This window comes from Indicator indicator, chromosome 25 (genome assembly GCF_027791375.1).
Source record: "Indicator indicator isolate 239-I01 chromosome 25, UM_Iind_1.1, whole genome shotgun sequence".
Classification (NCBI taxonomy): Eukaryota; Metazoa; Chordata; class Aves; order Piciformes; family Indicatoridae; genus Indicator; species Indicator indicator.
This window is the reverse complement of record NC_072034.1, coordinates 1,302,542-1,373,069: the sequence shown is the minus strand read 5'-3', so window position 1 is coordinate 1,373,069 and position 70,528 is coordinate 1,302,542. Positions and strand designations below refer to the sequence as shown.

The 70,528-nt window shown below is 46.0% G+C and overlaps 2 protein-coding genes across 2 annotated transcripts; both read left to right on the top strand.

Annotated features, from left to right (window-relative positions):
• Nucleotides 1–34,262: 34,262 nt before the first annotated feature.
• Nucleotides 34,263–46,354, top strand: BMP3 (bone morphogenetic protein 3). Its single transcript, XM_054392377.1, has 3 exons — nt 34,263–34,632; nt 41,824–42,734; nt 46,163–46,354. The coding sequence occupies exons 1-3, from the start codon at nt 34,263–34,265 to the stop codon at nt 46,352–46,354; spliced, it is 1,473 nt and encodes a 490-aa protein (XP_054248352.1).
• A 12,376-nt stretch (nt 46,355–58,730) lies between these two features.
• Nucleotides 58,731–70,213, top strand: PPM1K (protein phosphatase, Mg2+/Mn2+ dependent 1K). Its single transcript, XM_054392386.1, has 6 exons — nt 58,731–59,170; nt 60,082–60,182; nt 66,691–66,856; nt 67,807–67,951; nt 68,944–69,078; nt 70,082–70,213. Exons 1-6 carry the CDS (start codon nt 58,731–58,733, stop codon nt 70,211–70,213), a joined length of 1,119 nt encoding a protein of 372 aa, XP_054248361.1.
• Nucleotides 70,214–70,528: the final 315 nt, after the last annotated feature.

The following is a 70,528-nucleotide window of genomic DNA, read 5'->3' as shown; positions in this document are numbered from 1 at the left end:
AGCTGGTCTGCCACAAGAGAGAATGTCTGCTGGTGGCCTTTGGATGGAATGGCTGGACTTTGATCTCCTGAGCCCCACACATGTTCTGAGTGATCTGTGGCTGCTAGAAGAGCCAGGGCTGCATCTCACAGGCTGCAGCAAGCAGCTGCAGATTGTGCCTGTCAGGCTTACTTACTTGAGCATGTGAGAAAATCACAGCAGTGCTCTTCTCCCACAGGTTGCCAGGGAGCTGCAGGCATGCATGTGAGGGCTGCAAGGGCTGTGGTCAGAGGGCTAACTGGCATCACTTGGTCAGCTGGCAGATAGACTGGACAGTACTTGCAACACTAGGAAAAATGGTAAGTGGATCATCTCTAAGTCTTCAGGTCTAACAAGCACAGGGTGCTGGCATGCAGTAGGAGCAGTGGGCCAAATTGTTTGCTTGAAATTTTCCTTAGTACAGTGTTGGCCCTCCCTTGGGACATGGCACCATCACAAGTCTTGCCAAAGATGTTTAAGCCTCACCCTTATTTCCAGTGCTACATCTTTAGCCTAAAGCTGTGACTTTTATGATCAAAGTCTTCTCTCTCACTGTGGGTCCATTCACAGTGCCAGTATTGAGTTTTCTGGTTTTCTTTCATCATGTCAGTAACTATGGAGGGGAGAAAAGTCTCCAGACTGTCAGCTCTGTGAGATGCACATGGAAGTCATTAAAGATGTGACTGTTGAGCACCTCTGTTGTATGCCAGATCTGAGACCAAATGCATGTGAGTCCATGGAATAGACTTGATTCAGTCAACTAAAATTATAGGTTAGCTGCAGCTTCCCCCTCTTTACTGATGACAAAATGTCCATGTGGTCACAGTGAGTAGTCACATGATGTACAATCAAACTGGTTAACCACTGACTTGTGCTTCACAGAAGTCTTACAAATCCATGCACGCTCCAGACGCTAGGCAGAGAGCAATGAGACCTCTTTAAGATGTATCAGTGAGGCTCTTTGCTGATATCAAACATCCATGTGGGACTAACCCCCACTTGCATGATATTTGAGGAGAAATCAGAGCAAAGATGTGCTTCTCAGGGCCCAGCAGCTATTTATAGGCAGCTCTGTCAAATTTGGGGTAAACTTGTCTTTATTTCTTTTCCTTCCAACCACATTTGCTGCAGGATCCTTCTGGTTAATTGTGGGCTGCCAAAACTTTGCAAGAAGACATCTGTACAGTGGCACCACCCTGTAATTAGGTGGGAAGGGATCTCTGTGCTGGTGGATGTACTTGCTGGGGTGGGAGGAAGGTGGCATTTGCACCAGTCCAGGCAGGAGTGGGAGTTTGGTGAAACCAGGGGAATGCTGGCTGCAGAGCTACAGGCTAGGGCTGCTCCAAAGACAGCATTCCCTGGCCCCTAAAGCCTCTGTAAATTAGGTGACCCTAGCCAGGCAACTTGGATTTTTTTTTTTTTTTGCCATGAAGATGTTTGTTTTGTTTTGTTTTGTTTTGTTTTTTTTAAATTAACTATTTCTGCTGCAAACAGCATCCACTTCACTTCTGCCCTGAGTTAACACAGGTCTTGGCAGCACATTTTCAGTGTGTAGGCTTTGATCCAGTCTCTGCTGCTCTTTGGTGCCTTACACTTCCCAACGATTTACTGGTAGCCTTTGTGGAGGCTGCCTGCCTGGCATGACCGTGCCATGTGTCAGCTTGTGTTGGAGCTGGGATCACGGATTTGCTGTGCTGGCATAATGCGCTGGCTTGAGTCAAGTGTTTATTTAGGCAGCTTTTTTAAACCTCCTTTCTGTCTTCTCTTTCTGCTGGAATTCATAATGTGATTGCACCATCTGCAAGGGATTCTCCCATTTGACCATTTCCCAGTGCTTGTTTGGACTGATGGGTTGGTTTCTCTCCTCTTATGACAGAAGCAGGTGTTTGAAAGTAATTGAGGGATATTTTGCAACTATAGACTTTACATAACTAAAAATCTTTTTGGCTGGAATGCCAAAAGAGAAACCAACTTCCCTGCAAGGAAGCTTTGCTTGAAGACCCCTTCCTCAGAATATGGCAGCAATTGCCGAGAGCAGAGGTGAATCAGGGTGCTGTACCCAAGGGAAGCAGCAGCAAAAGGATGCTGGATGCTCAGTGTACAATTTCTCTGGGTATTAGATCTGGTATTTATAAAAAAATCTGGAAACAACTTCAGCATCTTACCAATAGGGGTTAGTGAAACCTCCCTATCCCGAAGAGTCTGCAGACTCCCAAGTTCTTTCAGGGCTTGCCTCCGACCAGCATCTGTGCAGAACCATGTGCTCATGGACCCTGGGCAGTCACTCTCCCTCAAGGTTGGGCAGTGAATCTGTAACCTATCCCTGCTCTCTACCAGCAGTGCCAGTGTTGAGCACGCACAGGGTATTACAGATGAGACTCAGGCCCTGAGTCTGCCAAGTGGATTTTATGAACGTTTCAGTAAACAGCATTTTTAAAAAGGTAAAAAAGGAAGCCTGGGAAGGACCAGTTCAGTTCAGCTGTCAGAGGCATGACATTCATTACAGTCAAATCTGTTTAACTATCCTCGACAAGCACCAGGAAAGAGTGTTCTTTAGACAGGTGGGTTGTTCTTAAAGGTCACTCCTGACCACAAAGGAAAAAAAAAAAAAGCTGTTAGGATTGCAAATTCTCTTCTCTTGGAAGAGCAGCTGTGATGGTTTGAAACTGCCTTTTTAATTTTTCCTTGCAAAGTTCAGAACAGAGAAAGTGAAAGAATGTAAATAAGTCACTATTGGGTGTAAGAAAGCAAAATAACGATTGTTCTAAACACTTCCATTGGATAGATAGAAATGTTTAAGAACTATTACCCAAAACAAAGTGGGCACTCTGCACATTCTGCGTTCGGCAGTGGGGGCAGTTGCTGGGCTGTCTGGCTGCTGTTTCTTCTTCTCTTCTGGCTGAAGATAACACACTGACCTTGGCAGCTAAGTTAACAACTTTCTGCTTAACTAACTCTGCTTCTCTGTCCAGCGGGGGTCTGGGGTGAAGCTCCTGGGAGAGAGAGAGGCCCCTTTGGGAGGGTCCCCTTGGGGGGAAGCAAAGGGAGATCGGTTGTGCTTTTCTGTTGATTGTATATATTTGTGAATGTTGTGAATTTTGTATATTTGTACATATTCATTGCATTTCATCGTAGATTTTAGACTCTGCTTGTAAATACAGCTTTTCATTTTGCTTCCAGACTGGGCTAGCCTGGTTATTGTTGGGGGGGGGGGAATTTCAGCTCACACCGACACAGCAGCATGGTTGGAAGGGAGGCACTGCAGTAGGTGTGCAGGACAGGCACTGGAGCTGGCAGCAAAGGTCAGGTTTGACCTGCCTTTGGGTTGGGGAAAACTCAGTGGAATCCAAGATGCCTGTGAGAGGTCTTACACCCTGAACAGATCATGTAGGCAGATGTATATCAAGCCCTATTTTTAATGAGGAGTTCAGAATCAACAGGCCTACTCACTCCTGTGACAGGAAAAAAATCAGCATGCTTTTATATGATCAAAAGCACCTAAACTTTCATACATGACAAGCAAGACATTTTCACTTTGCTTCAATTTTACTTCTGTTCCTGTCTTTCTCAGTTAATTTTGAGGGAGATTTTTCCCCTTTGTGTAGGCTTCAGGACATTGGTGGATGCCTGAGCTACGTTTTAAGTTTTGTGCCACTCTCTAGGGCCAGATATCTTAGTTTTGTTTTGACTGACCCCAATAAAAATGTTTTTTAACAATGCTTTCTAAAGCTGCGAGCCATGAGTGAATGCTTATTGTATCTGGCAGGAATTTTTGTAGTGGTCCTTGTGGTCTCATAACTTGCAGAAAGTTGAAGTGTGTATGTAATTGCATAGCAAATGTTCACCAACCCCACAGCAGCTACTAGAAGTTGCTGTCATCGCACCTGGAGTTCAACCCTCCTGGGTTTTGTACTAGAGTATGTTCCTCCTGTGTTTCGTTTCTGCTTGTCTCTCCTACGTTTCATCAGAGCTGGCATCAAGGGACAGGGCTTTTTGTCAGATTTAGTAAACTGTGTCTGTTTGTACCTTGATGTGAATAAATTCAGGAAAAAGCTCCTGCTCCTTTTGGAGAGGAAAGTGGCTGTAGCTGTTCGCACCAGCTGGCCCTTCTGCACCTGCCAAACACAGCTAGCTTTCCAGCTGCCCCAAAGGCCAAGGAGCAGTATGGGGAGGCTTCAGAAAGCACACACTTGCTGGTGTAAGCAGGATGACTGCCTCGAAATTGTTATTATGGGAGTAAAGGTGACCCCAGAGCACAACGGGTGAGATATTAATTTTGGTCCTTGCCTTTCCAAGGGGAAGGCTGTTTATATTCTGTGCAACTGGTGGCTTTCCTAAGATGTTCATTGATTCCCATGTAGCTAAGTAGGCTGGTACAAAATCAGGGCATTTTGGTGTCACAGGGAGCTGTGTATCTGTATCTCCTTAGGGGAAGACTTACCTAGGTAATGGTCTCTTAATGTAACTCGCCCTGGGGGGTGGTTGCCAAAGAGCAGAAAAACTCTGCAGAGCCCTGGCCCTGTGGTTTGCCTCAGTGACTGGAGCTGTAGGTTGTGAAAACATTGCCTTTGCCAAGGCAGTGGGATGTCCTGAGGTGAGCACAGGTTATGCCTGCTGAGAACAAAATAACACTGATTTTGTAGATGTTCTGGGAAAGACAGACTCCACACTTTGAGACAAATCCCTGGCCCAGGGGAGGCTGTGTCCAGTCATACATGCCCAGCCAGGACCCTCTGCAGGATAGGGCTCCTCTGCTCATCCACCACACAAGCAGGGAGATCTGTTTTCCTCATTTCATTTCCCAGGCTGTTTCTAACAAGCTGTCTCTGTGACCTTCTCTCAGCTGCAGTCCCTAGGCCTGCGACCAGGGTGCCTGCACTTTCTTCGCACTGCCAGCATGCTCCCTTGGCCATTCCTTAAAGATCAGCTTTGGAGACATCTGGTGTGCTGAAGTTGAGCTATTTTCTGATCACAAAGCTACCTTGAGTCCTGTTTTATAATACCCCTGAGAAAAAAATGTAACTGCAAGAGGTTCTGCAACTGTTATCAGCACCAAAGGAGTGGCAGGGATCATGTTTTGCTGTTATATCAGTAGAAAATACAAAAAGATTTGCTAAGTTATTTGCTTGTATTTTTCCAAGTAATTGTAAGAGGTCTTTTATCTCTTCTTTTTTTTTTCCCCCCTCTTCTGTCGAAATGCAACAACAAAAAACCCCAAAACATAACAACCCCTCAAAGTTCAAAGACATGCAAATGTATCCTTTATTATTTTTACCCTTTTTTTTTTCTCCCCTGAAAAACAAATTAAACCAACCGGCTTGTAAAAAGCAAACCCCTCAGAACTGGGCAGAGGAAGTGTTCCTCTGGTAGGACTGGAAATGAAAAAGCAGCACACCTGCCTCCAGCTGCTTTCCTACGATGCAGGGCTTGCGCAGCCCCGCTATGTGAAGTCGCTTCCAAGTCAAACAAGTAGCAATTTTTAAGTAGCACCTAAAGAGAAATGAGACCAGGCCTTGCCAGCAAAAGCCCAGCCCCTAAAGGGTCCCAGTGCACAGGCTTTATTTTCCTTTCCCTGACCCATTTGCACAGAGCTGTTAGTGATGGCCTGGGCTGCCTCCCCGGGTGCAGCAGAGCAGCCATGAACGGCAGCAGCTGACACCCCCAGACACCTGCAGCTGGCTGAACACTGTGGGATTGTTCATCCCTGCCCCCGGCACTGCGGGGAGGCTGCTCCAGCCTGGGTGTCTGCCCAACACACGTGGGCAGAGAGAAAGTCAAGTGGGACGTGGCTGGGGCCCCAAAAGGTTTCTTGGATAATTAAGGGGGGGGGGGGAAGGAATATATATATACATATACATATACATATATATATATATATATATGTTTTTTAGGGTTTTTTTTTCAGTTTGTTAGGATTTTTTTCCATCAGAGGCAGAACAAGGATGGCTGAGATGTAAGTGCAGGAGGCCTCTGTGCAACACTGCCACTGTCTTTGGGGCCTGCTCGTCCTTGAAAACCCAGCTGGAACAGTATTTGGGCAGGCTTCAAGCAGCCCCTTTCTGTTCTGTGGCTTTTTTATAGAGACAGGGTACAGAGCTAAGAGTGAATGTCTTGTGTGGTGTGGCCACAGCAGCCTCAGTCCAGGACAGATGCCTTTGCTGCCTTCTTCAGCCAGACTTGGCTATTGCTATTCTCTTATAAGCAGAAATTTACATTGGATTAAAGAAACAAGTAGCCCAGGGGCCATTACCAAAGCTGTTGCTTGCATGTAGTGGGGCTACGTCATTCTCTCTAGCTCTTGCTAGCTTTTACCAGGTTCCTGCACAGCCCTGTGTCCTAGTGACACTATTTCTTCCTGCCCCTTGAACCCAGTGGCATGGTGGGGGCAGGAACTGTCCAGGCTGCTGGGTTTTCCTGGCTGCTGTCACTGTGTGTAATGTATGTGTATATATACATTTTTATTGACGTGCAAAAACCTCTGACTTGCTACTGGCAATAAACTATGTGGCTATCAAGCACACTCTGAGCTGGTGCACTTGAACTGAAAGGAGAGGAGAAGCTAGCTGTGCTTTTTCCTTCTGGTTTGTTTCAGCACTAAACTAATGTTGGCAATGAAATCAAAACAAAACAAAACAAGGCATTTTGCTGAGGGAAAAACAGAAGTGGTGAAAGTTTAATACAAGCAGAGCTCAAACAGAGCTCAGCAATGGGTAAATACTGAGAAAATGGTGACATGATACAGGAATTTCAGTAGATTCAACTAGGACTTACCTGTGAGGCAGTTTGTTTTACCAAAATAAGTTTCAAGGATGTTATTTTAAAAGAATGAAATATCATGGAAGGTTTTGAATGACAAAAGATCATTTTGGTGAAGTTTCCACTGTCCTTTGAAGTCTTTTTCCATACTTTTTCCATGCAAGGCCATGTGTGGCTGTAGTGTTGGAGCAGGTACTCAGTCTGTACTTTTTGCCTGGTCTCTCCCCAACAGGGAGCTGCAGCTCACATCCCCTAAATCCTTCCTTCTGCTTCTCGGCTGGATGCCATGGAAAAATTGTACACTGAGGCTTGGCAGAGGAATTTGGAAGAAGCACATAGGAGCTCAGTTTCTGTAGCAGGCATAAGTGTCATCCTGAGCAGCTAGAAAACCCCTGTTTTCTGTTTCACCTCCTCAGGGATATCTTGGTAGCCTGATAAGGTGATACACAGTGTCCCACTGTGGAGAACAAGGCACAGTGAAATTTTGCTCTCAGCGAGCACTGTGGTGGAGATGGTTCAAAAAGATTTTGTTGGTTGAGAGAGCATAAATAGGCTGAGATGGCATCTGTGGGCATTCTGGGGTGTTCTTGCCTCAGCTTTCTCTCTTCATGTACTGAGTTGGTTTTGGTTTTGGCTTTGTGTTTCTGAACTTAGTAAAAGGCTTTGTAGTGCTTCAGTAGCTTTAAGTAAAAGCTTGCTTCCCAAACAAGTTTGATGGGGACTCTGCAGTTCTCTTTTTGTGGCAGGTCTTAATTAAAAAGTCTCCTCTTTCCCTCTGCCTACACTTAAATCTGGGGGGAGAAGGGGATGTGGGGGGAGGGTGGGTATCCTGCACTGGCTTTTCTTTTTGTTGTTTCTTCTTTTCATTCTTGTTGCTTTACTTTCCCTCTCTACCTCTCCTTAAATACAGAAAACAGCTTTTGTCCTTCTGCTTCTTTCCTCATTGCATCTCCTCATTCTGCTCAGAGCATTGCCCACAGCTACTGTCCTTCATCTACCCAAGGAGTGAACATGAGCCTTGTTCCGTGTTATCTGAACCCAAAGGTACCTTGCTGCTAATGCTGATAACTTGCATCTGTCTGCACTAATGCTAGGTTCTGTGTGCATTTCTGGTTTTAATAAGCTCCTTTATTTTAATGCTAGCAGAATTAATCCAAACTCACACTCTCAGCAGGCTGTTCTCAGCCAGAATATTGTTTTCAAACTGAGGCAACACCCTGTTTACATATATAAGCAAATCCACAGTCCACAGAGCTTCTTGCAGTCAGAGCAGCTGCCAAGCACTTCACAGTAAGGAACTGGGAAGCACATGTTGCACATACATAGCAAACATTTCTTCTTCTGAAGGATAACCAGACTTTGGGACTTTTTTTTCTTCTTTTCTTTTTTTTTTTTCTTTTGTTGTTGTGTTTGGGTTTTTTTGTTTGGTTGGTTTGGGGTTTTTTTGCTTTTGTGGGTTGGCTTGATTTTTTGTTGTGGGTTGGGTTTTTTCCCCTTTTTTTCTGTTCTGAAGAGTTGAAACCTAGAACATCTGCATCAATTTCCACAAATGCTGTTTCCCAGGTTCAAAAATGCTTGGTTAGATTATTGTGTATGCTTATATGTCACTGCCTGTGCTTCTGAGCTGTTCTTCCCAGAACCACAGCAGGGGAGTGCAGGGAACTGCCGAAGAAGGCAAATGCTGCTGTGGACCTGTGGCTTGTATCCAGCAGCTGATGCAGAGCAGTACCACCAGGCTGACCCTGAGGACTGTCACCCTGTATATTGCTTTACAGTTTCGGGGTCTGTATTTCTGCTAACTAAATAAAATGCCCAAGAGTACTTCTGTGTGCTCTGGTGTCCCATGTTGGGACCAGTAGTTCTTTCTGGGGCTGGAATCCATCATTTAGGCGTTAAACAGAGAAAGATGCTATCTAACTCCTGTGATCAGAGCTTGAAGAAGATACTTTAAATAAGGAAAATAAAAACCAGCAAGGCAAACAAATTTTATATTTGTGTGAGTGTGTGCAAGGATTTAAATTTTTACTTTAAAATTTGCATTTATCTTTACACCACATCCTACTTATTTTGGATGGTTGATAAGAAAGTGGCCTAAAGGCTGATGTGGTTCTGGCACTCTCAAAATCCTTGGATTTTCCTCTTTTGTACAGTAACAGGCAGGTAAAAGATGTGTGTTTTCCGAAAGCGTGCTTGGTATTTTTTTTATCACAGGAGAAGGAAACTGAAGTAATTTCAGACATATTAAAAGTTTTAGAAACGTTACAAAGTTAGCATAAGTAAGAAAATGTTATTTCCAGATGAAAACAGGGGAATGCATGCAGAGCACATTCCAGGCTTACTTTAGTGGTGATTCAGTCTCTCTGCTAAAAGGACAACACGTTTCTGCTGTGCCCCACCCCCGTCATCCAAAATCAAAATATGCAGGAGGTCAGTCCCAATCTGTAAGCCTATGTTCCATGTGATTTTCACTCCCAAAAGAGCAGGTCAGCAATTTATTCCTACTTGTAAAGCAGAAAAGGTAATAGCATCTGGTGTAAAGATAGAGAGGTGAGGTCCCTTTTCTGACTACTGTTGCCCACTGGTATTTCTATTACATGTAATGTGATCTGCAGGTGGCAAATAAGGCCAAGCACTATGCAAGAAAAGTAAATTGCTACTCGTTAAAAATATATTTTAACTGGTAATGTATTTCACACCTGTACCTTTCAGCCTCATTGTGCGTGCTCCCCTGGGCCCCCACCTGCAATATTGTCCACATGAAAAGAGCTTCCTCAGTGAATTAGTAACTGAGTCCTAAATATTGTCTTTACTTTCCTGTTGTCTCCCTTCAGTCTGGCATGCTGTTAAAGCACTCATGTTACAAGGCTGCTTCACCAGGGAGCATGGCTGGTCTCTACACTCCCAGATATTCTCTCTCCTCAGCTGCACTGCTCTTGCACACAGCTGCATTGCAATCATTTCAAGGAAAGCTGAATTGTGGCACACTCCACTGCCCTTGTAGGTCCCAGTCCAGAGCCACTGGATGCAGTTAAAAAAAGACTGTAATTAGAGTGTAGGACCACAAACTGTGACGAGGAGGTGCTGAAAGAAAAGCCCATATTAAAATGTTTTATTTGAGACTAAAAATGTTCTCCTATAAGAGTAGAAGAAAGGCAAGGGTTTGGGAAGAGCTGAAAGTTTTTGTAAGGTAACCAACACCTGTACCTTTTACCCCTAAAATGTACCTGTTCTTTTTCCTCCCTCCTCCCAAGGATATTAATTGGTCTTAGAAATAATGTTAGTCCTTGCTGTATGCTTTACCATTACAGAAAAAAAGTCTGAGCCCTGGAGAGCTCACCTGTAGCACTCCCTTATGAAAAAAATGCTGACAGCCTTCTGGTACATGCAAATTGTCACAAATTTAAGGTCTTTCTTGGAAAGCTTATCTGTCTCCATAGCTTTTTCTTTCATAGGCAGCAGAGTAGGACCACAGCATGGCAGAGCAGGGCAGATACACCAGTTCCTCCAAAAGAAGTGTGGAGCATGGAAAGAATGATGTGTTTGGCAAGTCCCTTAGTTCCCCTGTAGTATTCTGACCAGAGGGAAACAATCTCTCAAGTGTGGAATATTTCAGACAGACAGATTTAGCTTAATGTGAGGAAGGAAATTCTTTCTGGTAATATCAGTGGAAGGAGATCTTTTGTCTTTGAACATTGACCCTGTCTTGTGATGCACCAAAATATACACCACCCTTGCTTAAAACCAGGTGTTCAGGGGCTCCAGACTGCTTTGGGATTGTGCGCAGGGAGCGGGCAGATATGGCACAGCACCTTTGGGAAAACCCTTCCAAAGTGTCAGCAGGAGACACAGGAAATACACCGAGGCAGGATGTGATACGGCAGGTGGGTGCTGCTGGCCATGGGGGAAGTGATGGTAAACACCGCAGTGGGCTGAATCCTGATGAGAGTCTGCTCTGCCCATGTGTTAGAAGGTAAGAACTGTCAAGAGCTAGCTGCAGTGTCATGTGCAGCAGCAGGTGGTGAAAAAGTGTCCAGCACAGAGGAGTTAAGGCGTTTTGTCCTTTTTCCCAGAGGGATTTTCTGTAATGCAAATCGTGGCAAATGATGCTCAAACTCTGGTACGCATTGCAGGAGTGATTCGGAGGGGACGAGAGAGCTGGGGAAGGTTGTGTGCTCTTCAGTCAGGGGACAGCAGATGTCAGTAACGAGGCAGAGACACGGAAGTCTCCCAGCCACCTGGTATGGGAAGTAAAATCATGATTTGATGCATTTAAATCACAGGAGCGAACAGGCAGTTGTTGTTTATGACCGAATTAACAACAGGAGCAAACATAATGTCGTGTCTGCTTTGTATATTATGTCCTTTCTGCATTTTAGGGCTTTATTAGTGGCTCATAAATAGACATTCTAAAATCATTGTCCTATCCAACAGGAAATGTTAACATTGTATTCAGCAGGTGTGCTTAGTCCTGGCTATTCTGAGTTGAAAAAGTCTCATTTAAGCTATGCTTCAACCTCCTTTTCCTTCCCTTGTGTCAAACCTAAGATACACTGCAAACTACATGGACAGCTTGGCGTGTTCATTCCTTCCAGTGCAGGAATGGAGCTTCAGGTGGTGCTTCACATAACTTCTGCTGGGAGAAAAAAAAGGAGATGTGGGGGGAATAGAGCATGACTTAATACACTGAGTTTGGTCACCAGAAAATAACTCATGCAAACCTGCACTGGATGTTTCCAGCAGAAGGCAAAGGGAAGTTAAGAGAAGGCATGCAGGGTGCCAGGAAGGCTGATCCCTCTGCCTTGTAGAGATAGGTGTGGATGTGTGCACACCGTTTCATGAGGGCCCCACACAGATCTGTAAGGAGATCAGGGACGATACCTATAAATAGAGGCTTGTAGATCCTTAGCACGTTGTACACTGCAGGAAAAAGCCTCCACTCCATGGCTCAGTGATATAGTTCTGTGGTGTCCCAGGTAAAAGCCCCATCACGCCACAGAAAAAACCTAACGCATTTCCACATCCCAGGGTGTGCTGGCTTTGGCTGGGGTAGAGTGAATGTTCTCCATTGTAGCTGTTATGGGGCTGTCTTTTGGATTTGTAATGGAAACAGTGTTGATAACTTAGGGGTGTTTTAGTTACTGCTGAGCAGTGATTGCACAGAGTCAAGGCCTTTTCTGCTCCTCACCCTGCCCCACCAGCAATTGGAGGCTTCATTCTGCTCCCCATCCCTATCTTCCATCTCAGGGGACTGGGTAACCAGTGAACAACTGGTCTTACTGAGGCAAAGAAAGTATTGAGTCCCTCAGCCTTTTCCTCATCCTTGACCAATATGTTCCTCTCTGCACCCAATAAGGGACAGAGGTTCCCTGTAGTCCTCCTTTTGTTGCTAATGTGTTTGTAGAAGCATGTCTTGTGTTTAACAACTCAAGACAGGTTGATTTCCAGTTGGGCTTTGGCCCTTCTAATTTTCTCCCTGCATTGTCTCATGACAACTTTGTAGTTATGTGTGATGGAGCCCTGCTTTCCTGGAAATTCCTGCCAATGGGAAGCAGTGATCAGTTTCTTGGTTCTTGTCCCTTGTTTGTGCAGCTTTTGATTTTCCTGTTGAACTGTCTTCAGCTCAGCTTACAAGTTTTCTTACTTTTACTCTTCTGATTCCCTCCCTCGCAGTGGGAGGGAGTGAGCAAGACGCTGTGTTGGGCTTAGTTGCCAGCAGCAGTTAAACCATGATATGTAGTCCCCAGGAGCTGTCAAAAGTCCATTCTGCATCAATTAGATGTCTTCAGAGCAGCGTGTTCCATTCCCACCAGGTCTCTCATGGGTAACATTGAGAATGTTATTGCATAGATAGAGGACAGGTATGGAGAAGCACAGGCAGACTTGGAAGAATGCTGTTCATGAACGGGGATAATCTGACTGATGTATCGTTCTGTGCCTTTGGCTTTGAATCCCTTGTCAAGCTTCAAAGCTAAGTCTTTTGTTCATATTTTTACTTCCCTGGACACTAAGGTGTTAGGCATGTATAAAGATGGCCAACTTTAGATGGCATATCTCCTTCTCATGCTGAAAGACTCTGTCAGCACTTCCAGCAAATGTGATTATTCCTAGAAGTTGTCTTTTCAGTTCCCTCTTCCAAAATGCTGCCTTCCCACACAACAAATCAGTTAGGGAAACTGTCTTGCTCAGAGCTTTGCAAAGCCCTTATGAGCCCTCTTGCTCATACGTGCTATTAGTTACCTAGAGGAGATGCTCAATGGGATTTTGCAGGAGAGGTTAGTATCTTGTTCCAAGATATCAAATTTTAAACATGGAAATCCATACTTTGCTGCAATGCATTTTTTCCTTAGCTGTCTGAGGCTGTCAGAAGATATTAAACTTGGTCCTCAGTTCCCTCTGAATCAGATTCTTGTTCACAATACAAAGTAAAAAGACTGAGCAATTAAATTTACGTGATAGCCATTCATGAAATCCTGTGGGTAATAACAGAGGCTCTTGTGTTTGATCTCGGTGGTTCCTCTGAGTATTTTTTACTTTTTATTGTGTTGCCCTTTCGAGGGAGTATTATTTATATGATATAATCCTCATTTGGTTCCAGTTTATTAAATGAATGGAATGTGTTAGGCAGTTGGTTCTTAAGAGGTCTGGAATGTGGACTGTGATTGAAGCCATTCCCTCTCAGCTAATTTCTGTAATCCGACAAAAAACAAGAGTCATGCAATTTGTTCAGAGAAAATGGGTCCATACCAAGAGAGCTCTCTGACTGACGAAGTACAACAAAAGACAGGGTCTGAGCTGCCTTCTGTCTGATCAACTGTACTTTGAGCATCTCTCCTGGAGAAGGAGTATGAAATGAGTGTCTTGCAGTAGAATTGCACTACTGCAGTTGTGTGTGACCTCCTGCCCTGGTCTTTCATGAGGTTTCTGGGGAAGTGATACTGTACACTGTAGCATTTTATCCTCACAATTGCCTTGTGGTTGCAGTGTTTTCATTTCTTCTTATCAGTGTGAGCATTATTGTCTAAAACAGAACAAGGGAAGGAGCAATTTAGTGTAGAACACAGGTCCTAGATTTTCCCCTGAACTAATTGGTCTAAAATCACTTGCTTATCTCATCAGCAGTGAAATTCGTTTGGTTTTGGCTCCAGCATGTATCAGTCTGAACGTGTGAGGTCCAGCATTCAGGGCTTTGTGGTGATCCTCCTCTTTTGCCATAAGAGTGTAGCATGACATAGGGGTCTTTCAGACATGGCATGTTGCTCTTTGTTATTGGCAAGAGCCATCCCATCAGGATCTGCCCTTCTCTTGTAGTTCAGCTATGGTCTCTTTTAGCTGCAAGTGGGTGCAGCATTTGGCAATCATTCATTAACTGGTGTTGGAATTCCCTCCTATTTTATTGTCAGGTTGTGTCGGTGTGAGCTGAAATCCCCACCACCACCAACAAGTAACCAGGCTAGCCCAGTCTGGAAGCAAATGAAGGCTGTATTTACAAGCAGAGTCTAAAATCTACGATGAAATGCAATGAATATGTACAAATATACAAAATTCACAACATTTACAAATATATACAATCAACAGAAAAGCACAACCGATCTCCCTTTGCTTCCCCCCAAGGGGACCCTCCCAAAGGGGCCTCTCTCTCTCCCAGGAGCTTCACCCCAGACTCCCCTGGACAGAGAAGCAGAGTTAGTTAAGCAGAAAGTTGTTAACTTAGCTGCCAAGGTCAGTGTGTTATCTTCAGCCAGAAGAGAAGAAGAAACAGCAGCCAGACAGCCCAGCAACTGCCCCCACTGCCGAACGCAGAATGTGCAGAGTGCCTACTTTGTTTTGGGTAATAGTTCTTAAACATTTCTATCTATCCAATGGAAGTGTTTAGAACAATCGTTATTTTGCTTTCTTACACCCAATAGTGACTTATTTATACTCTTTCACTTTCTCTGTTCTGAACTTTGCAAGGAAAAATTAAAAAGACAGTTTCAAACCATCACACAGGTAAATTCTAAGATACCATCTGTAAATCTGTAGAGACCTGTAGGCCAGCAATACGTTCTCAAGCAATACGTTCTCAAGCATGGGGCATGAGGAAACTCTCCCTTCCCTGCTGTACCCCACACCTCACAGATCTGAGCGCTGCTCCTACTTGCTTGCCCAGGCAGGAGCTGGGAGTGAAAGTGTCATGTTTTCAGAGCAGAAGTAGATATGGAGGTGTTTTCAGCTGTCTGTCATCATGCTTGATATTTGCAAACTCCGGGTCTCTGGTCACGTTGCATTCAGTGTTTGACCAATATCCCACTGCTGCCAAGGCAGCTGCTGTTAAGATTCTGGGGAAGTGGGAAGCAGGGATTGTGAAATGAATGACCCTGGATGTGAACGAAACTTGTGAAGGCTGCTGTCACTCAGGCATATCAGCTGGAGCCCTTCTCTAGCCCTGTTGGGGGCTAAAATTGTTCTTCTCACTGCTTATATGTGATTCCAGAGTCCTTTCCTTGTATAAAAGTATTTGTATATATGTGAGAGTCAGTGCCCTAACCCACAGGGTCTGAGGCCTGGTTTTTGAAGATTTTTAACTACCTAGGCTCTGTTCTTGCTTTCAGCAATCTCCATGGCTTGGTTGGTCACTTGTTAGCTTCCTGCTTATGTGTACCACCATCTGATGTTCGGCAACCAGGATTTCTTGTCGTAGTCTTCAGATCTTTTGGAGATATAAAGCACTGCTGTTGTGCTGGCAGGAGTAGCAGCTGTGCAGAAGTCCAGGGGATAATTCTTAACTAGTGCTTAGGTATGCAAGGCAGGGGAGAGAGAGAGTGGCAGATAGACATGTAGGTAGGAAGGAGAGGACATTCAACCTTGATGTTTGCATGTGTGAGAAGCAAATTCCATTGCTGCCAACTCAGTAAATGTTTAATTTGGAGGTGTGTGCTTCCACATCTGGCTTGTATTTAAATACAGCAAACACTGTTTTTCATGGTTACTTTCTCTCTTCTTTTCAATTCAAACCTCAGTCTCCTAAGAAAGATAAAGCCTCTTAAGAACTAAGATTGGCATTTTACAGCTTCCACCAAACGGACTGCATATGTTTGCTACTGGGAAAGGGAAAATGCAAATTATTAAAAAGAGAAGGACCTGTAATGAAGGGGAAAGGCCATCTTGCTCTCCTTGTCAGTGCAGTCATTCTGTCACTAGGAGGAACCTAACAGTAGGAAAAAATCTCTCAGAAAGTAGAAATTGGCCAAGCGCTTGTCTGGAAGATGATTTGGGTTGAAGCTTCTGTGTGCAATTTGAGAATCAGAAATGATTCACAGCTGCTTACACATGAAGACAGTGTTGTGATGCAGAGGGCACCTAACCACGATGGCTCTTGCTGATTCCTGGAGAAAACAAACACATGAAAGGAACAATTCTGCAGTATTTTCCTGTGTGGTCGCTCATTCCAAAGGAGCTGTGCAGGCCACAAGATCAAATCCTGAGTATCTTGCTTCTCCAGATAGCTGCATATCTTTACACCAGCCTTAGCTCTCTCTTAATGCTGACCAGAAATTATACTGAAATGATCTTTCCAGTGCAGACAAGAGATGTGTGTGGGTGCTGTCAGGCTGGTTTTTATCAAGCTCTTCTAAACTGTCCCATTGTTTGCACAAGGTTTGCCAGTCAGCGTGGAGTCATGCATGGAGAACATGCCTAACCCTCTCAAGATGTGTTTTCGAAGGCAACTTCAAGGTGCCCACCAGAATAGGCTTCCTGGCATGACTGCAGTGCAATTAATATTAGAAACAGCTAATGGGTGAGACCACCAAATGAGGAACCAAAATCTGGCATTCACTTCTCTGCTTCTGTGTTTAGAGAAACACAACACATATAATGAGAATCTTTCCCAAGCAAGAAAATTGAGTAAGAATTGAATTTCCTGGTCACAATGGTTGTATCAAAGATACTTGATCAACACCAGGTTAATGTAATTCCAGGCATTTTCAGTTGGCTTCTCCATGTATTCTTAAAAAGGATCACAAGCTTTACAAGCAGCATGTGCTGACTGGATCATTTCTTCCTGCCGCTGTATCACAGTACTTACAAGCTATAAATTGCATCTCTTGAGGGGTATTGGGAAGGTAAAGAAACCAAGCTCCCAGCCTCTAGCAGAGATGTGTGTGCATAAATGCTATATCATAAATCATGGAATGGTCCAGGCCAGAAGGGACCTCCAAAGCTCATCCAGTCTGACCTTCCCGCAGTCAGCAGGGACATCCTCAACTAGCCCAGGTTGCCCAGGGCCTCATCGAGCCTCTCTGTGCTTCTCTGGATTACTTAAGAAAGTGCAGGGGAAAGAGAAAATTTTTTGTTTGTTTGTTTGCACTAGAGAGATCACATTTACATTTGTGAAAATCTTCATACAATACAGGAGTGATTTCATATTTCCAAACTATCTCCTGAAGGCACCCATGCTTATGGAGAGCAGATGGAAGTCTGGTTTGTGAGTTAGTAAAGCTTCAGGAAGAAGCCTGAGGGTTGTTTCAGCCTCATCTGCTTCAAGACAAGGCAGTTTGTTCAATACCAGCAGGGGGGATGCCAAGGAGGAGCAACACCTCTCAGATGTAAAGTGCTGTGAATATTTAAAAGTGTGTCATGTGCTTTTTGACTTTTTTCCCCCCAGTCATCCTGCATACACCTCCTTTCTTTTCCTCAGTGAAATACATCTATGACTTTGCTTTCATCATCTTTAGTTTTAAATCTTTTCCCCCTTAGTCTCTGAATTTCCTTAAATCCCTTTGCCACCTTTCCCCCTCTCGTTCACAGGTGCTCACGGAGAGCTCACAAAACTGGGCTTTCCTCTGGGAAGCTCCGTAACAAGTCTTTGTGTCTCTGTTTTCATGGAAACACGAATCTCACAGTCCAAGCCCCATCGCATGCTCTCTGATGCTGGGTTGTGGTGTGACAGTGGCAGTGGCACAGCTCTCACCCAGGGCTGCTGCCATGTTGTTCCTGCAGGGTAGGAGCAGCCCTCCGTGGTTCTAGTTCCTGCAGCTCGGGTCACGACGGCCACTCAGTGCTGCTCACAGAGCTTTTAATTCTCCCTTTTATGCCCGGCTTAACAGCTGAGTGGCAGGGAGTTCCCATGCATTTCCAAGTGAGCCCAGCGGGGCTTGTTCAGTGCAACCCGAGTCTCACAGCCCCTGTAAATTCTTCTGGTGCTTTTCCAGGGACTGAAGTACAAAACCAGTTTAAGGAAATAATGTAGTGCACTGCAATAGTAAAGATACCATCCACATGCATGTGATGACAACTTAACTGCAGGTACTGTGTGGGTCCCAGAGCTTATTTTTATTGTGTCTCTGAAAATGACCACAAGCTAGGAAAGTGACTTAATTCTTTTCACCGATAGCACATTTTTGGAGGATGTGTTTTTCCTCTGCTGTGAGTTTTAAACAGGCTATCCCCCCTCCTGCCGGCCTCCTTTCTTGATTAATTCCTGGAGACTATGGATTTGGAATGACATTCCAGGCTGATCTAGTAACAAGGTTTGGATGCAAAAGCTGTGTGTGCTGAGCCAAGCCGAGTCCTGGCTGTGCCAGAAGTGCATTATTTCAGCACTCTGTCTGGGCAGTGCACCTGCACCTACACACTGGAGCTGCCACCGAGGAAACCTGCCTGCAGCACTGCTTCTTATTACAGCCATGGATCAAAATGTTCTTTAGGAGGACATGATCTCTGGCTAGCTCTCTCCTCCACTGGTATACCCTGAGGTTTGTGGGATACTGATACCATGCTCTCCAAGAGGTTCAAAAGCTGGGATAAACATTTGTTAACATGGATTTATGGCCTTCTGTGCACAGGCAGATCACACGGCTTGTAACCACACGGAAAATATTTCCTGAAGAACAGCAGGAGAAGTGGTGGGAGAAGCATGGGCTGACATTTAAGGTGGGACAGGAAAGGTATTTCTTCTGGTTTTAATGCTCTTTGCAGCCAATAGGACCATACAAAGCACTTACTTGAATTAGTGAGGTAAGAAGAGATGCTTTTTGTCTGTTTGGTTGGTTGTTTTTAATGGAACATTCAACTTTATTCTCACAACAGTATGCTACAACCTGTAATACCTAACCTTTTCAGCCCCAAATTGATACAGAGGCAGAGTTTTCAAAGCATTTGTCAATTCTAATGAAAAACTCACAATTGATTAATCAGACTTCTCACATCAGTGAAAATAAATGAGGAAACAGAAAATGTTTTAATAATGGAAGCCCTGTTATTTGTTTAAATAATGCTACACTGAACAGCAAAGATGTTGGGTAGTGATAGGACTGGGGTGAATGGAGCGAAACTAGAAGTAGGTAGATTCAGATTGGATGTCAGGAAGAAGCTATTCACCATGAGGGTGGTGAGACACTGGAAGAGGTTGCCCAGGGAGGTGGTAGAAGCCTCATCCCTGGAGTTTTTTAAGGCCAGGGATGGGGCTCTGAACAACGTGATCTAGTGTGAGGTGTCCCTGCCCATGGCAGGGGCATTGGAACTGGATAATCCTTGAGGTCCCTTCCAATCCTAACAATTCTATGATTCTGTGTTAAAAGAAAGCAGGCCTAAAGCCCACCCCCATGCTCCCCCAGACACTTCTCTGCACTCACAGTGTGGAGCACATCCTCATGTGCAGAGGGCTTGGCTGTCTGTGCATCCTCACAGCACTGGTTTTGTGGTGTTGGGCCAGGATCACCCCTTCCATGGAATGCTCTGGAGTCACTAGCACACAGGAATAAGCACGGACATGCTCCTTTCCCAGTTCTTGCTGAACGTCACCTATGCTTAATAAAAATTAATGAAATGAAGGAAGAGAAAAGGAGAAAAAAAACACCCCACTTGATTTTAAAGCCGTATGAAAAGGGGAAAGACAACAGCTCAGGGAGGTATTGTCAAATTCTTGCTCTTCATCAGTGTTATTGCCATGGAGCACTTGCAGTCCTGATGACTAGCTTGTCTTGTGCTTGTTGAATGTACTGGGTGAGTGACATCCCATCTGCAACCAGCTTTGCCACTGTTCTCTGAGATGGATTCCAGGGCTTCCATTATTGTTTGGGAGAGGTGCAAAGGAAAGGCTGGCTCCAAGAACTGCAGAGAGAACGTGCTAGTGCCTGCTACAGAGCTGCTGCAGGAGCTGTCCAGATTTGAGCAAGAGGGAAAAGCTGCATCTCTTCTAGGTTCAGATGTGTCTGGTACTAGCTGGTGCAGTGTGCATCTGTGAGACTGTCTGCAGTGATGTCATTGCTGACCCCGCTGCTGCTGAGGCTGTTTCCCAAGTTCACTAATGAGATGCAGTGAGCTGCACATTAGCTAAATGGCAAAGGCAAGGCCAAAACAGCTTTAAAGATTATTTCTGGCTGTAGTGCTAAACATCCTTTCTCACTCTGCCAGTTCTGAGCAGGGAAGTTACAGATGAGAGGCAGAGACTTCGTTACCCACGGTACCAATCGTATAAAGAGGACATCACAGACTCTTGCTGTCTACTGTTGACTCCATGTGAAGTGGACAGTACTCTGTTTTGCCACGGCCTTGAGGAAGCCAAGGCATGGATTTGCCCTATAGGCCAGGCTCTCATTTCTGTAAGGTCATTGGAGTTACTCCCGATTTACAGCCAGTTTGCAATCAGACACTCAACTGTGGCTAACTGCCACAGTGAGGTTTTAATTCAGTAGTGGCAATACAGCACAGGTAAGCAGTCAAAAAACAATAACCAAAATGGCTGTTGTGCACAGTAGCTGGGGGCAAATCAAATTGTTTTGGTCTTCCAAAGTACTGTGACACATCTCTCCCTACCCTGTCAATTGTTTGATAAATATATTTAGTCAAAGCTGCCTCAAGATGAAATAAAATAAATGCAAAACTCAGCACCTTTAGCTTTCTTAGGTGAAAAAAACAGCTAGTTCTTGTTTAAGGTCTGTGACATGCATTTTACCAAGAACCAGTGGGTGGTGCAGAGCTGTGTCCCATGAGTGCACTGACCTGGTTTGCTCCAGAAGGCTGTGGAAAGACTGTGGGGCCAAATCCTATCCAAGTATGTTGCTACTTTGTCATATTTGGCAAGCCCATGCAAAATGCCAGTTACCCCCCATCAGAATGATCATCAGTGCACTCTACCAGAGGGCAGAGAGAAAGAGAACACCAGCATGAAGAAACTGCTGCTTCTCTTTATTCCCTGTTCTAGTTGTCTTTGCTGTCCTGCATACCCCTATCTCCCTTGTCTACACCCTTCTACTGCTGCCCAACTAAAGCAAGCTGGTCTGTAAATAACCAGGAGAGGGTCAGAAGCCAGATAGTTTGCATCACAAATTCACAGAACCACAAGCTGAAGAAAGCTGTTGAACCATCATTGTTTATAATTAGTTTTTGACTGAAGTCCCAGTCTGCTATAGGGAATGGTTTTATCTTTGTGTATGTGTGGGTGGGAAAGAAAAATGGAGAACTGAATCAAGGAACCAATCCTTATCCTGAGGGGAAGAAAGAGTAGGGTAGTATAATCTAACCCCATGGGATCAAAGGTAGGGCCAACATAGACATAAACACCTTTGCACTGTGTTCTGCCTCCCTGATTTTGCTGATTTAAATAGTAAATAATGGTTGGGACAACAAAGCTCTCACCCTGCAGATGCACACCTTCTTTTCTTTTGGTCACATGGTAACTGGCAACCCTCAGTTTGTTCAGGATCTGAAGTGCTCTTCCAGCCTGCCCAGGTCTCATGCACCATGGCATTTCCATCCCTGGAACGAGCTGTGTACAAAGCTCTTCCACCATAGCTCATTTCCCACTGGGGAACAAAGGCAAAGGGGAGAAGATCAGAGGGTAAGGCATCAAAATTCTGCTTGTAACCTTGCCAAGGATTTGCCTCTAGGAAAGCAACTGTCCAGCTCACTTGAGGTCAGCAGCCACAGCACAAAAAAAAAAAAAAAAAAAAAAAGAGAGAAAGCAAAACACTAAGGCAAGTAAGAGAGCTCCAGTGACATCCTGACACCATCACTTCCCACATCTGGCTTGCAGATCTGTGGTGGTCCAGGAAGCACTTTCAGGTGGTCTCCAGAGCTGTGTCCATCACAGTAGTAGTTCTCAAGCACTACCATGTCCCACTAGTTATAACCTGCACTCTTTTAGTACACTAGTACTGAACAGATGAGGAGACAGCTAGGGGCCTCAGTTTTCGTTTGCCAGAGAGCAGATATGTAAAACCACATTTGGATGTGTTTTCTAATATTTAGTAGATTTCTGCTAATCAGTGAATCTTTCTGCCTTTCAGAAGGGCTGTTGTGGAATCAGGAACTACTCAGCATGAGTAAGGAGGTCAGAATCTGCCCTTTAAAAAGGAAGAATGACATCTATTAAAAGCAGAACGTTTCTGTTTCACATTTTCACAGGGATAGAAATGTCAGCACATCAAATTCCAGCCTGAATTACCAAGTGGCTGTAGAAAACCATAAATGTGGATCCCAAGGTAAATGTTTTGGAGGTTTTTTCCAATATTCTAAATTGCTTTTATGAAATGGAGTTTTGCTAAACTGTTGAGTCCAGTTGCAAATAGTGTATTTCTCAAAACATCTCCTATTTCAGGTTTGCTCAGATATGCTATCCTGTTGTTATCACAGCTGCTCTGGTCCCTGTCAGGATAAGCTTAGCCCACCTTGTTTATGATCAAGTGTGTCCAGGCCTTTCCCTTGTAATGACAGAAGTCAGAAGCTGAACTGACTAATAAATGTGATTTCTGAACTAAAGTTTCTCTTACACCCTGCCCCTTTTCCTGCCCTTTTTTATTCTAACCAGAAACAGTTGCCAGGATAGCCCCCAGGCCAAGGCTATGTGCCATTAACTGAATTGCTGGGAAGTGCTAAGGAAAGGGAAGCATGGGATTGGGAGCAGGCTGAGGTGGAAAGTGGGACTGAGGGGAAGATGTGAGGGCTGAGGCATGGGAGTCTACATCTGTTGCAGGAATACACTGTGTTTTACTCAGAGGATGACTCAGATGTGCTTCCAGCTAAGAGGAAAAATGGCTAAAATGTCGGCAGCACATCCTGGGACTGGCAGTCCCTGTATTCATCTTCTCTTAAAAATCAAATCTCTGTTATGAGACATGCATGCAGATGGATGTAAATAAATATTAGGCTACTTTGAAACAAAAGCTGCAACTTGTAGGAGCTGTAATATCCCAGATTCTGGCACTACTCTAAAGCGTAGGATGTTCTCTACCACTGCACTTCTGCAGTGGTGAGCTGAAAGTGGCAGAATTCCCTTTCCAACCACACACAATCCTTATTCTTCCTCCTTAATACAAAAAAGAGTAGTCCTAAGGAAAGTGACCCCATTAAGGCCATTTAGTTCTTGTAGCAGATTGTGACTGTCACTGGCATAAGGGTCAAACTTGTGTTTTAAACCCTGCCCCTCTGGCCAGACAAATGTACTGCATCTTCTTGCGGAAAGTTATGTTTCTCCAGCATGCAGTGAATGGTTCAGGAGGATTCGCAATTGAATAAAAGAAAGGGGAATACTTGTCCCTTAGCAGTGCTGTAAACTGAGTGAATGTTGTGGACTCTATGTCTCATATGCAATTGACAGTGCAGGCACATGCTTTGCTTTCACCTAAAATCATTTTGGTACTATGACTGCTGAAGTTGGTCTCTGCCCTTTATTCACAAAGCAAATGCTCAAATCATACCTGTATGTTGTCAGCCACACTTGAAAGCTGATTAAATTGCCATGGGTATTTTATCTTTCATGTTGAGAGCTGAATAGGTATTGTTATAGACAGCTTCTCTCTGCAAGAAGCCAACACGCTAACCACGTTTCTTAAAACTTTACAGATAAAGTCCTTGAACTATAGATTGGATGCAACAAACACTCAGGCTTTGGTTGTTCTCAAAACCCACAGGAACTAGGCTGGGCAAAGATTTGTTTAGATTTCTACGGAACTGATCTAGGATGATGGTTTCTTTGATGGGTTTCCCATGAAAGAGGGTCACATATGTATAGTAAGAGTACAAAATACCAAATTATGTGTTTCAAAATAAGTGCATTGGTTTGTTAGACATTCAGAAACACATAGCTAAAAATGTTTCACTGCCCTGAAAGTGGGCCACCAATCCAGCTTTCTGCAGCTGCAGAACATCTATAACAAATAACCAGCTCTTCAGTATCATCCTGAAAGGTCCTTGTATTCCAGGAGCACACTAAGAAGCATTTGTGAGTCCCAATGAGATTCATCTGACTTGGGCTTCTCTGTAATACGGATGGCATAGAAGCTCTCAAGAAGTGCTTGCTATAGGCCAGGCTGTGGTCAACACACCAGCTGCTTGATCTTTGCAAGAAGGCAGGTGAAGGGAGATGATTCTCTACGCCATTCTGGTGATTCTCACTCTCTGGTGAGACCCCACCTGGAGTACTGCACCCAGTTCCGGAGCCCCTGTTACAGGAAATATCTGGAGGTGCTGGAATGTGTCCAGAGAAGGGTCATGAGGATGATCAGAGGGCTGGAGTTCCTCTGCTATGAGGACAGGCTGAAAGAGTTGGGGTTCTTCAGTCTGGAGAGGAGAAGGCTTCGAGGAGACCTTTACTGTAACATCTTGCTTTTATATACGTATCTTCACCTCTGAGCGGCTGAGGGGGATCGTACCAATGCGCACAAACACCACTCAAGCCTGCGGGGCAGGGGGCCATGTCCGGGTGGGCAGAGCCCCCTGGTGCCGGCGGCGCGAATGGCGGCGGGAGGAGCCTCTGCCGGGGCCCTGCTAGGGGAACCGCCGGGCGGAGGCTGAGGGTGCCGCTTGCCGGGGCTGCCAACGGGGAGAACAACTCGGGATGCCGTCACTCTCTTGATTTTGCAGAGAGCCGAGCTGTGAAAACCAAAAGCCTCGCACTGTCAGGGTAGGCTTTTCTGAGCCTGGTGCTTCTAGGCTGTCTCCTCCTTTAGCAGTACCGAGCGTGAAGATTTCCATCATTCCGTGCAGCTCACCTCAAGCCCAGGCTGCTGGCACTGCCTCGGCTGTGTTTGACTGCCCATGTGTCTTGAGGCAGCTCAAGAGAGGGGCCTAGCTATTGACTCACAAATGCTTTCTTAGCATAAAATCAAAACTGCTTCTATATTACAGTTTAGCATTTGCGATGGTTTGTTGGTTGGTTGGTTTTTTCAAGGTAAGAATCAGAATTTCGATGACATTTTGAGACCATTAGGTTTTACCTGTCTTCAGCACTGGAAGGGGAGAAATCCTCCTGATGAAGGCTGGTAGAACAGATGGTTGGTGCAAAGGATATGAATTACATTTTTCATATCTCTTGAGAAATGAATTGTTTTTCCTTCTCAATCTAATTGGATTTTAAAGTTTAAAAAAAAAAGTTTGGAAAGTGGTCCTTGAAGTTTGGAGAGCACTATCTCAGAGTCATAATAAATAAATAGCATGAAGTAGAATTTAATAAAAGTATAGCGCATGTAGTGCATATGTATAGAAGGATTGTGCCTAAAAGCAGCTAAGTGGTGTTACACTCCAGTTGCCTAAAATGCCAGTGGTGGTTTTTTCCCTACATCTTGTCACTGTTCAGGCCTGGGCAGAGGCACAGTGAGTATTCAAAACATATGGTAGTCAAGAGAGAAGCTTTCCAAGGACTGATAACCACATGAAAGCTTCATGTGTACGTTCTTTGACTGTTTAGCAGAAACAAATGCAAACTGTCCCACTGTAAGTGTCAGGTGAGTGGAAATCTCTCCCTTCTGTTCTGAAAAGAGACTCTGGTGTCAGTGCTGATCATGACATTTACTCTAAGCACAGTGTTTGCATGCTTCTGTAAGATAACTGATTTTAGGCACCAATGGGACAGTGCATCCTTCCAGAGGACCCCAGGAACTCTAGATGTATGAACCAAAGGCATGTCTGGGTTTTTTTCAAGCATGCCTGAACTGCATAGATGAGTTACTGTCTACAGATTTTTTATGAGCCTCTGTATGTTTTGGATTATTTTCTATTTCTTTACTTCCCTGCCAAAATGGTAGTTTTATTCCTTTTATGTGGAGCCTGCATCTTTGGTCTTGTAACAATGTTGGTAACTGTTGTTGTTATTTTGGATAGTGGAGCGGAGATGAAAAGTAGCATGGAACTGTTTGTGAACATCTCTATCCTGAGCCACAAGCAGAAACACAGGAAGAGTTACTGTTTAGTACCAAACACAAGGCTTTGAAAAGAAAAGTAATTTTACACCAAAATCTGAAATTCGGCAGGATACTTTGAGGTAGTTGGGAATGAAATGAAATTCTGGTGAGTTTGGTGTGATTTTATGGAGAGATATCAGCAGCTTTACATTCTTTGACCAAAAGTGGGTCTGTGGAAGGTCAGCTGTCTGAGGAACAAAAGCAATGATGGCAATTAAACCCCACTTTTGAATTTGTTGGCTGAACAGGAAGGTACCAGTTCAGAAACCCTAGCAGCACTTCATGAACTCCCAAGTTTGTGATTCCAGCAGCAGCATTGCCAAAAAAGCTGCCCCTTCAAAGCCAAAAGAAGGAAGCAGAGGTGGCTGTGCCACCCTCTTACGTAAAGAACAAGAAGATGTCTGTAAGTGTGCAACTTCATCATTAGATGTTTTCCTTTTGGCTATCAGTGAAAGAGATTGTAGGGGGAAATCCTCCATTAACTCCCCACATGCAGAACAGAAATAAGACTAACAAGGAGTAGAACTTTTGGGTACTTCTCTGAAAGACAGGCAGGGACAAGCAGTGCAGGCCAAGCCACTGTTCCCACTGCAAAGAAAACAAAAACACAGGTGCTGAATGAGCTGAAGCCATGCAGATTAGCCCCTGTGTGCAGTACACACTCTTTTCAAGAAGAAAAACTATCACCCCCATTACTGGGCTATTGTTCACTTGACACTTGTTTTATTTCGGCTCAGCTCCAAGCAGAATTGTTACAGATTCCACAGCAGAGGTTCTCTGTGATGAGAGAAACATGATCTCCTGGGCCCTAGGGAAGAGCTTATGCTGGGAAGGCACCTCCAGCAGGAAGGCTCATGCTGGCCACCTGAGCAAACAGCCAGGCCAGCGAGTGCAGAAGAGTAAGGTGGGCAGAGGTAATGGCTGTACATGGGAGCAGGTTGGTAGAAGTTGCTCACCATGGCCAGCGAGTGCAGAAGAGTAAGGTGGGCAGTGGTAATGGCTGTACATGGGAGGAGGTTGGTAGAAGTTGCTCACCATGGCCCTCCCTAGCGAAAGGCTGCTTTCTGTACTTGCCTCCAGGAGCAAGGAGATTCCAAGAGACCGAGTGCCACTTTGTTCCCCAGTCAAAGGGGAGAGCTGGCTCTGCGTGCTTGTATAGTGCAATTCCAAGCGCTGCTGGCTGATGCACTGTTCAGTGTCCTCCTGTGCTGGCTATGAACTTCCCAGTGTCCTATATGTGAATGTGTGTTCTATGTAAGGGATATAGGGGAGGGATACAGCTGAGGATGAGTGAGTTGTTCAGAGCTGACCACAGAGGGATCTGCTGAGTAGGTCATGGGACTGAATCCAGTGAGAAGAGACAAGGTTTCTCTGGAGTGGTGGCTTTTAGGGGGTGCACCTTAGCCAGAGATGATGGATCTAGTAAGAGTAGGGGTGCCTCTGTGGATGAGAGACATGCTGATGGGAACAAAGCTGCTGTCACTCACCCAAAGACTTGGTGGCAGGAGCCCTGCCAGAGCAGAATACACAGAAGCCCCATCTGAGACAGGCAAACAGATGGTGCCAAGGGCTGGTGTGAGGCAGCTAAGGTAAAGCTGCAAGGGGTGTTCACCAGATGACAGTGAGAAGAGCTGCATGTAGGAGTCACAGTAGTGGAGATTGCTTTTGTAAATAAACTCTGGAAAGCTGGAATGATAGGCCACTAATAAGCACAAGTGTGAGATTGGCCTTCACATGCGGAACAGATTCTGCTAATATCACTTTGTTATGCAAATATGTAATTATTTCATTTCCCCCAGAAGGAGTATTTGTGGTTTCCTCTTCCCCAGGACTTCCGAATGATTGTGTGGCAGGAACAAATAACTAAGTTACCAGTTATGTGCCTTACATAGCAAGCTCTGGAAAAGTGGAAACCTGGAAGTTTTTGGTGAAGTTTTTCAATAGGCACCTTTGAAAGGGGCTGCTGGAGTGGTGGTGAGGCTGGCCCTGAAAATGGCACCAAGTTGCTCATCATTTAAATAGACTCAATTAAGATTGATGCCTCCTATGTGCCCAAGGTTGAAGAGTAAAAAGGCTAGAGTACTGTGGTAAAATAAGTCTATGTGGAAGATCAGCTTGGAATGTCCAGTCCTGCTTGCTTGTAAGGCAAGCAACTTCTGTATTGCTAAAGGGGAGGAAGACAGTTGGGCATAGTTAACATTTCAGATAGTTTTGATTTCATTTTGCCTCAAATATCTGCCTGCAAAGTACCTCTGTAGGCACACACACATGCACGTGCATCAACCAGTTGGAGTTTGGTGCCTGCATCCAGAGCAGCCATACTTGACCTCTTTGCAGTTTTCTTTTTTTTTTAATAGAAAGGAAGGAGCCAGGAAGAAAAAAAAATTAAAAATACAGATTATCTGTAGCCGCTCAAATTGTTACCTCAAATGGTTTCCATAAATGGAAATCTAGAGTGACTGTACTGGATAGGATGGAATCCCTCCATAATCACACCAGTGTGCATGCAGCATTTGTCCCATGTGGGGATGGTAATTCTTTTTGTCTGTCTGCATGTTCTGTAGCTTTTCATGTTGCTGCAGTTGTTTTGTGTATAGACCTACCCTCCAGACTGACTGAGACTCAATTTGTTCATTTGTACCAAAATGATTTGTGTGCTGTGTGAAGGCAGATGAGTTTATATGGATATTCCAACTAAGTGATTTAGGAGTTAAGCAGTGTTTTGAGATGTGGAGCCTGTCAGTATATCATACTGAAATGTTTGCCTTGTTTTAATAAACACAGGAAAGGCAGGTAAGCTTTTATTCCACATTTGCTTTGATGATTGTGCCATTGAGCTGCTACACTGGCAAAACAAGACAGAAGGAAAAAAAAAAAGAGGAGGGAGAAAAATAAGAAATTAACACCACATTTAGTCATCTCCATTAAAAATGCAACTATGTAGCATGTTCCTGCACCAAGTTCAGACTGAGGCTCATTCTGCACAAATCATTTTTACTGCTATTGCATCAACATTACAGCTCAACACATTCTTTAACCCTTCTTAGGCTTCTGAATGACTTGTTTTGCCTTTATCATCCCAGAACACTCTAATGACTTCAAAGAGAACGAAATGCAGTACTAAAATGTATCAGCAGATGCTGACTTCATTGTATCATTGTGTACTTGCCCTATGAAACCTTGTCAATCAGTGCAACCAGGCTGGAGCACCCATCTGCTTCACTTGGAGCAGGACTCAGGCCATAATGTATGTTAAGAAAAACTGCAGAGCTATATTTCCATTCTGGAAGTAATGCCAGTGTCAAAATATCTACTGAAAACCAAACCACAGGTTCTTTCCATAGCCCTCATTTCTCTGTGTGTAAAATGTTACAGAACTTGAGCTGAAAAGATGCCTGTGGAGAATTTCAGATGGGGATGTAGTAAGAATCCAAACTAACCAACCACAATTTATTTCAATTGAAATATTTCATTTTAAATGAAACCATGTTCTCAGTTTGCCCACTCGCCTTGCCTACTTCTCAATGGCTTAATATATCCATAACTTAGCAATAAACATTGGTAGGTAGAAAGAAAGCAAAGCCTGGCTGAAAGAATGGCAGAATTGCTCCTGCCATCAAAGGCCATTAATTATGCAAGCCAGTAGCTATGAGTATTCAACAGCCAATGAAAAAAAAGAATTCCCCCTCCCCCCAGTCAGCAAATGCAGACTGCTGTTTGTGTGCCAGTGTGTATGTTTTCAGAAGAGGGCATTAATCCACATGTTCACCTGGCTGCCCCTGAAGAGGAATGATCACAGGGGCTCACAGTCTAGCTCAGGAATATTGGTCCAATCTTTGAAGTTGCAAGTCACAGCAGTACAACTCAAAAAAGTGTCTTGGCAGTTGCATGGACTGCAAACTGACTCAAAGCCCACTGCTGAGTGTAGTGAATAGCTTCACCTAGCTAGAAAACAGACACCTAAAGCTAGGGGTCCTCATTTCCACAAACATACACCAATCATAATATTTGAGTGTTTCTTGTGGTCCCAAATAGAATTCCAGAAAATACTGGGAGTGGTAGAGAATAGCATGGCTGCTGACTCCCATTTCATGACATCACCCTGCACTTCTGCTGCAGTAGTTCAGAGGAGCCTTGGGAAAAAATCTTTCTCTGCTTTAACAATGTCTTGACTTGTGCTAAAAACTGGTGCTTCCTTGCCTGTTTGCTGTGCACTGGCTGCATGAACTAAGATTCACAGTGCAAGCTTGTAGCCAGGAATCTTTTCTGCAGAGTGCTGAGCATACATTTAATATGTACTTCAAAAACTGCAATAAGATGAAGGGTAGAAAATGCATAAAGGATAGGAAATAACCCTTGTTGATTTTGCACTGCTTAGTTTGGCAGCTTTTTGCTGCCAAAACTTAGTTCACCTCCTTGGTCAGGACTGGTAGAATGTATGTTTCACAGTCTCTGACACAGAATGGTGAGAGCTGAGGGTGTTGAAGTAGACTGGGTGCTTTCCTTGTAGCATCACTGTCCAAGCATTACACCTGTAGCACTCTTAGTGGGTATGTGTTGTCCTAACAGAAACAGTGATGCTGTCTCAGTCAGTAATGCTGGGGACAGTTCCCAGTTCTGAGGCAGTCATACCATAAACATGACCATGACAGCTGGGGTTAGATAGTTTCTTGTTGGTCACCCACAGCAGAAAGCTTACAGAAAAGAGGAGTCATGAGGATTAAACCATCTCAAAAACTGAGATAGTCCTTTCAGTTCAGGGTAGGCTCTGATTTTGTGCAGTACATTGCTAACTGTGACTGTGTTGGGTGAGCTAGGCAGCCTGGACATTTGTCACAGCATGTCCTTTTCCTCTTACATTGCTGTCCCAGCCCACTTGTGAATTACTTCTTCCCACTTCCTGTCCTCTCCCATAAATACTATATGCAAACACATTATTACAGCATAGAAGCAGCTGGAATCTGAGCAGTACCTAAACAGCCCCTTGGATTTGAGCTTCCAGATTCTTTTATCAAAGCCAAAAAGCAGAGCATTGGAAATACTGCATCTGTAAGAGGCAGGGTAGTTTCCATTGCACTCACTGCTGCCTGCAATTCAAAAGATTCACTGTCAGAACTGTTGTGAGAATGAGCCTGTGGGTGCCTCTACCTCCACCGTATTTATTGTAGAAGCAGCACAGGCTGGGCACATAACTTCACCATTGCTTATGGTACCACACCATTATAAATATGTGTGAGGGGGACTCTTTCTTCTCTTTAGAAATCAGCACAACTCTTCTGAAACCTGTGAGATGAAACTGTAAGTTCTCTGTGACATGGTTAAAGTTTAGTTCTCTAAATAATGCTAAACTTGCTAGTGATTTGCAACTTTTCCACGGAGAAAGTGGAAAAGAAATACTAGAGAAGTGCAAAAGCACTGCTATCTTGGAGGTCAGGTCTGAGAGTTTGCCAGCTGTTATTTGCTATTGAGGAGTAACACCTTACATGTGCTGGTTTGTTTTGGTTTAGTTTGTGCACTGTGCTCTGGTGGTTTAAAATTTCACATCCAGTTTGAGCTAGTGATATTTTTTAAGGTTAGGAGCCACAGAACTGCTTGTAGTGAGCATCTCACCATGTTGCAGGGACAATCCACAAAGCAGGAGGTATTTGAAACCCAGTGTTTTGTGCAGCACTCTCAAAATCCAATGGCCATCTAAAAATGTGGGTTCAGAGAGAAAGGCACCTAATGCCCTTAGAGTCACTTTTTCCTTTCTGCCTCACATTAGGTGTCCTTTCTCTCTCCTTACAGGCTCTAAGAGAATTTCATAGGGCTAACTTTCTGTCTTACACAGCCACAACCAAGTGATGGGGTAAGTCTCTGGGAGACAAATTCCAAACTAGTTTTGCACAAACAGTGCTTTCTGCTAACATTTAAAAGAGTTTAAATAAAAGCTCATCAATAGTGTGCTTGAGCTTTGAACTTCAGTTAGTTCTTGTCTAATCCTTGTTTGAGTATGGTGTTAGATACATGCTGTCTCTGAGTATTTTGTTGTTGTTGTTGTTACTGAAGTTATTTTTGATTTACAGTGGTCCAGTCTCAAGAGTCAGGGTGCAATTTGGAAGAGGTGTTGGATCTGCAAAACATATTCTTGTGGACAGTTATTTGGTGCTGTTGGTTTAAAAGAGGATTCGGTTATGCTTGTTTTATTCAGAGTTGTGGTGTGTCCTTGGGCTTTCTTAAAATCACATCTATTGCCAGCAGGAAATAACGTAGGATCATAGAATCACAGAATTGTCAGGGTTGGAAGGGACCTCAAGGATCATCCAGTTCCAATGCTCCTGCCATGGGCAGGGACACCTCACACTAGATCAGGTTGCTCAGAGCCCCATCCAGCTTGGCCTTACTAACAGTTGCAGTATTTCAGCTGCTCAAAGGTTCTTCTTTGGGATTAACAGTTCTGATATGGGTGTAAGACAGCAGCTTTGGTGTTGAACTTTTTAGCTATCAGTTCAAATCATTTTGTTTGTTGGTTGATTGGTTTGGTTTCCTGCAGAGATCTACATTGGTTTTATTACTTGTATCCAAAAGCTCCATCACACCTTCATGTTTTATTTACATACATTCCCTTGTACTCCTTTTGTAAGTTTCTTAGAGAAGTGAGGATTCTTGCTATTAGCATTAACATTGAAGTCATACCTGTGCATATATAGAGAATATTTTTAGATGCAATAGCAAATTCAATGGCTCAACTGTTTTGAGATGCTGCCATCGGTTGGTATTTGAGCATTCAAATATAGAAACCTAGCAAAATCATTATTCTGCTTTGGAAATTCTTTTCTTTCCTTCCTGCTTGCCTCTTGTAGCTACAGATGGGCTTATTAAAGCTGCATAAGAATATTCATTACCTATCCCAAGTTCAGAGGAATTTGAAAGGCAAGTTTGGCCTTCAGTACTGCATGAGCATGATACAGTTTCTGTAGCCCATTGGAAATGTGAATGTTCTGTGCTGGAAATGTGTGCTAAACTCCACATGCTAATCTGCAAGCCATTTGCTTATTTCCCTTCTTCTGGTTAGACAAGACGTCGTTCTTGCGAACCAGTACATTTACAAACTGTGAAAAAGCAGCAAGATTTCTCTCCCACCTCCTGTGGTTTTTCCCACCAGATGCATGAGGTAGGCACCCTTTGTGTTGCAAAGTGTATTTGGGAAGGGACATTGTTAAACATCCAGTGGAGTGTTTGTCTGATGCTGTGGCACTGGCAAGGTGGGTGAGACATTTCTGTGCTTTCCATAGTGAAAAGCAGCAAAGGCAGGAGGCAAGTGAAATCGTCTCAGCCAAGCAAGGAACCCCTTTTTGTGCCCTGCTGTAGTAGAGGAGTCTTGACGTGCAGGATTTCCGTGCCCGATCCCATGCAGCTCACAGAAGTGTTTGTCCTGCTTTCACCCGGACGCAGTGCATGTCCCTTCCCCTGTGCTACTGGGGATGTCTCTACCAGCCCTGACCGGGTTCGAGGGTTTCAGAGGAGGAAGTAGAGTGCCATTCAGAGTGACTGGTCCTCAGGAGAGGGCGGACTGAAGCTCCGCATGGCCTGGTTAGCACCACTTCCACCTGCCTGCCGTGGGCTGTGCTCTGAGTCCAGCCAGCCCGTGAGGTTTTCCAGGGGAAAAGGCTGAGTGCGGTTTGAGTCGTGATTTTAGTTTTATTGCAGTCGTGTTATTTTACTGCCTTTGGAAGAGGCTGGGTGGAGGTGGGGAGGGAAACCCCCTCCCCCCTCATTCCGGGCTGCCCTCAGGGACACAGTCAGTGCCGGTGATTGGATTTCCAGAGTCTCTGGACTCGGGGTGGTGGTTTCCCCGCGGCCGCGCCTGCCGCTTGCTGCGGACCGGAGAGGGCGGTGCGAGTGGCTGCCGCTCGCAGCCCCAGCCCCGGCGCTCGCACACGCACCCCCCGCGCACACCCACGGAGCCTCACCCGGGCTGCGCCTGCACAGCAGAGTGAGGAGCGAGCATCCAGCTGCACAGAGAGCGACACCTCCACCTCTCGCCAAAAAAACAACCTGCACAGCCGGGAATAAACCGCTTCACTGCCCGCACCGGGAGGGACGGGCTCTTTATATCGTGGCACTTTTCCTCCACCCCACTTTCCTCCTTCTTATTTTTTCGCTTCCCCCCCGCGCTTTCCATAAAAGAGGAAACCCCGACTCTGGTTTTTAGTGCAGCCCCATCTGCACTCGCCGCCGCCGGCGGTTGCATCCGGCCGAAACAAACTTGGCTGGGGGGCTCGCCGCCGGGGCAAGAAAGGGACAAGAAAGACTGCAGAGGTCGCCCGGCCGTGTCGGAGGGGCAGGATGGCGGCAAACCGCTGGGTGCTGTGCCTGTGCCTGGGCTGGGGGTGCCTGTGCCTGGCGCTGGGCGACGTGCTGAAGGCTCGCTGGGTCGGGGTGCGACGGCGAAACACCCCAGCAGGAGTGCGGGGCGGCCGGCTGAGAGCCGCGGCAGGTGACTACGGTCCGGGGCAGCGGCCGGAGCCGGAGGAGCAGCGGCGGCCGGGGAGGCTGCACCCAGGAGACAAGGTCTCGGAGCACATGCTGCGGCTCTACGACCAGTACAGCGGCGGCCGCGGGGGGCGGGCGGCGCGGCGCCGAGACCTGTCGGGGCTGCCCGGGCTGCAGCTTCGCCAGGGTAACACGGTGCGCGGCTTCCGCCCGCGGGCTGCAGGTGAGTGCGGACCGCGGCGGGGCTGGGCTGCGGGCGACGGCCCCGTGGGACCCTGCGCTACCGCCCATGAGAGCCACTTACGGGGGGAGCTCGGTGGGGCCAGCAGCCACCGCAGAGCCCGGTCGGGCGGCTGCGGAGCCGGAGCCCTGGGGGCGCGGCGGAGGGCGGGCACAGCCACCCCGGCCGCTCCCCCGCGACTCGCAGGGCTGGAGCGGAGGGGAGGGCTCTCGGTTGGGAGATCCTGGCCGCTGAGCTGGCTGCCGGGCAGCTCGCTCTCGGGTGACGCTGTGCAGGCAATAAGCTCCAGGTCTCCGAAAATGAAGGTAACGGTCCGTTCGCAGCCCTGCGAGGAGTGATGGTCCTGAGCTGTCAGCCGAGTGCTTCGTCTGCTATAGTGCTTATGGAACCCGATTTACAGATGAGAAAAGGATCAGAAAAGTCACGCCTCCCGCAGCAACAGTTGTGTATTTTAGGATGTAATGTTTACAATGTCTCCCGTATTTAAATTATTGGTTTCTCTCATCAACTCTGTATTCAGTGCCTCTGCCGAATGGTGTCTGAGTATGATGTGAGAGAAGTGAAGTAATTAGCATACCCTCTCTGGAATCTCCTTATCCGTGTTTTGCATGTGTAGGTTCTGTGGATACCAGGGTCTGATTTGCATGTGATAGCGCGACAGCGTGGTTTGGAGATCCTTTAGACTATCTGCAAAGTACTCGAAATGCTGGTGACTGTACTGGCAATTAAGGGCAATGGCAAATGAGTGTAGTTGAAGCATAATTTATGCTTGGTAAATATTGCATCTCAGCATCTTTGGCAGTGGCACTTGGATCTCTCTGTGACTGCAGACTAGCGTGCACAGGTAGATGTACATGGAAATGTAAAGAGAGGCTTTGGTAGCTGAGGTGCAAATAGCCTGCATTTGGAGGACAGAGAACCGTGACTTCCCAGATGCTGTTCCTACAGAAGAAGCCCCTTGTCTTTCAAAGACTACTGCTTTTTGCAGTGTAATGTCTAATGTACATCTCTTTGTTCTGAAAGAAGCAGTTTCCTCATTGAAAGAGAGGAAGGTGTAATACATTTCTTTAAAAAGGGGAGGGGGGGGGAAAGGGATGGCATAATCTCAGCAGAGTGATATTTGCTCCTTTAATCATATCTGATTACAGATATTTATTGTTCTAAACCTAGAAGGCCTTTGGTTCAAATCCCTCCTCTGTGGTCTTTCTGATTATATTTATATTCTCACTTGACATTGGGTGGCAGCAGTCCTATAAACACACTATTCATTAATCCCTTTCCTCCTCCTCCGATACTTTCACAGTTCAAGTGCCAAAGCAATAAATTGGAAGTGGTTATAAGTTTTTTGACACTTCTCTAAGTATTTACATAAAATATTTAACCAGTTAGCTGTTGTCTTTCTCTTGCCATAGGCACCGGCAGCTCATTTTGTATGTTTTTTTGATGGAAGAAAAGTACATTTTGAGAAAACCCTTAGATCAAATGTTCCTTGGGGTGATGAGGGAAGTGAAAAGGGCTTTTCTGGTTTCTGACTTCTTCCTTGTGCCTGGCCAGCCCTGTGAAGGAAACAGTACATTTCCAGTATTTCCCTTTCAAGGTAGTTTCTTTCCAGATCCTTTACTCTGACTGCTGCACTCTTGGACTGCACAGTTCAGTATCCCACAGGTTTGCTTTCATCCTTAATGTGTCTGCATTAGTTACATTAATAAATTACGCTGCTGTTACTCCTGCACGTTTTACCATCCCCGCTGCAGGCCCCTTCAGGACACAGTTTTTTTGTCTGTGATTAGCAGAACTACTCTAAGATTCTGGCCATTTCTCCTGAATCTACAGTAAAAAGCCTGGAAGGAAATCTTCATTGATATCATTTGTAGTTTAACTGTACATTTTGAAATGTAATTGTATATTTTCAGAAGTGAAACTGTATCTGTTCTGAAACACAACTCTCCAACGTGGCTGTGAAACTTTTTCATCCTTGCTTTTCCTCTGGTGGGCTTCTGGCTCTTCTGCACCACACAGGAAAGGCCTTTCCCAGATCTCCCAGACAAATTTTCACGACCCTGTAAGACAGTATTGTGTGAAGAGACCAAGAACTGGTAGGATTTGATAAAACTTGTCCCTGTTTCCAGTCCAAGAAAAGTGGAGTTGCACATGACAGCTGCAGACTTACAAGGGGCAGCCAACAAGAAAGATCTAAGGCATGATTAACCAGAAGCATCCTAACAAGTGCTGAATGCAGGTTTTTCTTTCTGTGGTTCAGCCCTCTGTGGGGATAGGACATGAGCTTCAGCCCTTCCTGAGTACCTCTGATGTTTGCGTCCTATGCTGCTGCTCTGAAATCTCTCACAGACCAGATTTCATGACCAGACTGGATTATTAGTGGTTTGTTTGGGCTGGGGAGTTTATCCTTTGATTTTGATGAATCCTTGTGTGAACTTCTATTCAGGCAAATTTGTTTTCCATTCATGTTGCTGTATTGTCTCAAAAACCTTTGACACCCACAATGAAGCTGAAAGAAACTTCAGCCCCCAAATCCATTACACGTGAAGCAAGGATGTACATCATTCATGATATAGCTACTTACATTTCAGCACTGTTCTCTCTCATTGCCCTAATTTATTCCTATGTGTTTGAGTCAAAGGATGTTCAGTCTGTGATTTCTCTGGCAGCTGTGTCACTGTGGGATGTTTCTGGGATGACACTTGCAGCCATTGTCTTGCTTAGGACAGGCCTCACAGTGAGCTCCTCTTTAGTAAAAATCCAAAGACAGTGCCTTTTTTGTTTTTTTTTTCCTGTATGTACCACAACAGTGAGTGGTTTTCCATTCCTTGTGACTTTTCAGACAACAGCTAGGAATAAGGTCAGATGATACATAAGCTATAGCTGAACACTTTGGTGGGTGAGTCTGTGCATCAGTTTCTGCACACAGCCATTCTGTCCTTCATCCCCTCAGCGAATCACATGGTGACCATATCCCCTGCTGAGAAAACTCCACTTACCTGCAGTGTTTCCCATAGAGCTGTGCTGAACTGCAGCCTCTGAAGCTCAAGATCTGGAGGAAAGATACAGTGTGGAATAAATAAAAGAGAATGGAAAGATCAACACCTCAAACACAAGACTCTCAGTTTGCTTTTGAAAGCTTTAAATTTTTTTTTTAATCATAGCATTGCTAAAGGAACATGTCTTGCAAATGAGTCACTTAAAAAACTCAGCTTTAATTGGAAGGTCTCTGTAATAATGTTATAGTAAAGTTATACAGTCAGAAATTACTTTAAACTCTTTTTTATTGACTAAATTTCAAGTAATTTTAGGTATTACACCTTCCCCTAGGCCAGTTCTTGTGGTTTAAGAGCTATGTTCTCCTTCTCAAAATGCCGTTCTTTCCTTTGTTGTGGTATGAAATGCCCACGCAAACAGAGGAAACCAAATGCTGCACAGGGAAATCAGCTAGGCACAGGCTGCCGTCAGCCTGCAAAAACCAGTACAGGCCAAATCCCAGCCTCTTTGTGCTCTAATAGTGTTCAGGGGCTTTTGTAATGAGAACTTTAAAAACATTCAGGCAGGAGACAGTACGAGTGGGTTTTTTGTTTTGGGGTTGGTTGGTTTGTTTGTTTTTGTTGTTGTATTGGTTTGGGTTTTTTTTCTATATCCCTACTAATAAAGTGCAAGCAGCAGCCCACTGGTAGTTTTCAGGCAAACCTTCTCCAAGGCAAAGGGGCAGGTAGGTTTCTCTTCTCAGGCCCAGACCCAGCATTTTAATTTTCTGCCTTCTGTTCCAGCCAGGCTCCCTGTGCTGCCAGGTACATTGAATGAGCTGTGCTCACAGTCCCCAGTCTGCCACAGTTCCTAGAGCATGTCCCTTCACAAGTCAGGAGTTCTAACCTGGAGAGGGCAGACTGTGCTGCTGCCAGCTGAAGTGGAATTAATCATAACTGTGAGAAGGAGCAGAGTTGGCTTTTTGTGTTCCTCTTCCCAGAGTTGTGTATTTTATCAATGCAATCTCTTTACTTACTTAGTCTACCCTAGCTTTGAGTTTGACATTCTGTTTGGTTTTCAGACCTGCTGTGGTCTTTCTGCTTAAAATATATAGAAGAGAGATCCTTTGCCCGCTGTGCAGCACATTTATGACATGCCATGAGCATATTTGTGGTTTTCATATCACAAAATCTACACATAAGTCAGATCCTGAGCATGCATCTTCACTGCTTCTTGAAGGTCTTTATTTGAGTAGCTGATAGCATTAATCAGTGATGGACTTTTTATATCAAGTTACTAACTGCTATGCTAAAAGAATTCATAAAACCAGTGTGGCACTGTGCAGTCCTGTGCTCTTAAAAAAGACAGAACTTGCCCCTATATTTTTTCCATTGCAAAATATTCAAATTGGTAAGAGGGAAGCAGCCATCAAGTAAGAGCAAAGGTAGGGGAAAAGGAGAAATCAGGCTTCTAAATTTGTGTTCCTATTCTGGCACTGGTTTCCATTTCCAGCTCTGGGTGAACTTTTGTAACTGTGCTATGAACCCATGGAAACAAAGTTTTACAATGGAAACACTGATCCATTCTTAGCCGTGCACTGGCACAAGGGCACCACTTTAATATCTCATTTAAGTGATGGCTAATGATGACTATATAACTAAATGGTCCTCGTTATTGCATCCTTTTTCACCCGTGGGATAGATTTGGCAGTCCATAAAAATGTCAGTGCATCCTCTATAAATGTAAACACACTACATTAGTGGACTTGTTCCAGCTTATTGATGCTTGGAAATGCCCCTTGTAACGTGATGCTGGTGATGTCAGTCAGTTCATGCCAGTGATGTCAGTCTACACAGACCTACTGCTTTTTCTTAAAATCCATTTTTATTGCCAGTACCAGGCAGTCCACACCTCTGTGTGTTCCTGCAGGAAGGTGAGGAAGCATGGGCCATGCCCCTGCAGGTTTGGCTGCAGTGCTGTGAGCTGGATTCTTTCTGCTCTGGGCTGGCAGTAAATAAGCTGGTGTCTCTGCCCCCCAAATGGTGAGTGATGGCACAGCCTGTTTTGGTGTGCCTCTGTGAGACAGGAAGGCTTTTCTGCTTTCAGCCTGCAGAGACTGTCCCTCCCCTCTCTTCCCACCCCAGAGAGCTCGGTTGTTACTTGTGCAGGAGGCTGAAAACCAGCGTGGCTCAGCATAGGCTTTGCCATGGAGTTACTGGGGTCTGGGTTTCATTCAAGCCAAGGGAGGCTTGGCCTTGGCTAATTCATCAGTTTCTGTCTTGGATTGAACGATAAAGTTTAATTTGTGTGAAATTAAACTTTCCTGAGGAAGAGGTGCATTTGTAGGTATTTCAGAGCTGAACCTTCCTTGACATGCCTGTAATTTTTAGAAATAGCCTGGGGAAAACTTAGTGTGTTGCTCACATCTGAAAGTCAGGTGTTGCTGTCACACAATGAATACCTTTGACACAGTGTTCCTTAATTGTGACAGCAACCCGGGCCACACAGGTGGGTTTTGGGAGCTAGAAGTCGGCAAACCCATACATATCTGTGCCGACCACTAGCGAGTGGTTTCAGGATGACTTTGCAGACTGAATGAATTGAAAATACTTTCCCGGAGCAGTTCGAGCCTGGAGGTTATTCAGTGAGAAAACAGCACCACCTGCTGCCGGTTCTTCCTCTGGCTGCAGGGTTCAGACACCAAGGGTGCCTGCCTGGGTTTTGCTTTTCATCAAAACTATATATTCCTTATGTGTCTGTTTCACACCATCTAGGATTGCTCTATAAACAAAAGCAGCTTGTTTTGTGTTCCACTATAATGCAGTGATTGAGAACAGGCAGTATTTGTTAAGTGGAATTCTTATTAAAAAATAAGAAGGTTGTCCTTTAACACAAAACAGTGATTCAGATAATAACTTCTTTACAAGGCACTTGTGAGACATCATAAATTCTGGTTCCTAAGGTGGGCATACTTAGCGTTCTGCCAAATTGCATATTAACCTTTCTATTAGTGATTACAAATATGCAAGGCTGTTGTCAATAACCTTATACTCTCTTCCTTGTCCAGCTCTAATCTTGCTATGGTGAAGGGCTCAGGGTCATGAGGATCCAGTTGTGCATGCTGAGGTCACTGTCTGCTTGAGGGACCAATAAATTGGTCTTATTGTATTGGAGGAATGGTTAATACCAAGAGGAAACATCCTTTGTAAGACAGGATTTCAATTCACCTTTTCATTTAGGCTTTGAAGCACGTAGCACTTTCTGTGTTTGCCTCTTTTGCTTCCTGATATGGTACAAAATGTTGCATGGTTTTAAGTCTCTCTTTAATAGCCTCTTTGACACCTTTAGAAGCTAGGTGTAAATGCCACCCAGGCCCCAGAGTCCTTGGCTTGTAGGTGAGGCCAAGATTGCAGCAGAACAGAGCATAAGGTTTAAAGGAACTGTCTAGGCTGGTTTTGCGTTGAACAGCTTGGCAGTCAGAGCTTGAGTGACCTACCTGGCAATACATTTGAAAGCCTGTGGCAACACTGAGAATCATGCTGTGTTTGAATCCAAGTTTTTCCTCTTCTTCACTGCCATGTTGAGCCTCTGCTAGTAGGGAACCAAGTATTTTCTTTCCAGCCTGAGGCTCAGTATGATAATGATTGTTTACAGACAACCCAGAGCCTGCTGAAGCCAGTGGGAGCCTTTCTCCAGCTTCAGCTAGGTCTGGGCTAAGGCATGGTTCCATGCTGGTGATATCCCATTGACATCCCAATTGGCTTGGCAGCCATCATCACCTAAGTGCATTTGGAGAGGGATGGGATTGGAAATATTACAGAAAGAGGAAAACAAAAGAGCAAAATCTTACGGTGGCATCACTTGAATTTTCGAATGATAGGTAAAGTCTTTAGTGCATCAGTTATCAAGCTGTGTTGTTCCTGTGACCTAGTTCCCTGAAGGCAGAGGAGCAGTAGGAAATGTGTATTTCTGAATGGAGATTGGTATTACAAGGAAACCAGATTGAAAATATGTGATTTATGGTCACCACTTTGCCAGCTTGGTTATTTTCCTGAATAGGGGCCCAGGCCTGTTCCCACAGCACTGCATGAAAATTTTCTGGTACCTTAATGTGTAACCTAGAGATCGACGTGCTTGGTCCTTTCTCTGTTCTGTTCTGAAATATCCATGTGCTTATCTAAGATTTTCTTCTTCTAGGGGGCCCTGAAAGCCAGGAGGTGTACGTTTTTAACTTGACGTCACTCACCAACTCTGAAAATGTCTTGTCAGCTTCGGTGTATTATTATGTTGGTGATCTGCTGCATGCTCCCTGGAACTGTTCCCAGTCCAGAGGCTGCTCTCGTCATGGGCACAGGAAACCTGAAATTCAGATGCATCTTTCAGTTTGGACCTTTCCTTCGGTTGGGAACTGGACTCGGAGCCTGGGACATTTCCTAATAAACATCTCTGCTGCTTACCAGGATGTCCTTTCCTGGCAGTGGAAGGATATCACTCAGCTTCTGCATGAAGCAAAACAAAACAATGAACTCCTCATCGGTGTCAAAATGGATCTGAGCAGCCACCACTCCCGGAAAAGGGCACCTCCTCACTATGAACCCTACATTCTGATTTATGCCAACGACTCTGCTATTTCAGAGCCAGAGACCGTTGTCTCTAGTTTGCAAGGGCACCGCCATCCTCTGGCAAGAGTCTTTCCCAGGCCAGAAAACCACGTGAGGAGCAGCCTCGGGAAGTGGCGGCAAAAACGCTCTACAAACATTCTGTTGCCCCTGCAGAATAATGAGCTCCCAGGAGCTGAGTACCAGTACAGCGAGGATGAGAGATGGGAAGACAGAAAACCCTACAAACCCCTCCAGCCACAGCTAGCCGAGAGGTCAAAGAGTAAGAAAAAGCAGAGGAAGACTCATCACCACAAGAGCCAGACGCTCCAGTTTGACGAGCAAACGCTGAAGAAGGCGAGGAGGAAGCAGTGGAATGAGCCAAGGTATTGTGCCCGCCGCTACCTCAAGGTGGATTTTGCAGACATTGGCTGGAGCGAGTGGATTATTTCCCCTAAATCCTTTGATGCCTATTACTGCTCAGGGGAATGCCAATTCCCAATTCCAAAGGTATCTATCTTTATCTATTCTTTATGCTTCCTTTTAAGGTTGTAATGGTTAGCTGTTGAACCATAGAGTGGAACTCCTCCTGGTGGGTGGATTGTCCGTCCCAAGGGAGAGGCACCAGATTATGCAACGTGTTATTCCCTTCCTTTTCCTGTATAGTCTCTATTTACAAGTCAGAGCTTCTGGAGAGAGCTCTCTTGGCTCTCTTGCCTTTTGCTTTTGCTTGCTGCATGGGGGAGGCTTCACCGGTGGGAAGCTGTTTGCTGCCTAGTGGGGCCTAGTCCATTGCTGATTCTGGTTTTGTATGTATATTCCTTTTCCCTTCATACCTTTTGTACTTTGTTTACTTCTGTTAATTTCACTTTTCTTAACTTCCAATTCTGTGCCAGTCTGTTTCAGTTTACCCATTTAACCCTTGCCATGCCTAGCTTTTCCTAATGGGAGGAAAGGGAGAGGGAAGGAGGGTAAACCTACATCCTGTCAAACCAGGCCATACTGTAAAGTATGCATTTTCTTTCCTGTGTCAGTGAAAGGCAGCTGGTCACATGCTACTTGTTCAGGTCTAGTAAATAAGTGATATCTTTTGTCTCCTGCTGCAAGGAGTAACAGAACAGCTAGTAAAAAGATGGGCTTGTAAAAGTGAGTTAAAAATTATTACTTGGTGTTACGTTTTTGTCAAGAAACCCAACTACCGTAAAAAAAAATCTTGCCATAAAATATAGTGCTTATGATGTGTGAGTTTGTTAGTAACCTGTTTCATAAACATAATGCAAGCCAGATACAGAAAATCGCTTATTAGACAGTAGTCACTTTGCCTCAAAGGAGTCTGCTGTCAGAGCCAAGCTGGGGGCAGTCAGCATAGCATGCTCTGGGAAGAATGTGTGCCCCATGAGGCACAACTGTGACAATGACAGTGGGCTCTGGTGGAGTTCTGGGAGTGGCTGAAATACTCTGAGTGTAAGGCTCTTCTCAGTGATGCTCATCGACAGGACAAGGGGTAATGGGATGGGCAGCCTGTGCCAGCCTTTGAGAACCCTTTTAGTGAAGACGTTTCTTCTCGTATCCAACCTAAACATTCCCTGGTGCAACTTGAGGCCATTTCCTCCTGTCCTATCACTTGTTACTAGGGCGAAGAGACCAACACCCACCTCACTACAAAGCATATGTTTCAGAGTTAACAGATACTGCTTAGAGGAAAGAGAAAGTCCAGCTTTATCTGCAATTTGTCCATCTTTGGCAAATTCCCCTGAGATACTGAACTGCATCAGAAGACTTCCAAACATACAGAGGCAAAGTTTTTTTCTGCCAGATTTGGGTTCTGCTTTCCTGCAGGGCCTGTGGGATGTCACAGTTAAGCTACATCTTCTCAGATAAGTAGATTGCAGTATTGGCTACTATTATCTTGGTAACTGAGCATAGCAGTTCCAAAAGAATGTTCTTCCTCCTCCTCTTCATCCCTCTGCTCTGCCTAGGATAGGCACATACACGCTATCAGGAGAGGTCTCTGCCCTGGAAAAAGCTCATAGTAGAAAATAGGTGGGAAGAAAGGAGGAGAAATGGGTAGGCAAATAAAACACTGAGTTTAAAGAACTCTTTTTTTCCCCCATGAATTCCTACTAAGATGCCTAATCTGGCCTTTTTGTGTGGGGCTCTCTAGACTCAGTTAGGTGAAGAATTATAGCAGCAGAGCATTGCAGCTATTTAGACATTGTGAACCTGCATTTGCTGCCATGCACTGCAGAGAGAGCTAGTCCATTAAGAGAGCAGCTTACTGAAACCCACTGTGAGCCCAGCTGCCTGGAAGCAACTGGTAGATTTCTGTGCATGTTGCAATGCAAATTGTTCCTTTTGTGTGTTATATTCAGTTGCACAAACCAGAATGACCTTGTTTTCCAGAGAGAATGAAAACCTAAATGATATGAAAAAGTGAAGCTCTCCTAGAGCCACCTGTTATTCTTGAGCCACGTATAATACCTGGTGCTACTAATAAGACCATGTTTGCAAAAATCATACTAAAACCATCAGGCAATAACTAACTAATCTGTGCCTATGGGTGCATAATGTTCCCTTGCTGAAGATGAGCTCCTAAAGTTGACAACCTGTTGGGTAATTAAGAACAGATGCGCCTCTTCCTCCACACACTTTCCAGCTCCAAACTTTCTGGCCTTCCTCTTTCCCTGATTTCAATTAGCTGGTTTGACTGCTGTCAAACTCCCATGTGTTGGGCTTGGGTCATGCTGCAGCAGACCCTCTCCTGGGCCAGAACTGAAAGTTTGTAACTGACGTCATTTGCCCTGCTGGTGATGCATCCCTAATGAAACTCAACAGGGCAGCAAGGCTCTCAAGAATGTGTGCAGCTTAGCAGGTGCAGCCTGAGCCACAGCTGGACTCACTCACAGATTTGGCAGTTTGGGTTCAGCTTGGCATCTTTCCCTCCTGCCGCTCCTCAGCCTTCAGTTTCTCCCCTCCTACAGAAAATGTCTGCCTGCTTTTCATGACCAGAATGCAGGCCGCTGCAGGCAATGGCCTAAGTTGCCTGCCGTCTGCAGGGCATTATGCCAGCTCAGTACTCCAGCAGGGGATTCTGTTCTCTTGAGGACACACCTTCGGTGTTACTGCAGTCACAGTTACATGCCCACTGGCAGAAGCAGAGTTAAGCCAAAGCTGGGCATGCTCAAGAGTGCACCTTAAGGGCCATGGACATTTCAGACAGACTTCAAGTCAGCACTTCCTTTATCACACAGTGCCAGAGTGGATCTGGTTTATATTTGTGATTCAGTTAACGTGTTCTGGGTTTGTGTGAACAAATAGTTATCCCACTGGTCAGGTTTGCTTTTTCCTCATATCAAAACAAAGGTCACCTCATTGTGGCCTTCCAATATCCAAAGGGGGTCTACAAGAAAGCTGGTGAGGGACTTTTTAAGGTGTCAGGTAGTCATAAGACTGAGGATAATGGATACAAGCTAGAGGAGGGGAGACTGACTTTAGATGTTAGGAAGTTCTTCGCATCAGGGTGGAAAGACACTGGCACAGGTTGCCCAGGGAGGTGGTAGAAGCCTCACCCTTGGAGGTTTTTAAGGCCAGGCTGGATGTGACTGTGAGCAACCCGATCTAGTGCGAAGTGTCCCTGTCCATGGCAGGAGGGTTGGAACTGGCTGATCCTTGAGGTCCCTTCCAACCCTGACAATTCTGTGAAAGTGTTTTCCTATATACATTAGTACAAATGCAGCAGACTTAGTCCTTTGAGGGGGCTCAGTTCCTCAGCCATGTCACTGGTGATGTCTCCTACAGAATGAACACAAGAGCTAAAGGAACCAGTTAGCATTGTGGGGTCTCCACAAAGCCCTTTCTCTCAAAAGTTTAGTTCTAAAGTACCCGGGTCCTTTTTGACACAGTTGCAGCTACATTCATGCTGTGTGTTTCTCTTGCAGGCCCTGAAGCCATCCAACCATGCCACCATTCAGAGCATCGTGAAAGCTGTTGGGGTTGTCCCAGGCATTCCCGAGCCTTGCTGCGTTCCTGAGAAAATGTCTTCTCTTAGTATCTTATTTTTTGATGAAAATAAAAATGTAGTTCTTAAGGTGTACCCCAACATGACAGTGGAATCCTGTGCGTGCAGATAACATCTTGGGAGAGCCTTTTGAAATGCTGGGGTGATCAGGGGGTGTTGTGTGTGCATTTCACGATATCTGCTTTTTATTTGCACTGTCAATGCATGTCCTTTGGACAAAAAAAAAAAAAGAAAAAATAAGTAAACAAATCCAAACAAAGAGGATAGAAGTGGAATAGATTCTGAACACTAATTCCATGGAAAGAGAACATAATCTTCATTCATCTCTGAATCTGGCAAAGACACAAGTCTTGGCAGTGGGGACTGACTGTTTCTGTTGAAATCAAGAGATGAGAAAGGAATTTGCAGAAGACTTCAAGACATTTGAGACTGCCAGAAGGACGTAGTGATCTATTTTTGTACAAGACTTTGGAAGCAGCATTAGCTGTTAAATTTTTTGGTCTCTGTTCTTATGGTGACTGCTAGGAGGGAGATTAGAAATACACTATTCTCCATTTTAAAGCTCAGCTTTCTGCCTTAGGCCGTTGCGTAGTGCAGCAAGGAACTAAAATGTGACATTCTGAGAGCCTTAGATAATCCATCTTAGACGCATATCTGCTCGGTACGACATGACTGCATTGTGTATTCATTTGCATTGGCATATTCTTTGTGGTTCAGTTTATTAGAGGTCTGTACCCTCTGCTGGAAGAACACAAAACACTGCTGCTTATGCAGTTGTGGTGTCCCAAAAGCCAAGACTTTTATTTGAGGCCACTGCGGAAACTCAGCAGGTCCAGGGTATGAAAACACCACAGTCAGTGAAGTGTCTGAGTGACTCCTTCTCAGCACACATTCTAGAGCACAGCTGCAAATAATCCAAGTAAATCATGGTAGTTGATTCCTGACATGAAATTATTTGGTGCATAGTTCTTTCCTGTAGGCCCTCACTAGAATTGTTTGATCAAAACTGCCTCTGCTTGGTGAGGTTTGATTGTTACGTTAACCAAATAGTAGATTTTTTTTTTCTTAGCTTGGTTCACTTCTACTCTGAAAATCAAATTTGTATCTATGCTGTCAATTTATGATTTCTTTTAAAAATTCATTTGAAAATCTACAAGCAGGATAGAAAAAGTATCTTGAACCTCAGGCACAGCTGTGAATGTTGACAGAAGTACTTTAGACAGAACCCCAATACCCTTCCTAAGATCATGATCTATAGAGGATGATAATCTATAAAGTACTTCTGGCTGGTCAGGGCGATGACTCAGTTTGCTCTCAGAGTAAACTTAAGTTGCCTATGTACTGCGTCTCTGAAATGGTGTTTAAATGGCAAGTATTCATAGGGAATAAATTAACCATCACCATGAGAGTTGAACTCTACTTTGGAGTCTGCTTTCCTTAGCATATTGACGGTGACAATGGGTTTTCCTATGTATCTGCCTTTTTGCAGCTTCCTAGTTATTTCATGCTAGTTTAAACTCTCGGTTGTTAATTTGGTGTTTTGTTTTGGTTTTGGGGGTGGGGGGTGGACAGTATTTAGTCACTGGTGCCATGGTGTTTACCAGTCTGGGTAATGTGCAAAGGTGGGAGAGGTGTGGAGGTAAAATAGAGAGCGTAGGAATCTTTCCAGGAATCACTTTTTAACTGCACGAAGCCTTGGTGGAAGCTGACAGGAGTTAAACTTAAAAGAACCACAGGTTAGCCCCAGATTCAAGTTATGCCTGTGGCCCTTGCCTTGCCCTGCTTGAACAGTGCACCTCTGCAGTCAGGTTCCCAAAGAGTGCCACCAGATACATGTTCACTGGCTGCAATTAAGCAGTGCTAATTGGCACAGCCGTCTGACCTGCTTGTTGCATGTTAGGATTCTGTAGCAGTGTATATCCTTCAAGAGTGTGTTGCCTGGAAATGGTAAAGTCTCCATAGAGTGGCCAAGTGCTATCTTCAGCACAGAGGAGACATCGAAACCATGCACAAGGTGTGAAGCTGTGTACATTTAGGTCAAGACTCATTTGATCCACTTCCATAATGAGGAAAAACGTCAGATTGTCTGTGTCCAAAGGGGATAGACAGAAATCTCTTATTTTTAGATAGATATTTAAAAGTTGTATTAATTTATATAGTTAAAAAAAAAAAAAAAAGCTTGTATCTACTATATTCTAAAAAGATTTTGGACGATCGAGACTCGTGCTGCACCGGGGCGAGCGCCTTCTAGAAGCCTTGGTTGCTATTGGACCGGAGCGGCACGTTGCTACGGACGCCGTGCATGCCTGTCAGGGCGCCGCCCTGTTACGCATGCGCCGCGGGGGCGGACTGATGGGAGTCCAGTCGAAGGGAGTCGAACTCAACCGAGAGCGGACGGAGGGATGGAGCCCAGCCGGAAGTAGCCGAGATTGATGGAGCCAGAGCCGGACGAGTGGAGCCGGAACAAGCTGAGCCGCGCGGGGCGGAGCGGAGGGAAAGAAGCCGCGTGGAGCCCCGCCGGATGGAGCTGAGCCGAGCCGGACCGGGGGGGCCTTCGCGTCCCGCCGCTGCCGCTCTCGCGGAGGGCATCCGCCCTGCAGCCCGGCGGGCACACGCTGCAGAGGCCTGGCATGGCTCTGCCTTGGGAGCAGAGGGGTCGCGGAGAGCCCGAGCCTTGGCGTCTAGCAGGGTCCTAAGCAGCCCCGGCTGCCTGCGAGCCGCCGTCCTCTCGGGAGGGGCAGGGGAGGAAAATCTCTTACATGTGCGGAGAGAGCTTCGTTCTTTTTCTCTTACACAAGGATGCAGCAAGTCACTTGGTCAGGTGAGACGGATCTGAGACACGTTTTAGAGCGGCTTATGTAAGTAATGGACTTCGGAGTTGCTTCATATGTAGCTTCGAGTTTTTAAATAGACAACAGAAGTCGGGACAGAGCTGTCTGCGCTTCTTGTGTTACATAGTCAGTCTATGCAGCTGTTCTGTGCAGCCCAGAGACCGTAGATAAGTGTAACTAGAGAACTAAGCCTAAGCAGTCTAATATCTAATTGTAAGCAGGTTTCTAAACTGCCCATTTATCGCAAGGATTTAAAACCTTGAGCCTCCCCTCTAAATATCGCTCTACCCCAGCTACAGAAACGCTTTCAAAAGCCCCCACTTCCCCTTTTCCCCTCCGGATTTGGGGCCGATTGCCCCAAACGGGCACTTTCCCCTTGCAGGCGTTGGTGCAGCCCCGCGCGTTGCTACGGACGCATGCCGAACGCTCTCGCACTCAGTGCTGCCGCTGTGTGTACGTGGGCAGGAACTGCTCTGGTTTTGGTGACACGAGGCAGCAGGTATCCACAATCTGGTGCCTCACTTTATGTTCTGCGAATCTTGGCCAACCAGGAACCCCAGGAAAAGGGAATTTCAGCATGTGATGGGTTAAAGGATGAGGCTTCCTGTAAAATGGCTTTGGGTTTTTTGTCATTTTGTTTTATTTAAGGGAGCTTAATTGCTTTGCATGAAAAGAAGTGGCTAATTTGTATTCAGCCTCAGCCACAAACTGTGACAGAGTGGGATGCTTTGGTACCAAAATGTGGAGCTGTTGGTACAGTTTCTCACTGAAAGTGGTTCGGAAACTGATTTCCTTTGGAAAATGGGGGCAAAAATGTCTGTGTGGTAAGTTGCTGTGAAGTGCCAGCCTTGGGGACTAACATCTAACCACTTAGAGCTTGCTTGGAGGAGCTTCTCCATAGGCTTGGTATCTCCTCTTCTGTGACTCTTAGTCCCTGTTGTTCTCCTACTCTGTGATTAGATAGATTTATCTTGGGCTAGCTGTCAGGCTTCTCACATGATGCAAAATGTACCGCTCTCTGTTCTGAAAGGGCAGTTAGACTTAACGATCATAAGAGTCTTTCCCAACCAAAACGCTTCTGTGGCTTTGTAAGGGGAACCCCAGGCCAGGAGCTGCAGAGAGCACCGGTGACAGTTGCAGTTTCGCCGTTCCGCCACCAGTCGGCAGCACCAGCCAGCTTCGGGCAGGCGGTGCTAGCCCGGGGTAGTCCCTAGCGCTAGGTCCTGGGGCCAGCGGCAGCGAGCGGCGGCCCACACCGCGTACGGGAGGCAGCGGCGGCGATGGTTGGCCGTCAGCCAGCGTCGCCTCTCAGCCAGCGTCGCCTCTCAGCCAGCGTCGCCTCTCAGCCAGCGTCGCCTCTCAGCCAGCGTCGCCTCTCAGCCAGCGTCGCCTCTCAGCCAGCGTATAGCCCGTATCAGCGGACGGCAACAGGGAGAGCAGCGGAGCCTCACAGTGCTGCAATACTGCAGTTCGACCGCGGCACGGCAGCACTGAGCGAGGAAGGGACGAGAAGGGTCCGCGGCTCCGCTGCTGCGCTGCTTTCTGACTCTGCGGGGATACTGTCTCCCCGCCCTGGGCTTCGGCCATGAGCCCGGCCGCCCTCGGAGGCCTGACCCCGGGATTCGCCGGTTGATTGCCCGGTCCGGTTGCTGAACCCTGAGCTCTGCTCGCGCTGGTCAGCGTCAACCCCCTGCCTGTGAGCTCGGCGGCGGCTTCCCGGGGCTGCCCGGGCCTGCTCACCTCCCTCGACTGCTGAGCCCGGGCCTTAACCGTGGTCCATGTCCAGTCATCACCGGCAGCTGCCAGACAGGGAGTTCCCCCTGTCCTGCTGCCAACCTTCCCATCGCCATTCTCTGTCAGAAATTGGTCGTTAAGAGCAGCAACTTAGACTGCAACAGCCTCCCAGATTGTCCTGCAGTAACCTTGTTGGGAGAAGTGCGTTGATGAGGACTGAGCTCGGTCCAGCACCCCAGCGCAGGACATTAGATGTCAGCTGATGCCATTTTATCGCCTCTGGGCAGGAAAAGTATCAGGACTATTGGCTCCTGTAGCTGTGTATAACCAAACCCTACAAGAGCTGCTGGTGGAAGGCAACCACAGCCCTGGTGAGGCATGGGAAGCAACAGCAAAGATCTCTGTCACCCACGGGTTGCAGAGAGCCTCAGCTCTTAGTGTATGCATTTGCAGGATGCTTTTCAGTAAAAGCAAAACGCTTTCTAACATGACTCTGTGCATCAGAAATTGCAGTGCCACTGGCATGCAGGCTGTGTTACATGATGTATTTCTGTACCAGAGCCCAAGGTTATATTTAACACACCCTGGCATGATGAAGACAGAGTGGACACACAGCTTAGAAGAGCTGCTGTTTTCTGAGCTGGTTCCAGTGACGAGCAGCAAGACACAGAAGTAACTTTGTCAGTGAGTGGTGCATTGACAAGAACACTGTTTCCAAGGGAGCAGGCAATGCCTGCTCTGTACAGACAAGGGAGGACAATTCATGGGGACACAGATTGTTGCCCATGTGATGATGCAGGGAAAGGGCATTAGAGTAACTGCAGTGCACAAGTTGGAAATGCTCAGCTACCCCTTAGCCTGGCCTCTGGGTGGCTGTAGCACTGCTTTGCCCTCAGGCTGCAGGTTGCATGTTGGTGAAGTGCCTCCAGATTAACCAGGGAGCACTTGCTGAATGGGTAGGGAGGCATGTGATGAAAAGCTGACTCAGTGCCACCATGGTCCTCCACTTGTGATTCTATGCCTTCTTGTTGAGAAGAAGGTGCAGAGAGGTCCCCTAGCTGCAACATCCTCAACCAAACCTACTCTTAACACCCAAGAAAAGACATCATCTGAGGAACAAAAGGCAACATCGTCACCCACCAAGCCTGCAAATAAAACCAAATGGGTAAGTCAGCTGAAAATCTCCTCAGCTATCATCTGCTTGTCCCAGGTAAGCACGTGCACAGCACAACAGACAGGTTTTCTTGGTGTGGAGAAATGAAATCCCTATCAAGGTGGAAATCAAAACACCACCTGATGAGTCATCATCAGAAAGCACTACTGCAGGCTATGTTTCCTTGTTTCTTTTCTGCAGCTTACTAACCTTGGATCTTCCTGGAATATGCTCTTTTACATTTGTCTGGAAGTCAGAAATTGAATTCACAGAAATGGATCGGTCTTAAACCTTGAAAATAATATTGTGATCATCTGTCTGAGCTTTCATTGGTTGGATATTACATTGATTCGAAGCCATGCCATGTTCTTGGACAGCCATGAAGCTGTCAGATGTGTGCTCATTGCATTTGCTTCCAAAGCCTTTGAAGGTCTGTCCTGTCAGCTGGACTGTCCACCTGTAACTGATACCACCCCTCCCCAACCTATACATGTTGTACCCAACAAGGAGCTGGGCCATCTGCAACAGGTGTCTCATGTCTTGATTTCTTAACTGTCATAGACTGAGGCCTGTGAAATTCAACTTGCTGCACTACAGAATTATTTAAATGCATTTCCTTGCCCTTTCAGATAAAGTAAATGTGCTGTGTGGTACTGGCCACTCTGCCTTTCCTTTGTTCCAGCCTTATGACAACAAAGCAGTAACTGAAAGATAGTATCATGCTGGCTGCAGTAAGTGATGTTTCACTGTGCAAGTCACACTGGAGTCCTGTTAAGTTCTGTCCCCCTTACGTTGTTTCTAGTCAGATGTTCAGTTTTGGGGACCCTCACTACAAGAAAGACATGGAGGTGCTGGAGCAGGTCCAGACACAGCTGGTGAGGGGTCTGGATAGAAGTGTTCTGTGATGAGCAGCTGAGGGAACTAGGACTGTTTAGTCTGAAGAAAAGGAGACTGCGGGGGGACCTCATTGCTCTTTACAACTCCCTGAAAGAAGGTTGGAGTCAGGTAGGACTTAGCCTCTTCTTCCTAGTAGCAAGTAACAGGATGAGAGGAAATGACCTCAGGTTGCCCCAGGGGCGGTTTAGGTTGGATGTGAGAGGAAAGTTCTTCCCTGAAAGGGTTCTCAAAGACTGGGGGAGGCTGCCCAGGGAGGTGGCTGAATCCCCATCCCTGGAGGTGTTTCAGAGAAGCAGAGATGTGAGGCTGAGGGAGATGTTTTAGCAGTGGTAGTGTTGGGTTAATGGTTGGACTCAATGACAATTCTGTGATTCTGTCTCATGTGCCTGCAGTACTGGTTAGCCATCCCAGCAGAGGCACCTCGGAGAACAGCCAGGTCTCTTCAGCTGCCCAGTGTCTCTTTAGGGATGCTGCAGCATGCAGAAAGGGTCCTCTCCTCTGGCTCTGCAGTCTCAGCCCGGACCTAAAGCAGCACTCCCAGCATCTCGTTCACTGCTGCCCCTGTGGCTTAGAGCTGACAGCTGTTAAGACACAGCAGTGTGTGTACCTGTTTCTGTTTGTGGCAAGGACTTTTAAAAACAGATCCTGTGAGCCCTCAAACAATGGTGGTGAAGGCAGAGCACAACCACAACACTGCCCTGTGAGAAGAACTCTGTCCAGACAGAGCTGGAGCATGATGATCACAGGGAGGAAGGAAATGGGGCCAGAGGGAAGGAGATTTAATACAAGTTAAATGTGCTTTCCTGGAGCATCTTAGCTGGGTTTGTTCTACAGTAGCAACTTTTCTGGTGTCAATAAGAAAATTCCCATTGATTTTGTTGCTATGAGGTGACTCCTTCCACACCCACCAAAAAACCCTGAAGTTCTGGACAAAACCAGGACGTAGTGAGTGTCATTATTCCCAGGGGAATACATTATTAAAGAAGCATCCTGGCTGAGGACTCAAGCCCTAAATAAAAGCCCTGTACTTAGATCTGAGCAGCCCTGTACTTAGATCTGAGCAGACCTGTACAGTGAGAGCTCAGAGGGTTTTTCTTGCAGCTTTTCTGGCCAGAAGTTGGGATTTTGCAATCAAGGCACATTGTGCAGTGGGCATGAGGATTGCTGAGCTGTCATCTACTAGAACACAGCAGGGTGACTGCGATGTCAAGCTGTGTTCAAACAGAGTCAAGATGACGTTGCAGCAGATCATAAATGTTAATGGCTGCTTTGAAAGATAAGATGCTACCTAATCACAGAATCATAGAATGGTAGGGGTTGGAAGGCACCTTTGGAGATCATGGAATCATGGAAATGTTTTGATTGGAAAAGGCCTTTAAGATCATCGAGTCCAACCATAAACCTACCACCACCATAGCCATCAAACCATGTGCCAAAGTGCCATATCTACATATTTTTTAACACCTTCAGGGATGGTGACACTACCACCTCCCTGGGTAGCCCATTCCAGTGCCTGACCACTCTTGCAGTAAAGATATTTTTTTTCCTAATGTCCAATCTAGACCTCCCCTTGCACAATTTGAGGCCATTTCCTCTCTTCATTGAGTTCAACCCCCCTGCCAAAGCAGGATCACCTGCAAGGATAGTAGCAGCACTAGATACAGCTATATAGGCTGAAGTTTTTAAGAACCTGTACTGGACAGGAGACCAAAGAACTTGGGGACTTTGTGAAGTCCATGTCTGGGAAATGGAAATTGTCAGTCTGTAAAATTGAAGGTCCAATATCAGATTATAAGGGCTTTTTAATAAGGCAGCATCAAGGTCAGTCATAAAGAAAGAAATAATGCTCTTGAAATTAAGAACAAACCACCCAACACTTCCTTACATCATGACTATCTTGAGATAAACTTGACAGTGGCCACTTCAAGCTCCTATGGAAATGACTTTGGCTGGCATTTTTTTCATCTCCTCAAGTTTATGTTTTCTTTTATCTGGTCTCTAGAGGTCCAAAGGTTTTTGTCATTAGACTCGTCTAGTTTAGCAAATTGTGTCAAAGGGCAGGAACTGTCGGTGGCACAGCACCGTACAAATGACCTCTTAAAGTGCTGTTTGGACACGGGTCAGATAGGGAGGAAGCAGCAGGGTCATTCTTACGGAGGCAGCCGCCTCGCACTCAACTGGATTTTAAACCTATTGCCAGCTTTTCCCTGAGGTCCTCTTGAGAGGGCCGTGTGCGGACGCTGCCTGCCGGGCGCGCCACTTGCCCGACACTCGGTTCGTGGGGCCAGGAAGGCAGTGAAGCTCAAACAGGAGCCTGTGCAAGGATATAAACCCGGCTTTCGCCTCTGCTAGGGCCGTATCAATCTCCCTCCTCCACTCCCTCTCCCTGCGAGCGGAGGCTGGAGCCAAGGCGCGCCTCAGGGCTCTGTCATCCCCGGCCCCTGTCCCCTGCCGGGCCCCTGGCAGCTGTTGGCAGGGCGGGCCCGGCGCGGGAGGCTCGGCCTCGGCGGCAGCTGCCATTGGGGCCGGAGGGTGGCAGGGCCGCGGCCGAGCAGCGGGGCGGGGCCGGGGGAATAAGCAGCGGGCCCGCGCCTCAGCAGCCGTGATCGGGGAGGGTGCCGCTCTCGCACCGTTGGGGCGCAGCTCGCCGGCTGTCCGGGCGCGGAGGGAGGTAAGCGTGCCGCGACCCCTCAGCTGGTTCCAGAGACAGCCCGGCGCCGACCTTTAGTAAATAGCGGGAGCCCTTCTCGGACCAGCCCGCTCGGGAGTGGCAGTAAGGGGAGAAGAGGCTATCCCCGGGGTGTGAGGACCCGGGGCTCGGAAGCTTCTCCTTCCGCTCGCCCGTTGCGGCGCGGGGAGCGGAGCGAGCAGCGGCCGGGGCCGTCCTGGGGAGGAGGTGTGTTCCGCTCCCCGACATGGCCCTTCCTGCGGCAGATGCAGCCTCAGGGGCCGCGGCACGGCCAGGCCGGCAGGCTGGCTGCAGCAGGAGCAGCGGGCCGGGAAAGGGAGGAAGTAAGCCACGGCTACCGTCGGGCTCCGGGCGAGAGGCCTTGGGTCGTTTTCCGGGCTGTGGCCGTCCCCGTTCCCCGTTGTGGCCTTTCCATCTCTGCCGCGCGGCGTTTCCGCGCTGCCTGCCCGCCAGGATGCGGCAGTCGGGGCCGGGGCGGGCCGGGCTCCCACCTTTGAGCCGCGGTCGAGTCGCTCACGTAGGCGGTCGCAGTGCAGCGAGGAGCAGCCCCTGAGCTGCCCGCACAGCTTTTGTAGTCAGGCAGGCCTGTCCTAATTGGTAATTAGTAAATAGCAGCAACAGAAACCTCTTTAAATTGCTGCCTGGACAGCTGTTACCCAGGCAGGAGGTGAAATTATACTGTCCCAAATTTCAAAAACCCCTCAGATTTAAGATGAGCTTATCATACAGAAACATGAGTGTTAGCCACAGCTGGGGTTTGGCAAACATGCAAGGCAAGTGCATTTGGATGTGCTGAGAGTTTTAAATTCCTTTTCAAATGTGTTCTATCTCCCGGGGCTGCAGGCATGGCTTCTCTTTTTTTCTCCATGTTCTACTCTCAGTCTGGAAAATTTCCATCTGCAGAGAACAGCTAGCCTGTAAAAGGAGCACTCTGTGTTGAGCTGCAGTTTAATCATTTGCTTTAACCACCGTATTTTGCCTGCAGGAACTATTCATGCAAGTTAGCTGTGTACAGGTTAACAGGGTCAGATGGAGCACCTCAAAGCAGGTTTCCATCTACAACTGTCTGTTTTGGACTTTGGCTTTAAGACCAGTGCTCCCCTTTTTCAGTACCTCAGCCTTGTTTTGCCCAGATAGGCTGTTTGCAAAGGTCTCAGTTAAGAAAACACAGGTTGGTTTATGTACATCTGAAACCATGACTATTGACACTGCAGAAACTAAAGAGCAGCTTCTTACTCCCAACTTCCAGAGAAAAGCAAAACTGTTGTCAGTATCTATAGCTGCCTGGGAAAAAAAATGGCGTTTTGGGAGTTGACTTTGATAGGGAGCAAATGCATTAATTAGCTTGGGATTTTGGCTTAATCCTCTGATTCATGCTGTGGACACTGAGAAATCTAAATATATCCAACATTCCATGTGCTCCTTTCAAGCTGACAGAAGTGAAGCTAAGTGTGGGTTTTGTTAATTGGCAGGCTTTCAGTTCTGCCCTGCTGTGTTTCGCAGGAGGAAGCTAACAGACTCTTGTTATGAGTCAAGGGTAACAGAAGAGAGAAAGCAACTCCAGAAAGTTAATTGGTGTTTAAATACCTGTAAGTATACTGAGAGAAGGATGTGCTTTTTGTCATCACTCTGTAGTAAACTGGAAGATACTGAAAAACCAAATGGTCAGTTCCATTCATCTGGTGCAACAAGCACCTTCAGCCCTTTATCGGCTGACAGTTGCTCTTTAAGTGATAAGAAAACTTTCTTCATGTAAGACTTCCTTGAGGGGTAAACCAAGAGCATCAGAAGCAAATGCTTTGAGCTGTGAGTGAAAAGTTTGATGGATGTCATAGCTATTATCTACCGAAGCAAGCCATTTTCTACTTGTTAAGTTACCTTTGCCTGTGTGTTTTGCAAGCACCCAGATTTTGTCTACTAATTTTTAAGAGTGGTGAGAACAAATATTTCAGATCTACAGACGCAGTGGTGATTTGCATTGGGAAAGTAAACCAGCAAGACACTCCAGCCTAGAATGACAGCAGCTCTGGGATACATGTGTTGCTCTTTGCTGCTTGATTATGTCAGGCCACCCTGACACCTGTTTTTTATTTTGCCATTCACCATGAGCCTGCATATTGTTAATTACCTTATTATGGCAGATAATACCTTTCCCTCACAACTCTCTGAAAACATTAAGCAATTAAGGTAGAAATCCTTCTCTTAAAATTTTAAGTGGCTAGCTGCAGTGATCTGATGATGGTCCAGTTCCAGTGGAACCATAGGGATTTCGTGCAGACTGCATTCCAGCCCGGTGGACTTTGACTGAGTTGGGTGTAACTCTATGTGAGGTTAAATAAGCCAGTCTCTCTACATTTTCCAGCATGCTAGATGAATCATCAGCAGTGAATTTTTATCTGTGCTGAGCCAAGTAGTGCATTTGATTTATCTGGGAAAAGAGAGGTGAGAAGCCAGTAGATCATGCTTGCCTTTTTTAGCCAAAGGAGCCCATTTCAAGGTTAGGTGGCAGAGAACTTCAGGCCAGAGAAACAGCAAAGAGCTGCATGGAATTTTATGGTGGGAAGATGGTGTGTGCAGTTGTGTTTGTCTGTGGACACACAATTAGTAGCTAAAGGTCTTAGCCTACGAAAAAAACACTTTACATCACAGGTCTGTGTTGGAAAAGTATTGTTCAAGTCCTCAATAAATGTCCCTTCCAACCCAAACCATGTTATGAATCTATTTCTCCTGCCTTTGCGCTGGCAGCAACAGTGCAGATGTGCCTGCAGTGATTTGAAAGCACACATGGCAAGCTCACGTTCATATTCCACATACTTACATTTTAGCTGATGTGGAGCAAAGTCATCAGCATTCTCACTTGCTCTGTCACAGCCTGCTCAGCCTTTGCAAACTGTGGATATGGTGCTGCAGGGCCCAGCAGGAATGTCTCTGCAGCAGCCCCTGCCAGCTGTGCTGTGTGGGATTGTTTCTGGGTGAGTCACACAGCTCGATCTCTGGTTTCTTCTACTCCGTGCTGTGCCGTGCCTGATCAGCAGGCTCTGAGGGTGACATTGTTTCCTGAGTGATGTAACCGAAAATTCCCCTTCCTCTGCTGCTTGGTTCCTGATCAGTTTTTCCTTTGTTCTCCAAGGCATTCCGGCAGCTGCCTATCTCTTACTACTAAGAATCTCTGCGAGGACAAGTGATGTCAACAGCTACTTTAATTAATTTGGTACGAAACGGAGGCTATCAAGTAAGCAGGAGAGCCGTGCTGACCTCCTGCCTCCTCCAAGAGGAGAAGCGGCCGGCGGCCGCCTGCTACAGCTCCACCTCCGAGCGCCGCCCTTCCCGCTTCGGCTCGGACGGCAGCGGGCGACCTACCACATGGGACACCTTCGGCATCTGGGACAATCGTATCGATGAGCCTATTCTCCTCCCGCCCAGCATCAAGTACGGGAAGCCGATTCCTAAAGTCAGCCTGGCCAAGGTGGGCTGCGCCAGCATCATCGGGAAGCGGAAGGAGAACGAGGACCGGTTCGACTACGCTCAGCTGACCGAGGACATCCTGTACTTCGCGGTGTACGATGGGCACGGCGGGGCAGCGGCGGCAGACTTCTGTGACAAGTATATGGAAAAATACATTAAGTAAGTGTGCACGGAGTGAGCCGGTGTCACGTTGTCACCTTAAGCCTGTTGCATTACCCTAAGCTCGCGTTTCAAAGGCCCGAGGCCTCTGCCTTTCAAAAGAGCAAAGGCTTTTGGTGTTTTGTTTTGGCCTTTGTTTTGGTTTTTGGGAGTCCTAGGCTCTCAGGTTTCACTGCTTGTTTTGGAATATATTGATTTTGTCACTGGTTGTTGTCGTACTTTTTCCTTTGCTTAGTATGTCAGCTAAACATTGATAAGAGAGTTTATGGTACAAATTGTTCATCAGGAACTAAAGGCACTGAGAAAATGTCCTTGGTGTCGTAAAAGGTAATTTGAGGAGGGGGTTTGACAGACCCTGGACTGCTTGGACGGGTGCAGATGCACAGATATGTCACTGCACTGTAGTCCATGAATATGTAATTGGCCTTTCTCTGGACGCTTTCCAGCCTGGAATAGTCCATTCCAACAGACATGCTATGAGCTACTTGTTCTGGATGGAGCCTGCCCCATGGAGCAAGCCTACAAAGACAAGAGAAGACAATAGGATTGTACCTACCTTCCAGGAAGGGGCTGGGAATGCAGAGTGTGAACTGATTGTTTTCTGATGGGGTCAATGTGATTTGCTGACCCAGGGCTTGCCTACACTGCTCTGCATCTCTATGTCACAGCCCTGGCTCTTGGAAGAGGAGCACTTGGAAAATGACAGCATTATGCTTCCAGGGCAGGTCATCAGTTAAATCATGTTACCTTCACTGAAACCAGGGTTATTCAGTGCATGCAGGGAGGAGGTGGAGGCTATGGAGGAGCCTGATCAAGATGTGGAGAACATGAATCAGTTTTATAAAGATTCTAGGTGTATTTCTTGGAAAGAAGTTTGTTTATTTTTTTTTTGTTTGCTTGTTTGTTTCCAGAGAATTTCTTGCTGAGGAGGAGAACTTGGAAAATGTTTTGAACAAAGCTTTCCTAGAAATAAACAAAGCCTATGAAAGGCATGCTCACCTGTCTGCTGATGGTAGGTAAAAAGAGATTGCACTCCTATGGAGAGGAAAGACTTTTCTGAATTGCTCAGAAGTTTTGTAGCAAAACCTCCAGGAAAATATGCTTGGAAACAGTTTTGCTCTGATCATTTACAAATGAAACAATGATGCTTTACTTCCTTAAAAGGCAAAAAAAATCTCTGCAAAAGTCTAAATCAGTTTCACTGGGGAAGTTATTAATCTGGATGCTAACAATCATCAGGGAATTTCTTTTGATGAGATTCTGTTAAGTGTTTGTCAAGTTAGTAAAGAGTGGTTTGGATGTGCAAGCAGCATAACTGACTACAAGAAATCAGGGGGTGGGATTTGGTTTGGTTTGGGGTTTTTTTGTTGCTGTTGTATGGGGGTTTGTGGTGTGTTTGGGGTTTGTGTTTGTTTGGTTTTTTTTTTTGTTTTGTTTTGTTTTTAAAGCTGTTATTCCTGTGGGTTGAAAGTGACAGTGTCAAAGGTTCCCCTTTCTAACTTGGCTGCTGCACCTGAGGAGGAATGTGAAGCCAAAATTAATGAATACAGCTGATGCTACACAAACAGAATCATGAGCTGAGTGTCAAAGAGAAAAAGCAGTGAAGAGGAAAACAAGGTTAGCTGTGGTAAGGCTGTGGTAAACCTGGCACTAGCCCTTTTAAGCTCCCTAGTCCTGGCTGTTAATCAGATTCAGGTATGCCTGTCTAAAGACTCTATCTGCACTTCCAGTTCCAGCAGCTGGAACTCAAAGAGGGTAACTTAGGAAGGGAGATAGAGGTCCCCATCCTGCTTCTGCTGCAAGAGTTTTCTCAGCCATGATATACAATTTTAGGAGTCAGTTTAGCCAGTCTTAAAACTCCCCAAAACAGGGATAACAACAGTAACACGAGAGCATTTTGTACAGGAGACAAGCTGAGCTGAGCGTTTTGGAACTGCTTACAGGATTTTGGTCATATTGTTGAAGTAACTGGTGCTGCTTAATGAAATACAATGCAAATGCCAGCAAGTTTACACAGTGGTTATCAAGACACTGCACTCTTCATTAATAAAGCTTGAGGTCAAAAAGAGAGAGGGCCAAAGCACTGGCAAACATTAATCTCTGGCAAGCACTCAGTGTTTCTCAGGTAGGCTGAACATCTCCAAGCTCTTGCAGGAGTCACAGGGGTCTAAAAGAGCCCAGTGCTCTTGACTGGTTCCCAGCTGAAAAGCTGTAAGGCAAAGAGTGGGGTAACAGGGTGCAAAAACAAGTGTTGATTTCTGAACAAACTGAACTTTTTTTTTTTTTTTTTTGCATATCTGTTGTTAAAATAATTTAATACTGTGTTGATTGCTTGGTGTGGGTATCTCTGTGTTGTTGCTGCTGTTTTGAAATTTACATAAAATAGCAATGCTTGGCTTGTATCCTTGTTAGAAGCCTACTGCCAAACAGTTTGCCAGCAAAATCTCTGGTTCATTATGGCTATTCTGGATGTGACAGTGAGGACTGTTGCTCAAGTATGTTGAAAATGGAGGCTGGTTGTGTAACACTGGGTGTCTGGGATATGTTGGATGCTTCTCAAGACTGTTTTCCTTTTGGAAGCTTAGCCTTGTTCCTTTCATTGTATCTGCAAAAAAAACTAGTTCATGTTCAAGGATGTCCAAGTCTTTACTAACACACAACCAGCTTTGAAGGTGGGGTTTGGATTGGACATTGGGAAGAATTTCTTTACTGCAAGAGTGGGCAGGCATTGGAACAGGCTGCCCAGGGAGGTGGTAAGAATCCCTGGAGGAGTTTAAAAAACCTGTAGCCATGGCACTTTGGGATGTGGTTTAATGGCCATGGTGGTCTTAGGTTGACAGTTGGACTCAAGGATCTTAGAGGTCTTTTCCAACTGAACCAATTCTGTGGGTGCCTGGGTGTGCCAAAGAACAGAAGTCCTGGAACAAATCTCTGCAGCCAAAGTTGCATGGATATTGTTTGAAGCATTGTTTATAGTACTGTTTAAGGGGTAAAAATCTCCTGTACTGGCACAGGCTGAACAAGATGAGAGATGTGCCTTGCTGAAGACCTAGCTATGTCTTCATTAGTGTTGTTGCAGTGCTGTACTGGCCTGCTAGAGACTGGCTCAGTATCCCCTCTGGCTGTGAGCTGTACCTGTTGCTTCACACAATAAGCAACTTGCTGTAGGTAGATCTGGGATAACCTGTCCTCCTCCTCAATCCTTTCTAATCATTAACAGTTTAGAGATTGGTCTCAGCCCTGCAGCTTGGTGTTTGATGTCTCTTCAAAAATGCATTTTCATTCACTTCACACATTTAAATATAGCCAGTCTCATTTCAATCACTGCTGAACTTAGTTATAGGATACAGTAAAGGAAGCTCAGGTACAACAGATAAGTCATTGTTCACAGGACAACTGTCAACACAGATGGACAGAATTATCTGGTGGTATTTTTGGCCAGCCATACAAACTAAAATGTTAAGGCTGAATAGCTTTGCTCAGCAAGGACAGAAATATGACAATGACTCATGTGCTTGAGGAAACTGGAGCATCTCTCTGGAGAAATGCAAGATAAACCCTCTCTTGGACTAGTATAATCCTACAGGGTACTGCTGCTGCTTGTTAACTGCTCTCTGCTACTGAGGGAAAACAACAGGGAGTCTTTCCGTCATTCTCCACACTCAGTGCATCCAGTTCTAACCACACTGGCCACTTCTGGAATAGCCATGTAATTAAAGCATAGCCAGGTGTTACCTGATGGATCTGTGTTTGAAAGGCTCTCCTGGAATCATCTTATGATGAGCAAACAGCAAACGTTAGGGAAAAAAAACCTCTTAAAAAAAATAGTGGGGTTGGAGTTTGTGTTTATTTTAAGTTGCCATTCCAACATGGTTTTTATTTCTTTGACTGTGTTAACCTGCAACACTGAGGAAAAGGGAGAGCTGCAGAAATAGTACTGAAATATTTCACAAAGCCATCCATACTGCAAAGGCAGAACTTACCAGGGGCTCTGAATATTACCTAATATTGTAATTAGTACCTTCTGACTTGATTAGAGGGGTGTTTAGTTTGCATCTTTTCCCATGGGTTCATAAACTTCTATTCAGTGCTTTTAAGGTGGCCCCATTTTAGCTGGCACTGGCTCAAACTCCCCATTTTTTGGCTATATATTAAAAATAATACATAACCTTGAGAAAACAGATTGGGCCATATTCCCTACTGAAGATGTTCTTCAGAGTGGCCACTCTTGCCATACATGAGACAGCTGGCTGAACTGATAAGTCTTTGATTGATTTGGTGCTTACTTACCTCCACAGGAAAAACAACCAACCAACTTCTTTTTTTGTTTTGGCTGAATTTAAACTGATTTTGTCACACAGCTTTCGTGAGAAGGCAAGAAGGGTGGCAATTCCCCAGAAATAACCAAGGCTGATTTATCTGTGGCCAAAGATGTGTAATTCCTACCCGACCTGCAATAGGCAGTGCAGGCAGAGCCAAGAGTGACTGCTTCCCTTCTTCTGCAGCCCTTATTCTTTCATCTCCAGTGTTGCAGGTTTGTTTTGTTTGAACAAAGTCCCTGGGTGAATTTCCTATTTGCCTCTGTGTGCGTGTTATTTGTGGCAGACACTGTACCTGGTCAGCAGCTCTAGAACTGGAGGCCCTGGACACTATATGGTGGGCTTCAGTGGAAAGAGAGATCTGCTTAATTTTGTCCCAGGTGAAGGAGTCCAGCGGTTCCTAGCCTGGACTACTGGAAGGTTCCCACATCCTCTTTGTCACATTAGTTGAGATGACTTGCAGTAGAAGTTGTCCAGTGAGTGTTAAAGAACCTATTGAAAGATCTTAGTTTTTATAGTGATATTGTTAGGAAAACACAATAAACTTGTTTAATTGTTAAAACAAATGCATAAGCTGATGCAAGGTGGTTTGATGCTATTCAATAACCTAGCAGCAGTTGTAGTAAAGCATTAGAAATGTTATCCCATTCTCATTCCTGTGGTTTTGAGCTGTGCTAGGAAGCAAGTAACACTTGGAAGGCTAGCTACATCCACGTTCTTGCACCTCTGCCCAGGTCATGAACTGGCTCCAAGGGAGCAGCATTTATTTAATAGTTAGTTAATAGCAGTGCTATTTAACTAATATATCTGTGTGAGACTTAAGTCACTTCGACTATTACCACAACTGTGGACAATATCTTGACTTCTCCTGTGATTTTGTGGCAAGTGGCTCTTTTCTTTGAGAATTTGCACTTGAAAGCTGCAGATTCACCCAAATGTCTAAATGTTTCCATTGATTTATGAATTGAAGATGATGGATCTTAACAACTTTAGAAACTCTTTATGTTGATCAGCATAGTTAAAAAAACCAAGGAATGAAATGGGAGAGTAGCAGAAGTTTTTAATTTTAACATCTAAACAAAATGTATCTTCTGTTAAATAAAAAGGTAGCTTTGCATAGGTTCTTCATTTCACTCCTTTTAACTGTTGGCTAAAACAGGTATTTTACTGGTTCTACTAAAATCTCTAATTGCACTGCTCCTTGCATAATGTGCCTTGCACTGGACTAGTTCTTGCTTCAAATGAGAAAGAGGATGCCAGTTCTTACCTGAATAATCAGGAGCTCCTGGCATCAAAATAGATTTGGGTATTGCAGCTTGCATGGCAGCCATAACATAGTCCAAGATTTGACCTAGTTCCCCATGGTTGCTGGTCACAAATAAGGTGCACAGCTGAACAAAGCTCTCCCTGCAGTAATAATACCTGTTTGAAATGAGAACACAAAGCTTCATTTACACTGTCAGTTGTTTTGGATTCATCAGCTTGGTGTGTTTGCTGCTCAACAAGGCTCAATGCTTCTTTCAGGGCTTTGTGCACTTCAGTTTGCTGCCAGCTCTGTTTTATTTGTGGGGTGCTGAGACCTCCCAGGGCTGGAGGAGGTCACCAAGACTCCAGAGCTGGCACATGTAGTGGTAGCTGAGCTCTGCCAGAAGTGGTGGAGGAAAGATCTTTTATCCCTGTTTTCACCTAACAATAGCTGGGGATTCTTAAGTTATTCTCAGATCCCTCTTGAATTGGCTCTAGTTGTATGAACTAGGGAAAAGTGGAAAATCCCAGACTGTAGGAGACCTGCAGAGGGCCTTTCCAGGGGATTTGCATTAGCTGGGAATGTAAATGAGCTCTGGGCAATTGCTTGTCCTGACCAAATGTTCTACTGCAACAGCTCAAGTGGGTAGGAGTTACTGCCTTCCAGCCACCTCTTGTGGGGTCACCATTGCACAATTTTCAGGAAGGGAAGACACTGACTCTAAAATGGGACTGCTCCTTTTAAAAAGCAACAAAAGGAATGCTGGATGGTTCTCCTGGTATTTTTTTGCTGCAGGTAGAGCTGCAGATCTTTTCCTGAAACAGGCAGACTTGCATTTCTGCCCAGGGAAGTGGTTGAATCATCATCCCTAGATGTATTTAAGACTTGTGGGTCACAGAATCATAGATGTGATGCTGGGAGACATGGTTTAGCAGCCTTAGTAGTGTTGGGTTAATGGCTTAATGTAAAAGACCTAAAGGTCTTTTACAGCCTAAACAATTCTATGATTCTCATTTCTAAGCACTTCTCTTTTTTTCTTTTTTTTTTTTTTCCCAGAGCATTGTAGAAATTGAAACAAGAAGCCTTAACTTGCACCAGTTAACCCAGCCAGGTCCCTGGACACAGGAAGCTCAGCTCACTCCCTTAGCCTGCAAGAGAAGGAAGGCAGCACCTAGGGCTCTCTTTTTCCTCTAGGCAGTGACTGTACACCCCTGTCAAGTGATCCCACCAGTGCCCAGGGCAGATTGCCCAGAGAGCCACTGCCAGATGACTGCATTAGTCTGCAGGCACAAAGCAAGGCAGAGTCCAGCTTCACCTTTGCACTGGGACCTCCAGCAAGCTGACAGGGCCTGAAGGGAGCAGTCTTCCTTTCTGAAAAAAGCCAGTGGCCTGCTGGCTGAGCCCCCACCTCTTGGCAAGGCTTGGGGAAGCAGAGGGAGACTGTCACAACTCTGACAGCAATGGGAGGATGCCATAGACTAGTGTAAAGGAGCAATCCAGCGTTTCTCTTCTGGTGAACTCTATGGACCTACCATCACTATAATTCAATTGCCCACCTCACCACCTAGGAGAAGGGAAGAACCATCAGCTCTATGCTGGTCTACCCATGCAGTCACTGTGCCCAGGGATGAGGACAGGAATGCTGTAAGGTGAGGTGAGCCAGTGGGACAGAAAAGCTGTTTGCTGCAAGCTGGAAGGAAGCACTGTACCTTGCACTGCTTTTATTCCACTTGCCCTCTTTGCATGGAGCCATGTTGTTGCACAGAAATGCTTATCCTCTCCTCTCCCTCTCTCCCCCCAGGCCTGAATGCATGCTTATTTGCTTTATTTCTGTTTTATACATGTAGATTTAGTTTAAATTTATAACTGCTGGTAATGTAGAGTTCAAGTTGTCTTAGTTTTACCAGCTTGAAACTGTTGGAGGCAGTACTAAAACCTCTCTGATATGTTTGTAGCAACTCTGATGAACTCTGGGACCACTGCAACAGTGGCTCTGCTCCGGGATGGAATTGAGCTGGTTGTGGCGAGTGTGGGAGACAGTCGTGCTCTGCTGTGTCGAAAGGGAAAGGCCATGAAACTCACCATTGACCACACTCCAGAGAGAAAGGAGGAGAAGGAAAGGTACCTGTCAGCTGATACTGTGGTTTCCTGGGGCATGGCCTTGGGCAGGATGTGCTTGGGGCCTGCTGCTGGGCTGGGCCCAACTGGAAGAAAGCAGAGAGTTGAACACAGAATCACAGAATGGTAGGGGTTGGAAGGGACCTCTGGAGATCATCAAGTCCAACCACCCTGCCAAAGCAGGATCACCTATGGCAGGTCACAAAGGTTGCAGGAGCACAGATGGGTCTTGAAAGTCTTTAAAAGAGTAAGAGACTCCACAGCTTCTCTGGGCAGCCTGTTCCAGGGCTCTGCCACCCTTTACAGCAAAGAAGTTTCTCCTCATTGAGGTGGAACTTCCTGGGTTCCAGCGTGTGTCCATTGCCCCTTGTCCTGTCACAGGACACCACTGAAAAGGGCCTGGCCCCTTCTACTTGACACCCTTCAGATATTTATGAACATTAAAATTCTCTCAATCTGCTGTTCTCCAGACTAAATAGCCCCAGAACTCTCAGCCTTTCCTCATCAGACAGATGTTTGAGTCCCTTCTATCATCCTTGTAATTTCCTGAGACTTCTTCTGAGCTGGCAGAAAGCAGCACAGTTCTGGTCAATTCATTTGGCTCTGTTTAGAGGGTAGGGGATGTGGAAAGGCCTGCATGGTGTAAACTGCCCAGCAGGAAGATCATCCAAGTTAGGACTCACTATAGAGCCATGAGTACATGGTTCAGACTTGTCCAAAACCGCCAGGATAGAGGCAAGACCTGAAGATATGTGCTGTGGATCCCTGGTCAGGAGTCAGTCCAGTACTTCACTGCCCTTCAAACAGCAAAAGACAGACCTCAGTCTCTCACTTTAGATCCTCTGCACCCCATTCCACACCAGTGCCTAGTGCCAGAAACTGCAGGTGGAGGCAGGAGCACTGGAGTGAAGCTGTAACTCATACTTGGCTTTTTCTTTTGTGCCTCTCGACAGGATTAGGAAGTGTGGTGGCTTCGTTGCCTGGAACAGTGTGGGACAGCCTCACGTGAATGGTAGACTTGCAATGACACGGAGCATAGGAGATCTGGATCTTAAAAACTGTGGTGTGATAGCCCAGCCAGAAACAAAAAGGGTGCAGGTAAAGGAGGGCCTGGTGAAGAGGGACAGCAACACTCGGACTAAGGGGCATATAGATGTGCTATGCAGGTGGCTGTGTCTACATAATGTGTGCCCAGGTGAAGCCTGATGGCCAGGCTTGGGTTTTTGTTTGTCGTGAAGTAACCAGAGTCTGAGTCTAACTCACTAATTTCAGACTACCACTAAGAGGACAGGAAAGAATCTGGCACGGGTGGTAAATCCAACTAGATGAAATTCTAAATCCCAGTGCAGTATAGGGGAGGGCAGAAAGGTAACATGTGAAACCTATTACTGAAATACAAAACTGCTGGGGGCTCCTGGCCAAATTCTGAGGTGAATGCTGATAGAGACCCAGCCCTGAGAACTGGGTGGGGTATGAATGGGCTGTCGGGGGGGGGGGGGAAATAGAATATGTAGAGGTTTGCACATGTGGGAGGAAGGTAAGAGAAGAGGGCAGCTGCATGCATCTCACCATAGCTCTGTAGTTGTCCAGAAGCCAAATGAGCCACCCAGAAGGTATCCAACACAGTTGTTTTCACTCTTGCAGGAAAGGCTTTCCCCTCATCTTATGATCTGTTTGTTACTTTTCCCCAGTTTACCTCACAGGGAACTTCTGTTCAGTTGGTCCTAGCTGAACATCCCCTGCTGGGCCTGAGGGGTTTAGGGAGATGTCTTCCTGAGTTTAAGGAAGCGCTTTGTTTACTGAGTCATGTATAGATCTGGGGTTTGGCCTCAGTGTACTCCTAGAACTGGAATCGCCTTAAAATGCTGTCCCTCAGCATGGGGAGCACAGTCTGTGTAGCTGATGGCTATGCTGGAGGAGTCAAGGAGCAGCCTTTGGCTAGCCAAGGATTTGGGGTAGCTCTTGCAAGGGAAACAGAAGAGGATGCAACATCTCCAGAAGAAATGCTCTGCAACATAACCCCATGAGGGCAGGTGAATGAGTCTGCAGCACTGTCTCCATTGTTGCCATCCTGTGTGTGTCTCTTACAGCTGCACCATGCAGATGACAGCTTTCTGGTCCTCACCACAGATGGTATTAACCTCATGGTGAACAGCCAGGAGATCTGTGACTTCATTAAGCAGTGCCATGATCCTGCTGAAGCTGCCCGCATTGTTACTGAACAGGTAATGCCAGGCCTTCTCTGGGCACCAAGTGCTCCTGGGTTCAGTTTGGTTTTAAAGGAACAAGTGTAGAGCCCACACATTGAAGTGAAATGAGCTGTGCTGGTTGAGACATTCACTGATGCTGCCAGCTGGCCTCTTCCTTACCTTGGGTTTTCCCACCTGTTTGTCAGGCACCATTTCAATTGACTTGCTTAGCCACAGAACTGTTGTGGGGACTGTAACCACAGCTGATTCCTGTGCTGAATATGTCATCAGCATGGATGGGAATAGCCAGTTTCTCACCAGGGTTCTGGATGGTGGCACAGAATCATAGAATCACTACTGTTGGAAAAGACCTCTAAGATCATCCAGTCCAACCATCAACCCAACACCACCACGACCACTAAACCATGTCCAAAAGTGCCATCTCTACATGTTGTTAGAACACCTCCAGGGATGGAGACTCCACCACTTCCCTGGGCAGCCTGGTCCAATCCCTGACCACCTTTGGAGCAATGAAATTTTTCTTAATACTCAACCTAAACCCTCCCTTGAGGCCATTTCCTCTCCTCCTATCACTTGTTACTAGGGAGAAGTGACCTAACACCCACCTGGCTCCAACCTCCTTTCAGTGAGCCTCCTCTTCTCCAGGCTAAACACCCTCAGTTCCCTCAGCTGCTCCTCACCAGTCTTGTTGTCCAGACCCTTCACCAGCTTCATTGCCCTTCTCTGGACAGGCTCCAGCACCTCAATGTCTTTTTGTAGTGAGGGCCCAAAACTGAAGCCAGTAGTCGTGTGGCCATACCAGTGCCCAGAACAGGGGGACAGTCGCTTCCTGGTGCTGCTGGTCCCTGTTGCTGATGCAGGCCAGGATGCTGCTGGCCTTGCCCCACTGAGCACTTTGCACTACACAACACAACGCAGCATCAGGGCTGGGAAGGGGCAAGCTCTGCCTGACTGTCCCACAGAGAGCCAGTTTCCTTTCCCAAGCAAGATGCTCCTGCTGACAGTTGGTTTCTTTCAGGCAATGCAGTTTGGCACTGAGGACAACAGCACCATTGTCATCGTGCCCTTTGGAGCTTGGGGCAAGTACAAGAACAGCGAGATCAACTTCTCCTTCAGCCGCAGCTTTGCTTCCAGTGGGAGGTGGGCCTGAAGACCTGCCCAAGCTCTCTTTTCCTGCCACCACCTGGACACAGCATGCTCCAGTTCCTAGGCTGACTCAGTGTCTTGTCCATCTCTTCTGTTTCTGGTGTTGTAGGAGGTGCCAGTGCCCCTTTGTTGTGCTTATGGCTGATTGCGTTCTGCTGTGTGTGTTTATTCCAGTCGGCCTTGAGGCAGCTACTTCTTCGGGTCTGTAGTCCCAGCAGCTCTGCACATCACTCGGGTCACGTAGATGAGACTCTGGGGTTTCACCCACAGCTGGAGGTATTGCACAATTGTTTCATGCCTACTTGTATTACCCAGGACC

Excerpts from the sequence above, each read along its gene's own strand:
- BMP3 (XM_054392377.1), top strand. The coding sequence starts at position 34,263 with ATGGCGGCAAACCGCTGGGTGCTGTGCCTGTGCCTGGGCTGGGGGTGC. Across the intron at positions 34,633-41,823 it reads CTTCCGCCCGCGGGCTGCAG|GGGGCCCTGAAAGCCAGGAG; the intron begins GTGAGTGCGGAC and ends TTCTTCTTCTAG. Across the intron at positions 42,735-46,162 it reads GCCAATTCCCAATTCCAAAG|GCCCTGAAGCCATCCAACCA; the intron begins GTATCTATCTTT and ends TTTCTCTTGCAG.
- PPM1K (XM_054392386.1), top strand. The coding sequence starts at position 58,731 with ATGTCAACAGCTACTTTAATTAATTTGGTACGAAACGGAGGCTATCAA. Across the intron at positions 66,857-67,806 it reads AGAAAGGAGGAGAAGGAAAG|GATTAGGAAGTGTGGTGGCT; the intron begins GTACCTGTCAGC and ends GCCTCTCGACAG. Across the intron at positions 69,079-70,081 it reads CCCGCATTGTTACTGAACAG|GCAATGCAGTTTGGCACTGA; the intron begins GTAATGCCAGGC and ends GGTTTCTTTCAG.